Here is a 70000-nt window from a genome sequence, read left to right as displayed (position 1 = left end):
TTGATCCCATGCACTTTACCAGGAGTCAGCTCGGGGATGCCAAAGCCAGCTGGCAGGGAAGGCTGGGATTTGTAGTCTCCAAATTGGGAGGCTCAGAACTGAAGAAGCCTGGCTCAGCCGGTCCTTTGGATGCAGCCCTTCCCTCCTGCCCTCCGGCTTAGGTGCTTCCATCCTCTTGGCACCCCGAAGAACTGGGCCTGGCTAGTCTAGGGAAGAGAAGGACCAGGGGAGACAGGAGAGCATCTTCCAATATTTGAGGGGCTGCCACAGAGAGGAGGAAGGGGGTCGAGCTATTCTCCAAAGCACCCGAAGGCCAGACAAGGAAGAACGGATGGAAACTGAACAAGGAGAGCTTCAACCTGGAAATAAGGAGGAATTTCCTGACAGTGAGAACCATCAACCGATGGAACAGAAGTTGCCTTCAAAAGTTGTGTGGGGCTTCACCACTGGAGGTTTTTAAGAAGAGATTGGACAGTTCCTGAAATGGTATAGTGCTTGAGCAAGGGTTGGACTAGAAGATCTCCAAGGTCCCTTCTATTCTATTCCGTATTCTGTATTTATTCTGTATTCTGTATTCTTATTCATTCAATTCTAATTCTAATAATTCTAATTCTAATTCTATCCTATCCTATCCTATCCTACCCTATTATTCTATTCTATTCTATTCTATTCTATTCTATTCTATTCTATTCTATTCTATTCTATTCTATTCTATTCTATTCTATTTTATTTTATTTTATTTTATTTTATTGAATTTCTATACCGCCCTACTCCCGAAGGACTCAGGGCGGTGCACAGCCATGAAATAAAACACATAGATATACAAAATTTAAAATTGAATAAAATGAATTAAATAAATTCTGTTCTATTCCATTCCATTCTATTCCATTCCATTCTATTCCATTCCATATTTTCTATTCTATCCTATCCTATCCTACTCTACTCTATTCTCCTTCCTTCTTTCCTTATTCTATTCCGCTCCACTCCACTCCACTCCACTCTAATCCTATCCTATCCTATCCTATCCTATCCTATCCTATCCTATCCTCCTCCTCCTCCTCCTCCCCTCCCCCTCCTTCTCGTTCTTTTCCTTTCCTACTCTCTCCTTCTCCTTCTCCTCCTCCTTTCCTCTCCTCCTCCTCCTCCTCCTCCTCTTCTTTCATCTCCTCTTCCCCTCCTTCTCCTTCTTTTCCTCCTCTTTCTCCTCCTATCCTATCCTATCCTATCCTATCCTATCCTATCCTATCCTATCCTATCCTATCCTATCCTATCCTATCCTATCTTCCATTCCTATTCCTCTTCCTAGTCTTCCTCTTCCTCTTCTATTCTTTCGCTGGCAGAAGCCCCAAATCCAGGCCGTCCTCAGTTTACGACCACAATCGATTTTTTTTTTTTTGCTCTCCAGTTGCTAAGCGCAAAAACTCCCACGGCCGGACTGAAAGTTGCACCCCCCCCCACCCACCTCCACCGCCCAGGCGGTTCCCCACGCCGGATCTCTGGCCCAGGAAGCCCCCCACCCCATCCCCGCGAGCCTGATCCACCTGGGACCAAATCCCACCTTTACCTGCCGGCGTCTCCTCTCCACCCCTGGAAGCGCAGCAGCCCGTGCCCGGCTCAGTGCTGCCCGGCTGGGCACAGCCTCTCTCTCCCCTCCGTTGCCGAGCGGTTGGCAGGCCGAAGGCGGCGGGGAGGGCTCGCCAGCCTTAACCCCTCGCTCGCCGCCAGGTAGGCAGCCCGCCATCCGCACACCGCCCCCGCCTGGCAGGGAAGCCGCGCCCGGCGCCCGGCTGGCAAAGCAGGAGGACGGGCGCGGTCCCGGGACTCCCTTCTCCCAGGCCTTCCCTGGCGAAGAAGTCCGTGGAAGCGGGAGCCCCGGTGAGCCACGCGCGTCCCGCGTCTCGCAGGGGAGCATCCCGCTTCTTTTTTATAGGGAGAAGGCTCCGTGGAAGGGAAGGAACTGGGCCAGCTGTCGCTGTCCGGGTGCTGCTGGCCGGACCGGGGGTTTTCCGCGAATGTTTTTTCCCCCCCACCCACCCACTCGCGTTTTTTTTTTCCGCGTGGAAGCCACGATCTGCTCACCTGGCTTTGGCGAAGGAGGGGAATCCCGCTCGCTCGCCCACCGGCGGGGGTGAGAAACAGGCGAGCGCGGCCGGAGCCCACGCGCGATCGCGGCTTTTTATCGGGCTGGGCTTGGAAAGAGGCTGCGGGAGCCGGGGGTCGGCGGCGAACTCCGCGAACCGGAGTAACTCGGGCAACCGAACTGAGCCATTCAACCGGGGTGTGTGTGTGTGAAGGAGGGAGGGAGAAAGAGAGGGAGGGAGGAAGAGAGAAAGAGGAGAAAGAGAAAGGGAGAAAGAAGGGGAAAGAGAAAGAGGGAGGGAGAAAGAGAAAGGGAGGGAGGGAGAAAGAGAAAGAGAAAGGGAGGGAGAAAGAGGGAGAAAGAAAGGGAGGGAGGGAGAAAGAGAGAGAAAGAGAAAGGGAGGGAGAAAGAGGGAGAAAGAGAAAGGGAGGGAGGGAGAAAGAGAGAGAAAGAGAAAGGGAGAAAAAAGGAGAAAGAGAAAGAGGGAGGGAGAAAGAGAAAGGGAGGGAGAAAGAGGGAGAAAAAGGGAGGGAGAAAGAGAGAGAAAGAGAAAGGGAGGGAGGGAGAAAGAGAGAGAAAGAGAAAGGGAGAAAAAAGGAGAAAGAGAAAGAGGGAGGGAGAAAGAGAAAGGGAGGGAGAAAGAGGGAGAAAAAGGGAGGGAGAAAGAGAGAGAAAGAGAAAGGGAGGGAGGGAGAAAGAGAGAAAGAGAAAGGGAGAAAAAAGGAGAAAGAGAAAGAGGGAGGGAGAAAGAGAAAGGGAGGGAGGGAGAAAGAGAGAGAAAGAGAAAGGGAGAAAAAAGGAGAAAGAGAAAGAGGGAGGGAGAAAGAGAAAGGGAGGGAGGGAGAAAGAGGGAGAAAGAGAAAAGGAGGGAGAAAGGGAGAAAGAGAAAGGGAGGGAGAAAGAGAGAGAAAGAGAAAGGGAGGGAGAAAGAGGGAGAAAAAGGGAGGGAGAAAGAGGGAGAAAAAGGGAGGGAGAAAGATGGAGAAAGAGAAAGGGAGGGAGAAAGATAAAGGGAGGGAGGGTGAAAGAAGGAGAAAGAGAAAGAGGGAGGGAGAAAGAGAAAGGGAAGGAGAAAGAGGGAGAAAGAGAAAGGGAGGGAGAAAGAGGGAGAAAAAGGGAGGGAGAAAGAGGGAGAAAAAGGGAGGGAGAAAGAGGGAGAAAGAGAAAGGGAGGGAGAAAGATAAAGGGAGGGAGGGTGAAAGAAGGAGAAAGAGAAAGGGAGGGAGGGAGAAAGAGAGGAGACAGAGAGAGAGAGAGAGAAGAGAGAGAGCGAGAAAGAGAATGCAAAGACGAGAGAGAAAGAGAGAGAGCTTTCGAGCTCCAGGGCTTGGCTTAAGCTCAAACTCGGTCGACTGGTTTGTGCTTCAGGATGTCACGCAACCCCAGGCGGAAACTGACACATAATTGGGCGCCTGCAGCCGGTGCCACTTGCAAGCCAGTTGCTGGGGGGGGGGGGAAACCAGAGGGGTCCCCAGCCCTCCCCCCCGCTGCTCTCCCCACCCCCGCCCCCCAAGGAACTCCTCGGAGCAGATCCGGCCTCAGACGGTTACAAGAACCGAGGAGGAGAAGACAGATCAGTTCCGTCTGGGTGGGCTAGATGGCCACATGGGTTCCCTTCCCTGCCGTTTCATCGGAAGCCTCCATCACGTTGGGATGGCAACCTGGAGAAGGGCAGGCAACCCAAAAGAATAGGTCGCTCATCTGAATGTGGAAATACTCCAGGTCCCATCCTTCCGTGAGGTTGTGCTTCACACCCAGGGCAAAAAACATCAACACTTCCGGGTGTGACTTTCAACTCGTGCAGACTAATAATAATAATAATAATAATAATAATAATAATAATAATAATAATAATAATAATAATAATAATAATAATAATAATAATGCAAAATTGCACAAACTGATTACAAAGCTAGACACAACCGAGTTGCTAAATTAATCCACTGGTCATTATGTAAAAAAATACGACTTTCCTGTATCCAAAAAGTCATGGGGACATAAAATGGAAAAAAGTTATAGAAAATGAGAAGGTGAAGATTTTGTGGGACTTTTGAATACAGACGGATCGTCGCTTGGAACACAACACGCCAGATATCACAGTTGTCGAAAGCCGAAATGTACAATTTATTGACATCGCGGTACCAGGAGATGCCAGAGTCAAAGAAAAAGAACTGGGAAAAAAAATCACGAAATATCGCGACCTGGCCATCGAAACTACACGGCTACGGATGAAACATTTTATTTTTTATTTTTATTTTAATTTGATTTATATGCCGCCCTTCTCCGTAGACTCAGGGCGGCTTACAGTGCGTTAAGCAATAGCCTTCATACTTTTGTATATTTATACAAAGTCAGCTTATTGCCCCCACAAACTGGGTCCTCAATTTACCTACCTTTGAAAGGATGGAAGGCTGAGTCAACCTTGAGCCTGGTAAGATTCGAACCTGCAGAAATTGCAGGCAGCTGTGTTAATAACAGGGTGCATTAAACCACTGTACTACCAAGCCTCCTGTCACAGTGATACGCATTGTCATCAGGGCACTTGGTACCATGTCCAAGAATTTTATAAGATACATCAGCAAATTGCAGCTTCCTGCAATAACACCAGCGGAACTGCAAAAAACTGCGCTACTTGGAACATCGTACATCTTAAGAAGATACTTGGTTGATCCCTAGGATGCTGGCAGCAACCCGTATCAACCATTAGCACCAGTCAATGGTATTTTTGAATGTCAATTGACTGAGTTTCATGTTTACTCATTAAAAATGAAACTCAGTTGTTATTATTATTATTATTATTATTATTATTATTATTATTATTATTATTGCAGGAAGCTGCAATTTGCTGATGTACGTTATTAAAAAAAGACCATGTCCAAGAATTTTATAAGACACATCAGCAAATTGCAGCTTCCTGCAATAACACCAGCGGAACTGCAAAAAGCTGCGCTACTCGGAACATCGTACATCTTAAGAAGATACTTGGTTGATCCCTAGGACGCTGGCAGCAACCCGTATCAACCATTAGCACCAGTCAATGGCATTTGTGATGCATTTTTGAATGTCAATTGACTGAGTTTCATGTTTAATGAATAAAAGAGAATTATTATTATTATTATTAATCTTTTATTCATTAAACATGAAACTCAGTTGTTATTATTATTATTATTATTATTATTATTATTATTATTATTATTATTATTATTGCAGGAAGCTGCAATTTGTTGATGTACGTTATTAAAAAAAGACCATGTCCAAGAATTTTATAAGATACATCAGCAAATTGCAGCTTCCTGCAATAACACCAGCGGAACTACAAAAAACTGCGCTATTCGGAACATCGTACATCTTAAGAAGGTACTTAGTTGATCCCTAGGACTCTGGCAGCAACCCGTATCAACCATTAGCACCAGTTAATGGTATTTGTGATGCATTTTTGAATGTTCAGTTGACTGAGTTTCATGTTTAATGAATAAAGATAATAATAATAATAATAATAATAATAATAATAATAATAATAATAACAACAACAACAACATATGATATATCACATTATAAACATACACACTCATTCTGTATATACATATACATATTTATTTTTGTACATAAGTACATTTTATACATATACTGGTACACGTGCATATCATATATACACCTATGTGCACACATAATATATAGATAAACACTGATATATCACATGTTAGGTTCTTGGGAAGAACTCGATGCATAGGAAGGCCAACACCAACCAGCTAAAGAACTGATAGTTGTGACTCCACGTTGTTGTGTACAAGGAGTACATTTGATGAAGCATCCTAGAGATTAGGCAGCACTTCACCGAATTGCCTAAGCACTCACTTAAGCAGCTTGCTTAGCAACAGAAATCCTGTTTCCAATTGTGGTTATAAGTCGAGGACTACCTATACAGAAACGAGGGACTCTCCAACTTTGCATCTCAACAGCCCCCCCCCCTTCAAAGACGGCTTGTTTGCTTTTCCTGCACGCACAGATGTGATTCCCACAATTCCACAATCGTCCGATTCTTTGATTTCGTTTTCTTTCGTTTTCCGAAGCAAAGTGTTGGCCTCTTGTCAGCGTTGGCAAATCATGGGTGGAACGAACGAAGCCTCCTCTTTCCCCACTTTCTTCTCGGGGTGGATCCAGGGTTTACCCAACCTTCGTGGAAGCTCCCTGGGGTGCCCAGGCTGCCCCCCCAAATAACCACCATTCTCTGCCTGTAGCTTCCGGAGCCGGTTTTGCAAATGATGCTGCACACCTCCGTTGGCCGGGCGGCTCTGGCTGGTGCCCAGGGAGGAGGAGCAGAGAGTGCCCGATGGGTGGCATAATTGGCTCCATCCCTAGGGAAAAGGGGTGGGGGGCAGAGAAGGGTCAGCGTCAGAAGGCTTCCTCAGCAGGAAGCCGACCAAGATGGCAGCTGCAATGGTGCAGTCAAAGCCCATATACTACCTGAGCATTTGAGTTTGCTCAGCTCGTCGAATTATAGGACAGTTTCTCCTTTCTTCCCCCCAAAAAAGGAAAGCTAAAAAAACGAGGTCAAGGAGCATCCAGATGTTCGTCTGCAAAGCATCAGTCTAATCAGGTCTCCAGACCAATCCTTTGGGGCAGGAAGCTCCGGCGCACCACCAATTTGGCATTTTTCAATTGGGACTCAAAATTGGGAGAGCCAGTCTTAAATCCAACGTGGCCGATGGGCAGGTTGGCCACGGAAGGGTTGGTACCGATGGCCTTGGAGGTTCTTCTGACAACTGGAAATGGGTCTGTCCCAGGGGTGGGCTGCTGGGGGTTCTCAAGGGTTCGGGAGAACCTCTAGCTAAGATTCCGTGCAGTTCGGAGAACCCCCAAATCCCACTCCTTGCTGGCCCCGTCCACCCATCCCTCCCCTCCCAGGAGTCCCCACACAGCCCGTTTTGGATGCAGGTAAGTGAAGGGTGCATGCGGAGGCTCAGGGAGGGTGAAAAACGGCCCTACTGGAAGTTCGGGAAGGGTGCCTCCAGAGAGCCTCCGGAGCCTGGGGAGGCCGTTTTCGCCCTCCTGGAGGCTCGAGGAAAGCCTCCAGAGCCTAGGGAGGTCAAAAACGCCCTCCACTGTAGTGCAGGAGGCTGATTAGGCCACGCCCACCATGGCCACGCCCACCCAGCAACCGGGCAGAGAACCCCTTGCTAAAATTTTCGAAGCCCACTCCTGGCCTGTCCCATCCTTTGCCAACCATGCTGGCATTTGCAAGAGTAAACCATCTGGAGATTGGCAATACGGGAGACCTTGTAACCCCTCCCTCCCCACCTGGGGAACCTCTCCCCTTTTTACCGTAGGGAAAGGTCTTCCTTCTTCTGACCCAGGAGTTGCCAGATTCTTGCAGGAACTGCTGGATAAACATCTGGAAGGGAGACGCACAGTTGTGAACATTCCAAAGCGAGAAGCTTAACTAGAGTTGGAAAAACTCAGAAAACTTGTGAATAGGACATGAAAAAGCAACAGGGGCCTAAAGCCACGTGCAGAAGGCCGGTATTACGTCTAGAGATCTACTGCCTTCCTTCAATCCAAAATCGCATCGTTGCTGATCATGCAACAAGGAGGAGCCTGTTCCTAGTGCATGCATGCACAGAGCTGCCAGAAGGCAAGAGCAGTTAAAGCAAAAGGGACGACTTGGGAGTAAGGCCAGGAGATGATTGGCCCCTCCCATAAGGCTTAAAAGAGAAACAGAGGCACTTGGGCCTTTTGCAGGAAAGCAATGTTGCTAACTCTGTTTCCAGTCGGCATCTCTTGTTTGTTTCTGAACTTCATGGGGCTTTGCCAAGAAAGGCCTTTGGCAGGGTGTCAAAGAAGATAAAGGTTGGTGATTATCCTGAAGGACTTCTTCCGAAGGACTTGTTTTGCAACTAATTGGGAAGCCCACCGTAATATCTCACAAGGACTGGCACAAGAGAAATGAGAGAGGGGAAGGAGTAGAGAGAGAGGAAGGGAGAAGACAGGACAGGAGAGGGAGAGAGAGAGAAGAAAGGGAAAGGAGAGGAAGAAAAGGGAGGGGAAAGAGGAGTAGGAGAGAAGGTTAGAAGGGGGGAAGAAGAGAGGAGTGGGGGAAGGGAAGGGGAAGTAGGAAAGAGAAGGAGAGGAAGAACGAAGAAAGTAGGGGGAGATAGAGGAAGGAAGAGAAGGGGAGGAGAAGAAGAAAGGTTGTGGCAAAACAAAGAAGGGTAAATGGTAAAAGAGCAGCTCCGAATAAATAAAAATTAAAAATGAAAGTTAAAAGATAAGATGAATGAAAAATGGTGGATAGATGACTGTACATGTAAATATGTTTATGAGAAACAAAAATAAAAACTTTTTTTTCAAAAAAAAAAAAAGAAGAAGTTGGGGGCAACCAGTTTCACATTTTGTGGTTACCGGTTTGTCCTGCGCGCGCACACATGCACCCAACCTTCCATGCACGTGCTTTGCTCGCGCACGCATCTTCTGCGCATCCGCCCAGCCTCAAAACCGTGCCTAAATAGGACGGCATAGAGCCGGGGAGGGTGAGCAGAGCCACCCGCGATTTCTGCTACCGGTTCTCCCAAACCGATACGAACCGGCTGAATACCGCCTCTGGGGGCAGCTAAGTTCTGTCCTCTCTTGCGACACCCACCCCTCTGGCTCCGGATCCAGTCCCTCCTTCGGTTGGTTGATGGGTGCGTGATCTGCCTTCCCACAAGCCACCTTCTTCTGGGCTGCACGCAACTCGCCAACTCTCTCTTCTGGTGATGGGCCCAACCTGGCCTTGTCTCTCTCCTGTCCTCCCTTCAACCAGCTGCGCTGCAGGGTGAGGATGTCACTCATGTGTTCCTGCAGGGAAGAATAAAATTTGCAGGGACTCCTTTCCCTTTTTAAAAAAAACCTGTTTGGCTCCATTGTTCCAAAGGTATGTTTCCCCCCCCCCAAGAGGTAACTGGACTTTCTGGTTTTTCTTTGAAGACTTTTCGCTTCTCATCCGAGAAGCTTCTTCAGCTCTGACCGGATGGTGGGGAACGGAAGGATTTCTACTCCTTGCAGACAGAACTGGTCATTTGCATCCTTTTAGAGAGTCGTTGAGGCCACCAGTGGACTGCCGGTTTGAAAGAGGGGGTCAAAGAGGCCATCTATGCCGTCTCTCAACAGAGGGGGAGGGATACGACCTCATCTATCTCCAGTCTACAATACTGTCCTTTCAGTTCCAAGAAGGCTCCACACCCAATTTGCACCATTCAGGTGACCCTGAGGACACAGAGAAACCTACAAGTGGCCTCAAGGTCTCTCTAAAAAGGATGGGGATGTCTTATTATCAGGGGATGTCTTATTTTCAGGGAAACAGGGTATCCTCGCCACTAAAACCACCAATGCACCAAAGCGAGTCTCAAAAGCAAAGGTATCCCACAGCCCCCAACTACCTGGGCTTAAGGAGTGACTCACCTGGACCAGCTGCTCTTTCAGGGCTTCCAGAAAGGACCGGCTCTCCAGGTGAAGCTGCTCTTTCTGTTGCCTCAACTCCACCTCCTGAAGAACGGGGAAAGTCGAGGGATTACACAACTTGGGATAACTCTTGTTAAGTCGGGGATGAACAATAATCCGCTCAGAAGTAACTCTGCCACCTTTCATGGTTCTGTTCTGACCTAGGCTCCCTTAAAAAGCAAAAAGCAGAGTCTTGGTCCTGTTGTGACCGAGGCCCTCGTAGTGATTACCAAACACAATTCAGTCCTCAACAAACTTATGTTATTAAAACAGCTGAGAATGAATTCATTCTCAGCTTAGTCCAAAACAAAAGTCTTCATAACCAGTCCGTTGGCCTTATCACCAACCTTTGATGTCTTTGGCAACTGGCCAAAAGCTTTTCTTTGCAAAACCCCCACAAGGTTCAAGAAGCACTGGAATCAACGTTGCTTTTCTACAAAGATCCCAAGAGCCATTGCTGCTCTTTTAAGCCTTATGGGAGGGGCCAATCATCTCCTGGCCTTACTCCTGAGTTGTCCTTTTTGCTTCAGCTGCTCTTACTTTCTGGCAGTTCTTCGCATGCATGCACTAGGAACAGGCTCCTCCGACTCCTCTGCCTCTCTGCTGTCTGCCTCTGGAGGCTCCGGAGTCCGCGTATCGCTCCCAGATGGCCCTGGCCCTATCTCTGCCTCCGACATAGAGCCCTCGTCTGGGCCTTCCCCTGACTCCAGGACTGGCCCATGGTCCTCCCCAGCCTCCTCACTGTCCGACTCCACTGCCAGGTCCGCAGGCTGCTGGCGGACCACAACAGGTCCCAGCAAAACCCCATTTATTTACACGACTGAATTCCTTTCATTCACAGTCAGCAAGGCCTGTCCAAACAGTCTTTCAGAGGAATATTTATCAACACAGACCTTATCTCGCTTGGAAAGCTGCCAGGTAACTAGTTTCCAAATGCAGGGCAAGGCAAAACTTGGCACAGAGTCACGGACAGATCTTCCCACTCTTGATTCGACCGACTGAACAAATTGTTTCCTGCAAAAGCCCACTCCCAGTTTGCTCCTCTTTTGTTTCCTATGGGAGGGGCCAATCACCTCCAAGGTGTGGCATTACTCCTAAGTCAACCCTGCTTTCGGAGTTGTTCTTGTCTTCTGGCAGCTCTGCGCATGCGCACAGTGGGAACAGGCTCCAGCTGTTCCTCTGCCTCACTGCTAATTCCCTCTCTGCCTCCGACGCAGATCCCTCGTCCGAGCTTTCCCCAGCCCCCAGGACTGGCCCAAGTTCCTCCCCAACCTCCTCACTGTCCGACTCTGCTGGTCACCGGCAGGCCACAACAGGTTCACAGGGCCTGACAGACCCACTCACCTTCTCTCTCTGGATCTGGAAAATACGCTGCCTTTGCCTCTCAAGCTCGTGGTTGAGATCCTGGATGTAACTCTGAATTTCTTCCTTCATCTCTCGGAGGGCTTGGAGGGCGGCGCCGGAGGAGAGAGGAAGGGCACCCCTGGGAAACAAGCAAAAATTGCTTAAAATTCGCCTTTTTGCAATTATGACATTGTGACAGCATTTCGGGGTATCTACAGGCGATCCTTGACTTACAACGGTTCATTTGGTGACCGACACAAGTTACAGCGGCACTGAAAAAAGTGACTCACAATCACAACCTTTGCAGCAAGCCCACGATCGTGTGACGAAAATTCAGACACTTGGCCACTGACCCATACTTATGAAATGGCCAGGTGGCCAAATACCTTCACCAAGTTATACAACTGAGCAAAACTTTTAATTAGATATGTGGTTTTATTACCATCCTGTTGGGTTTCCCCTCGCCCCCTTTTTCCCATAACAAATTGTTCTGTTAAATTATCTCTTTTTTTAAAAACTGGATTCTTTTTTTATTGTAAAGGCTGGTCAAAGACCATAATAAAGAGATTTGATTTGATTTGAGGTACACATGACATCCTCCTGGCAGGTCATGGCCAGAAGGAGTGAAGAAGCGGCTAAAAATAGTTGGTAAATGAAAAGGGCAGCTTTACAAGTTCCCAGGAACCGTCTGGTGTCCCAACATGGGAGAAAACAGGGGTGAAACATTAGCAAGGAACAGAGAAAGAATCGCGCCTGATTAATTTCCCGTTCCTCATTAATATTTCACCCCTATTTTCTTATCAGAATTAAGAAGTCACTGAAACCAGATTTCAGGGTTTCCACCGATGCCTTGATTAAATTATAAGCCTTGAGCCAAGCTTCAAAAGAAATCCAGTTATTTATTAGGAGCTTCATGTCAGCATGGACCAAATGAAGCCAACTCTGACCCCCACTTAATTTACGTCCTGGCTCTGACTCTGTTTCCCCCCTGCCCCCAAGGTGTGTCATCAGTCACATTCTCCAACAAAGTAATTTCGCGGGTTGTAGAGATCACTCCCCTCCGGCCACTGTGGGTAACTGCGGAGATGACCTTGAAGAGAGGTGGCTGGAATGTGCTTTCGTTTTGACTGAACTGAGATTCCCTCGCTGCGGCTGCAAGGCTCGTTTTCCCATCCCCCTTGCCTATGGCAACTCGAGAGCAGGCCATTCTTAAAACACCCCAGAAAAAGAAAACTCCGCTATTCTACCTGCACAACAGGTGAGGCAGCAGGGTTTCCTTCTCAGGAAGGAGCTCCTTCAGCTGCTGACATGCTAAGGTGACCTGAGTGGCCCAAAAATGATCCATCCGGTCAGCCTGGGCCTGAGCTTCCCGTTCCCGTAGGGACATCCGGTTGCATTCCGCTTGTAGGTGTTCGCCTCCTTCTTCCATCTGTTGTAGCTTCGTTTTCATTTCTTCTCTTTCTTGCATCCTTTCCTGGGGGAAGAAGAAACATCCACCCACCCAAGAACCTGTTTCAGGAATCAGAGAAGCTCAGCAAACGGGTTTCTCACTGCTGCGACAGAGGCGACGCTGGGCGTCACCTTTAAAGCCCTCCCTGGCTTGGGATCGGGTTACCTGATTGGTTACCTTCACCTTGTCATTCAAACAGGAGGAAGAAGGTGGGTGTCAGTGTTCCAATAGAAAGCAGGACTCTGCTTGAGGCCGGTAGATTCCTCAAAAGAACACTTTATTACCTCATATCGGCACAACTGGTGAAAACCGACTCTGAAAGTTCCCGCCGTTTTCCCGCCGTTTTCCCGCCGTTTTCCCGCTGATTAAAAGTTCCCCCTTTCCCCAAGTCATCAGTCACATTGTCCAATAGAGGAGCTGGCTGGTTGCTTGGTTACTCCAACTCCTCTTCTCCCTGGCCACCTCTTGGAATGACCTTGGTTCCCACAGGATAACTTTTTTGTTTTGATTACAAATCCCCCCAGCTTATCTATTTCCCCCCCTCCCTGTCCCTTCTTCTTCCTTGTGGCAACTCTGTGTTAAGGGCCCTGGCAACTTGGCTTTACTGTTAGTTGATTAATTATCTCAGCTGCTGTACGTATGTATTTTCTGGATTTTTAAAATTGTTATCAATTGTTTTGTAGCTTTAGAACTTCTTCCTGTGGGTAGGTAGGTGGGTTGTTGTCTCACCTGCTCCAGCTCTTCTCGCAACCTCTGGAGAGCTTCGTCCTTTTCCTTCCGTAGCTCAACCTGGAGTTCTTCCAGGCTGGCTCGTTTCTCCTCTTCCAACAAATGGGTCTGGTTCTCCAAACCTTCGATCTTCTGAAACACAAAATGCCCCGATGGGCTTTTTTCACTCCTGCCTTGATATTCCTCTTTGGGTTGACTACCCCAAAGAGCCAAAGGGTTGGGGGAGCTGCCTGGTTCTCCACCAAATTCAGTCAACCGTGACTGTAGACCTCCTCACACCCACCCACCACTCGATGGTCCACATCAAGGACCATCAAGGAACCGGAACGACACCGTAAGCTGACCAGAGTAGTGTCTTCATTGTTGCTTGCCTATTTACAAGAATGTTCCCGGATACTAACTACACTCTCTTGGGAACAAACGGACAAAGGCTTCAAGGATCTTACGGAGGGTCTGGCCACTGTCTCTTCCTCCTCTGTAGGGATTCCAAGCTCTCCAGCCTCTTTACTCCACCCGCTACTCTAGTTGGAGATTCGACCACGAAGGTGGAAGAGTTAAGAAGGGCTACGACCCCAAATAAGTAACTCCAAACTCCCAGCACTCTTTTATGAATGGAGTTGTTCTCTTCCTGAGTGGCGTGACTCTCTTCTACCCAGGATGCAACATTGCAGGGCTAACCCTCCTGATCCAAAGATGGTTGGTACTTGATGCCACCCAGTGGTGGGATTCAACCGGTGTAACAACCGGTTGGCACCGCGCACGCGCAGTGCGTTTGAAAACAGCTCTAAAACTTACCTTCTACTGCAGCCCTGGTGAGTAAAACAGCTGAGGCACGGCAATCCGCTCTGCCATGCCTGTCAGCTGGGCTTCAAACAAAGGAAATATAGCTTGGTATAGTGCAGGGGCAGGCGGGCGGGCCCAGCTGATCGTCAGCTACCAATTTGCCCGAACTGGTCCGAACCGGCTGAATCCCACTCAGTGGTGAAATCCGGCCGAATCTATCTGGCTTATGCGAACTGGTAGTGGTGGCGGTGGGAGGCTCTGCCCACCTGCTGGGTCGTCATTACATCCCATTTTTGACCCTCTGTGCATGCGCAGAAGAGGCACACGCACTCATACTCCCGAACCGGGAGCGAAGGTAAGTGCATTTCACCGCTGATCCCACCCCTGATGCCACCCAACCTGGTGGCCTGGCTCAGCCCAGAGATGCTCACCTGACGGAGGTCAGCCGCTTCATTCCGCAAAGCACCGTTGAGTTTCCTTTCTTTCTCCAGGGCTCTCTGGAGATCCACCCGCCTCTTCCGGTCCTGTTCCCCCAGGACTTCCCGCTGCATCTGGAGGGCCGCCTGGGCGTTGGCTTCCCATTTTTTCTGCTCTTGGAGCAACGCATTCTGCACCTGAGATGGACACACAACGAATCAACAGCATGAGGTTGGGGCCCAGGATGGACTGAAGAGTTCTTCAGCCTTGGTGTCATTAAGATCGGTGGACTTCAACTCCCAGAATTCCCCAGCCAGCACAAAAAACATCAACACTTCCGGGTGTGACTGACAACTCGAGCAGAGGAATAATAATGATAATTGCATATTATATATCACATTATAAATACACACACACACACTCTATATACACATATACGTATTTATTTTAGTACATTGTACTATATATAGTAGTATAGGGTTTCCTGCTTGAGAAGAGGGTTGGACTAGAAGATCTCCAAGGTCCCTTCCCGCTCTATTCTGATTCAAAGACAGTGGACACCGGCAGAGACAGAGATTGAACTAAATCAACTCCAAGCTCCCTCTCACGCTACGATTCTGTGTAAGGTAAAGTTAAAGGTTTCCCTCGCACATCTGTGCTAGTCGTTCCCGACTCTAGGGGGCGGTGCTCATCTCCGTTTCAAAGCCGAAGAGCCAGCGCTGTCCGAAGACGTCTCCGTGGTCATGTGGCCGGCGTGACTCAACGCCGAAGGTGCACGGAACGCTGTTCCCTTCCCATCAAAGGTGGTCCCTATTTTTCTACTTGCATTTTTTTTTACCTGCTTTCGAACTGCTAGGTTGGCAGAAGCTGGGACAAGTCACGGGAACTCACCCCATTATGCGACACTCGGGACTCGAACCGCTGAACTGCCGGCCTTTCGATCGACAAGCTCAGCCTCTCAGCCACTGAGCCAACACGTCCCTCGCCCTCCACCGCTCGACCGTGCAACCAAGGTGTTAATGATTAGGAAGAAAGCAGGAAACACGGCCCGGGAGGCACCCAACCTACCATCTCCTGGGCTTCGACCTTCAGGGCCGCTGCCTGCTTCTGCATAGCTTCCATCTGCTGGATGGCTTCTGCCTCTCGCTCCTGGGATGGAAAGGAGAGAAAAAAGACATAATAATACTATCCTGGCTGGATTCATACAACACGCTCAACCCAGGTTAAGAAAACCTACTCGCTGCCTTCACCTAACGTGCTTCGCTGAACTGGTTCAGGTTGACACGTTAAGATGCTAAGAGAAGGGCTGGGCTCCCACAATACTGATCGTCCTCAATTTACAACAGTTCGTTTAGTCACCGTTCAAAGTTACGATGGAAGTGACTTTATGACCGTTCTTTTCACACTTAACAACCGTTGCAGCCCTCCCCTTGGTCACGTGATCAAAATCCAGACGCTCGGCCACGGACTCATATTTATGACGGTGGCAGCCTCCTGGGATCACGTGATCCCCTTTGACAACCTTCTAGGGGGAAAGCCAGATTCACTTAACAACCGTGTTACTAGTTGAACCACTGCAGGATTCGTTTTAACAACCGGGGCGAGGAAGGTTGTAAACCGGGGCGAGGAAGGTTGTAAAAAAATGGGGCAAAACTTTCTCAACAGCTGTCTCGCTTATCAACGGAAATGCTGGGTGCCATTGTGGTCGTAAGTCGAGGACTACCTGTGATTACCTTTAGGATCTTTTGTAGACCTTCAATTTCCTTCTGGAAGGTGACAGCTTGTTCCCGAAGAGCGCTGGCCTTGGCCACTTCTGAGCTCTCAGCACACTGAGAAAGAGAACGAGAAGCAATTAACGGATTAACAGAGTTGGAAGGGATCCTGTAGGTCATCTAGTCCAACCCCCACACCCAAGAGGAGACCCTACACCATTTCTGATAGATGGCCATCCAGTCTCTTCTTGAAAGCCTCCAGTGATGAAGCTCCCACAACTCTGAAGGAAACTTCTCTTCCATTGGTTAATTGTTCTCACTGTCAGATAATTCCTCCTTATTTCCAGGTTGAATCTCTCCTTGATCACTTTCCATCCATTATTCCTTCTCTGGCCTTCAGGTGCCTTGGAAAACAGGTTGACCCTCCTCCTCTCTGTGGCAGCCCCTCAAATATTGGAAGATGCTATCCTGTCTTCCCTGGTCCTTCTCTAGACCAGCCATGCCCAGTTCCTGCAACCGTTCTTCGTATGTTTTAGCCTCCAGTCCCCTCATCATCTTGGTTGCTCTTCTCTGCACTCTTTCTAGAGTCTCCACCTCTTTTTAATACGTAGTGTAGTGACCAACACTGGATGCAGGACTCTACGTGTAGCCTTAAGGTAAAGGTAAAGGTTCCCCTCGCACATATATGCTAGTCGTTCCTGACTCTAGGGGGCGGTGCTCATCTCCATTTCAAAGCCGAAGAGCCAGCGCTGTCCGAGGACGTCTCCGTGGTCATGTGGCCAGCATGACTCAACGCCAAAGGCGCACGGAACACTGTTCCCTTCCCACCAAAGGTGGTCCCTATTTTTCTACTTGCATTTTTTTTACATGCTTTCGAACTGCTAGGTTGGCAGAAGCTGGGACAAGTCACGGGAGCTCACCCCGTTACGCGGCGCCAGGGATTCGAACCGCTGAACTGCCGACCTTTCGATCGAGAAGCTCAGCATCTTAGCCACTGAGACACCGCATCCCCGTGTGGCCTTACTAAGGCTTTAATTAAAACAATGAAAACAGGCTCGGCCAATCTTTATGAAATAAGCCGCCAACCACTTCCCTGCTGTCTCTTGATGGCCGATCTCCTCTTGGCCTTCCATCCCTTTCCCAGCCTCTCCCACAATCTCTCACGTGATTCCCAGAGGATTCGAGACGCCACTCGGATTACCTCTTGTAAAGCTTGCTTCTCCTGCAGCGCCATCTCTTCTCTTAGTTTGCAGAGCCCTTTCTCCTTGCAAGAAGACAGTGGGGTGGGTGGGGGGGAGAGATATTACTTAACCCATTTGCAGCTGAACATAGAACATAGAATAGCGGAGTTCGAAGGGACCCCGGAGGTCTTGTAGTCCAACCCCAGCGCTTAAGAAAACCCAGCATTGCTAAGGAAGAATAAATATATATATATTGCCAAGAGAAGGATAAATCTTCTCCCCTTTTAAATGTAAATTTTAATTTGTTTTTAAATTATGGGGTATTTTAAATTCAGCCAAATTATTTAATTCGTTTTTAAATCTATTTTATATTTTTGTATTTATGCGTTTTATCTTGTGGCTGTTCACCGCCCCGAGTCCTTCGAGAGAAGGGCGGTATAGAAATTTAATAATTTAATTTAATTTAATTTAATTTAATTTAATTAATTTAATTTAATTTAATTTAATTTAATTTAATTTAATTTAATTTAATTTAATTTAATTTAATTTAATTATTTAATTTAATTTAATTTAATTTAATTATTTAATTTAATTTAATTTAATTTAATTTAATTTAATTTAATTTAATTATTTAATTTAATTTAATTTAATTAAATAAAATAAAATAAAAATATAAATAAAAATAAAAATAAATAAATAAATAAATAAATAAATAAATAAATAAATAAATAAATAAATAAATAAATAGAACCTTTTCCTGGAATGCCTCCTGTTGAAGCTGCTTCAGCTGTTGCTGGTTTTCCTCTTTCAGGCTCCTGACGATGCCATCCAGGGCTTCCTTTTCCGCTGCCAAGCCTGAGACGGTCTCGTGCATCCTGGCGATTTCCAGATCCTTTTTGGACAGCACAGCCTGCAAACAGTGGTTGGGATTCGAAGAATTTAACAACCGGTTCTCTGCCCTAATGACCGGCTGGGTAGGCATGGCTGGGTGATCATAAAATTGGGTGGGCGTGGCCAACTCAATGTCGCTCACATCGAGGAGCGCCTTGCCTTGCCCTCCTCACCATACCCGCCCTTGCCCCTCCTCTCCCAGCCACTCCTTTTCATGCCCAGCCGCTCGCCTCGCCGCCCAGCTGGATGAGCAGCCGGTTGGCAAGGCGAGGAGTGGCTGGGAGGAGAGGGGTGAGGCGGGGCCGGGCATGGCAAGACACGCTCCTTATTTCTAATTTTATTTATTTATTTATTTATTTATTTATTAATCAAACTTCTATACCGCCCTTCTCCTTTCGGACTCAGGGCGGTGAACAGCCAAAATAAAAACATTTATACATAACATTACAATTAAAAATAGATTTAAAATAATTACATAAAGTTGGCCCGTAATTTAAAAATCGTCAATATAAAATCCGTATTAAAATTTTAAAACCAGCTATAAAATCAAGACAGACCGGCGAACTGAAACAAGTAAGTTTTTAGGGCCCGACGAAAAGTCCGGAGGTCGGAGATCACTCGTATCTCTGGGGGTAGATTGTAGATTGTAAATTTTCATATTTATCCTCTAACCATAGATAAAACAACTCTCCTACTCCTTCGGGAGTAGGGCGGTATACAAATCAAATAAACTAAACTAAACTCATAGGCTATAATAGTCAGATTCTTCCTTTCCTTTAATTGCAAGCGTTAATCTATTCATTTCTGCACATTCTAATATTTTCTTAATCACATTTTCATCCTTAGGGATCTCTTCACTTTTCCAGTTTTGTGCGAATACCATTCTCGCTGCCATTATTGCATGAATAATCAAATATACATTGTCTTGACTATAAGTTTCTGTTAAAATTCCCAACAAGAATAATTCAGGTTTGAGATCAATATGTCGTTGTGTCATAGTCTCTCATTTCTCAAAAAGCAATCAATGTTCCCTCCCCGTGTCTGAAATTTATGTTTAGCATCTTGGATGGCTGTTGAGTTTCCAAGTTTCAACCAGACACGGTATTTGAACTACGAGCATCTCCAGTGGGGGGGTCTCCTTACCTCCTGAAACAGCTTGGTCTTCTCACTGGCCATTTCCTCCACGGAGGACAACCTGGCTCTAGAACTCTTCAGCTGGAGCTTCAGAGAAGACAGCTGGTCTTCTAAGCAGCTCACTTGGTCCCTCAGCTCTTCTCGCTCCCTGACCAGACGGGACACCTGATGTGGACAGAAAGATCTGGCGATAGGAAAGCTTGCAAAAAATCATTGGAAATGCTGAGCTTGGAGAGGAGAGAATGTCCGTTCTCCTCCCCAAGTGTTCTGACCTAGGCTTCCCCCAAACCACGAAGCAGACTCCTCGTCCCGACAAAAAAAAACCCCTTTTTATTAAGTGACGGTGAATTCTTCTCATTCACATCCAGCAAAGTCTTTCCAGGGAGAATTTACAGTCACAGACCTTATCTTGCTTGGAGAGCGGCCAGGCCGATATCTTCAAAACTTGGCAAGGAAGGAGTCATGAACCAATTAAGCGAACTAATTGTCTCCTGCAAACTCAACTCCCCTTTCGCTCCTCTTTTATTCCCTCTGGGAGGGGCCATTCATCGTCCACCTGTGGCCTTACTCCCGAGTCGACCCTTGTTCTTTAGCTGTTCCCTTCTCCTGGCAGCTCTGTGCATGCACACACTGGGAACAGGCTCCAGCTGTTCCTCTGCCTCACTGATGTCCGACCCCGAAGGTAGCTGATAACTGCCAGACGGCCCTGGCCCTCTCTCTGCCTCTGACGCAGAGCCCTCATCAGAGCCTTCCCCAGACTCCAGGACTGGCCCACGTTCCTCCCCAACCTCCTCACTGTCCGAATCTGTCCGAATCTGATGGGCCACAACACCAACCAACATTTTTGTTTACAGAAAAGTAGATGTCAAAATTGATCCTAAGTAAATCAAAACAGGGTGAACGACTGTGATTTGTTAGCTTCTGGCTTCAAGATATGGTGGGTTTTCCATCTCTGGGGGTTTCGTAAAACAGGACAGTCTCCTCTCCTGATTGATTTAATTGGCTTTCCAATTAAAACAATCCAGACTAGATTAACTCCTCTATTAAAGATAGCGGCCGGAGGAAGGGAAAACTGGCTGAAGGAAAGAGAGAAACTTTCCCCCCCTCCCCAGGTGTGCATCCTTCCTCACCTCCACCTGCAGGGCCCCATACTGCCTGCCCTGCCGCCTGAGGACGCTGAGCTCTTGCTCCAGTTCCGCGACTTCCTTCAGGCAGATCTCCCGCTTATATTCCAGCAGTACCAGATCAGCCCTGCAGCAGGAAAGAAGGACATAACAGAACAAGGGTTGGAAGGGACCTCGGAGGTCTTCTAGTCCAACCCCTGTTCAAGCAGGAGACTCTATATCATTTTGGACAAATCTGTTCTTAAAAGCCTTCAATGATGGAGCATTCACAACTTCTGGTGGCAAGGAGTTCCACTGGTTAATTGTTCTAACTCTCAGGAAATTTCTCCTTAGTTCTAAGTTGCTTCTCTCCTTGATTAGTTTCCACCCGTTGCTTCTTGTCCTGCCTTCAGGTGCTTTGGAGAATAGCTTGACTCCCTCTTCTTTGGGGCAGCCCCTGAGATACTGGAACACTGTTATCATATCTCTCTTAATCCTTCTTTTCACTAGACTAGCCATACCCAATTCCTGCAACGGTTCTTTGTATCTTTTAGCCTCCTTATAGCAATAGCACTTAGACTTATATACCGCTTCACAGTGCTTTACAGCTCTCACTAAGCAGTTTACAGGATCAGCTTGTTGCTAGGTCCTCATTTACTGACCTCGGAAGGATAGAAGGCTTCGGAAGTACGCCGTGTTTACTACCTTGTCGTTTTAGCCATGGACCTCAAATATCGGCCTCAGGGTTGCCCTCTTCATTTTCCATACTTGTAATAAGGACCGACTGATTGATACCTGGCCTTCTCCACTTGATCCTGATGTTCTTCCATTTGCAACTCCAGTTTCCTTGCCAGCTCCTGGCGCTCCTTCGGGGCTACCTGAAAATTTTCCAGCTCCAGAGCCACATGCTGGGAGGAGAAAGAAGAGGAGGAGGAGGAGTTGGAGTAGGTTTTTGGAGCAGCAGGAGGAGGAGGAAGAGGAGGAGGAGGAGGAGGAGAAGGAGGAGGAGGAGGAGAAGTGGGAGGAGGAGGAGGAGGAAGAAGAAGAAGGAAAAGGAGGAGGAGGAGGAGGAGGAGGAGGAGGAAGAGGAGGAGGAGGAGGAGAAGGAGGAAGAGGAGGAAGAAGAAGCAGGAGGAGGAAGAGGAGATGGAGAAGGAGGAGAAGGAAAAGGAGAAGGAGGAGAAGGAGAAGGAGAAGGAGAAGGAGGAGGAGGAAGAAGAAGCAGGAGGAGGAAGAGGAGAAGGAGATGGAGAAGGAGGAGAAGGAGAAGGAGGAGAAGGAGAAGGAGAAGGAGAAGGAGAAGGAGGAGAAGCAGGAGGAGGAGGGGGAAGAAGAAGGAGGAGAAGGAGAAGGAGAAGGAGAAGGAGAAGGAGAAGGAGAAGGAGAAGGAGAAGGAGAAGACAACCAGTTAGTTCCACATTGAGTCTACCTCTGGGATTCTCAAAATACTCCTTCCTCCCACTGCCAGGGTGTCCTGAGTAGACCTGGTTTAGCTTGTTGTTTCCTGCCGTGGCTTCCTTCCAGTTGGGAGCCCACCTCCTGAAGTTGCCAGAAGTCCTCCTGCTTTGGCTGATCAGCTGTGCAAACCCCTCTCCATCTGCATCGGAGACGCTGGAACCCGAGGACCTTAAAAAAAAAGCATCACACACTGGTACGGCATGATGACATTGTCTCGGTTAAGACAAACAAAGCTCTTCTCCAAAGCGCCTGAGGGCAGGACAAGAAGCAACGGATGGAAACTAATCGAGGAGAGAAGCAACTTAGAACTAAGGAGGAATCCAACTATGCCTGTTTTTTTGGGCCATTTTCAGGCCGTTTTCCAGAGCTCCAGCACCTACAAAGACCAGCTGGTGGTGCCATGGGCACACTGGAAACCAGAAAAGCAGTGGCGATGGTGCATGTGCCCACAGAGAGGGCTTTGCATGCCATCACGGGGTTAGTGGGGTCTCCAGGTCTTTCTCTTAGGCCTCAGCTGCTTCCATGGTCTCTGCTTTTCCCTTTGCCCAGGGACATTCACCTCCATGGATCCCTTGGTGGCAGCCGGGACTTCTTCTTCACATTGTGGCCATCAGCTGTCGGGGAAAAGAGACCTGATTTAATCCAGATTTCCAGAAAGAGAGAAACGTTCCCACCAGTTCCCAACCCAAGAACCGCCCTTGAGAAAAAGAATGGAGGGAAGACCCTCCAAAGCAGAGAGATAAATCCAAAATGATTTCAGAACACATCTTCTCCAGAAGCCAACACCCAGAGAAGCAGGGATTAACACCAGACAAACGATCAAGCAGAAAGCAATCCGAATCAATGAACTAGCAAGGAGAAAACCCACACCAACACAAGGAAGGCAAGCTACTGTATCTAAATAGAGGGCAAACCCCACATGGACTCACACTGATGATGCTACCTGGCTGGGTAATGAAACGTCTGTAAACAACCATTCAGAGAGCCCCAAGGAGTCCACTGTCCAACCCTCAGCTACAGAAATTATCTTCTATTCATATGATATCTTGACCAACTCACTTTCTCCCCTCTCTGGATCTTCACCATGGACTTCAGTGCTCAAAGCCACAGCCCAGGCCTCCCTGAGTCTTCTGGCCAACCCTGGAGTCTTCCGAGCTTCTCTTGGACCACAAATGATTCCAGGATCTGTTCCCAGTTCAGACGGAGACAGCCTCTCCTTTCCGCCAAGGAATTTGGCTTTTGGAGGATAGAGAGAGCGAAGCAGGAGGATCCCTTGATCTTCTCCATCGAGAGGTAGCAAGTGATTTCTGCAGCATCCTCCAAGGGGCTCTCCTCCACCTGGGTGGTCCGATGAGGTCTTCTCAGGGTGGCTGACCTCTGCTCTCCTCGGCGGGACTCTAATTTTTGACGTAGTTCTTCTGGTCCTTTGCCAGGACGGCAGAGCATCTCCAACGACCAACTGGTGCTTTGAGCTTCTAGTGATGTTCTGTCTCGGTTCAGAAGATCGCTCTAGTCCTTTTCCTCCTAATTCCAGGAACCTATTTTTCCTGGAGAGCTCCTCTTCTTCTCTTGAGCTCTGGAGCCTGGCGTGATGGTTCCTCTTCCACAGCTGGTCCCCCCTTCCTATATCGGTTCCAGTGGAGCTCTTGACAGACCTTTTTTCTCCTAGAGACGCGATGTTCTTGACTCCATGTTGACTAAGACTCTGGAGTGGACCTTCTCTGGAACGAGGAGACAATTCTAGGCTCCGTTTCTCCTTGGACGCTTCTGCTGGCACCTGCTTGCTTGCCGAGTCCAATCTGTGAGGATCCGAAGCAGGGTGGAGAGATCTGAAAGTTGGACCAGGAACAGCCATCTCGGACAAGACGGTGACACTGGATGTGGTTGGCCTCACATCTTTGGGACCTGACGTGAGACCAGAAGGTGCCTCATCCTCATCGGAGCTCAGCAGCAAATCCACCAGACCTTTATGGAACTCGGCGGCCAAGTCTTCGGTGCAAATGGACTCTGATCTGCTCGGGGCCTCCTTGGAGTCAGGGAGATGCAGAAGTCCATCTCCTCTGCAGTCCATCTCCCGAGAGGACACGCCTCTGTCCCCACCTGCGTTTGTCCTGCCTGGATCTGCAAGGAGAAGGAAGCAAATTGAGAAACCTCTGTCTGTTGTCAGAATTCATTCCCGTGAAATAAAAATAAATAAAAGAAATAAATAAAATTGCCCTTCAATTGCGGCTGGAGTATGGACCCAACTTCCTTCCTATCCCGGCCGATCTCCCCCCCCCCGCTCCTCCCCTTCCCCAGAACTGCACACAGGTATTAGCAGCGCACGTGCGAATGGATCCCGATTCCCTGAGCTGGGCAACTTTTTTTTTTTTTTTTAATTTGATTTATATGCTGCCCTTCTCCGGAGACTCAGGGCGGCTTACAGTGCGTTAAGCAATAGCCTTCATCCTTTTGTATATTTATACAAAGTCAGCTTATTGCCCCCACAAACTGGGTCCTCATTTCACCTACCTTAGAAAGGATGGAAGGCTGAGTCAACCTTGAGCCTGGTAAGATTCGAACCTGCAGAAATTGCAGGCAGCTGTGTTAATAACAGGGTGCATTAAACCACTGTACTACCAAGGCTCTTTTTTAAGATGGAAGGGACAGAAACGCAAGTGGGGAAATAACTTGCAACAAGTATTTCCAAGAAATGCCCAGCAAAGAATCGAGACGACTCACCTGCTTGCTTGCAAGACCCGCGCAGCGCATCGCTTTGCAAGGAAAAAAAACAAAAAAAAAAACTTCGTTAACAACCGTGGAACGTCCCGGACCGGGGTTGCCTAGCTACCTTGGAACGCGGAGCAGCTCCGGCCTTCCCATTGGCGGAGAGGCTCATCCGTTGCCTAGGAACGCCACACGGCGGACTCTTGGAAGAAGAACCGCGGGAAGCAACGTGGGACTGCTGGGGGGGGGAGTGGTCCTTGCAGCCCCCCACCCCCACCCCCCTCCCCAAGGCTGGACGCTCGAAGAAACACCCAGGAAAGTTGGAAGGATGAGAGAGCAAATATTCTCTTGGGGTATTCTTGAAGGAAGCAAAATCGTGGAGCGAGGAATTTTGCATTCAGCAAACAGGAATTCATTATCTATCTATCTATCTATCATCTATCTATCTATCTATCTATCATTTAGCTCTCTCTAGCTCTATCATTTATCATCTCTTTATTTCTATCTCTTCTTTATCTCTATCATTTATCATCTATCATTTGTCTCTATCTATCATCTTTATCATCTATTGTATATCTAGCTACAACTATCTATCATCATCTATCATGTCTCTTTACCTCTTTATCTCTATCATTTATCATTTATCATCTATCATCTGTATCTATCTATCTATCTATCTATCATCTTTATTATCTATTGTATATCTAGCTACAACTATCTATCATCATCTATCATGTCTCTTCACCTCTCTATCTCTCTCATTTATCATCTATCATCTGTCTCTATCTATCTATTAACTTTATTATCTATTGTATCTCTAGCTACATCTATCATCATCTATCATGTCTCTTTACCTCTTTATCTCTATCATTTATCATCTATCATCTGTATCTATCTATCTATCTATCTATCTATCTATCTATCTATCTATCTATCTATCTATCTATTATCTTTATTATCTATTGTATATCTAGCTACAACTATCTATCATCATCTATCATGTCTCTTCACCTCTCTATCTCTCTCATTTATCATCTATCATCTGTATCTATCTATCTATCTATCATCTTTATTATCTATTGTATATCTAGCTACATCTATCATCTTCTATCATCTGTCTCTTTACCTTTCTCTCTTTATCATTTATCATCTATCATCTCTTTATCTATCATTTATAATCTATCATCTGTCTCTTTATCATCTGTCTCTATCTATCATCTCTCTTTATCTCTATCATTTATTATCTATCATGTCTCTTTATCATCTTTCTCATCTATCCTGTCTCTCCATCCATCTTTCTCTCTTATCAATCATCTTTCTCTATTATCTATCCTATCATCTTTCTCTATCATGTCTTATCTATCTTATCTAATCTATCTATCTATCTATCTATCTATCTATCTATCTATCTATCTATCTATCTATCTTCTGTATCCATCCATCCATCCATCCTTTCGCTGTTAAAAAACAACTTTTTTATGGTTCTGCCTGAGCTGAGCCCATTGTTCTGCCCCGAAATCTTGAGTCTCATCTTCTGGAGTGTTGGCTATTATATAGGAGTTTGGGTGCATCTCTCAAATGTGTCCTTAAACCTGGTTTTTGTGTATTGTGTGAACCTGGAATGCTGATGGAGAATTGCAGGCCTTAAATTAGATTTTTTTCTTACCTTACAACACTCGAGACTGGATGAGCAAAATTTCACCCATGACATTCCAGTGTTAAAGAAGGGAGTGGTGGGTTCCCCCGGTTCGCACCAGTTCTATAAAACTGGTAGTAAAACTGGAGGGAGGCTCCATCCACTGACCCCGATGTCATAAAAATGCTTCTGCGCATGCGCAGAAGAGAGCGTGCACGCACGAGTGAAGCAAGTACGCGTGCGCGGCCCCGTTGCAAACTGGTAGTAAAGTTAAGTAGAACCCACCGCTGGTGCAGTGGCCTAGAGGTGGAGCTCTCACCTCACAATCAGGAGGCTGTGAGTTCGATCCTAGGTAGAGGCAGATATTTCTCTCTCTGGGCACAATGAGAATGTATCTGCCGAACAAAACTCAGTACTGGCGACAGGAAAGGCATCCGGCCATTCAAACACTCTGCTAGCTCCATTCAGTTGCCCAGATTCCACCCCGCAAGGGATGGATGATGATTCCAGTGTTAAAAGAAGCTAAGAAGTGAGCGAGTAATACCTATCATCCAATAGGGCATTAAAGCTATTTCTTGCGCCCTTTCTCACGTATCCCACTTCCACGGAAACAGGCCTTGAAAAAGACAAGACAAGCAAGAGAGCCCTGTATCTTTTATTGTTAACACAATTAAAGCTGAACCGAGAGAAAAGAGACAGGAAAACATTACATCAGCTCAAGATTTTTACAATATAAAATCAGGAAGGAAAAAAAAAATATGCTACAGTTTGTGGCTCCGATTTTTGGAAGATTTGTGGAGGGGATGCTGGAGATACACAGGTGAACCCGCGGAAGAGTAGATCCTTGCAACGTGGCTTGAATTGCTTCGAAAGTCCCATGCATGTCCCTGCTCCTGGACATTGTCTATTGAGAACCGTTGCAAAAAAATAAATAAAAAATAAAAATCCCTCACTGGACACAGAACAGACACCTGAAAACAACAACGACCCAATCCATGTTTCTGCAATGTGTGCTTTCCTATCCCATAATAACCTCTGGACAAATTGGTTAACCCCGTAGTTTCTCAACTTCGACAACTTTATGATTAGGGGGGGCCCTTCAACTCCCAGAATTCCCTAGCCAACGTCAGGCGCTGAAGTCCAAACGTCTTAAAAAGTTACCAAAGTTGAAAAAACATTACTGGGTTAAAAAAAAAAGGTTGAGTGTCATCGTTTTTGAGGAATACAGAATAAAAACTGAGAGACGAGCAGAACAACAGAGTTAACAGAACAGCAGAGTTGGAAAAGGGACCTTCGAGGTCTCGTAGTCCAACCCCCTGCTCAGGCAGGAGATCCTATAATATTAATCTGGACGAAAGGCTGTCCGATCTCTCCTTAAAAAAAAAAACAAACTCCAGTGATTTTAATTTATTTTGTTTGTAAATTTTCTAAACTGCCCTGAACTAAAAACTGTCCTTAGGCGGAATAACAGTTGGAAGGGACCTTTTTGCCATCACGTGCCAGGAGCGGGGAGAGCGCGGGAGGATCGCGCACGTGTGTTCCCATACCCACAATCCCAACCCGCACATGGGCTCGTGACGCCCCCCATGCTCCCCGCACTCCTGGCACGCGATGGCCCGGTAGGCCCGTTTTTCTCTCTCCCCAGGCTCCAGAGCCTTTCTAGGCGTCTGGGGAGGGCAAAAACAGCCTTCCCCACCACCCCGGAGGCCGGAAATGGCCTGTTTGCCAACTTCTGGTGGGACCGGAAGGCCCGAAAATCAGTTGGCCAGTGCATGCATGCAGGCCGGAGCTGAGCTCGCGTGCCCACCGATATGGCTACGCGTGCCACCTGTGGCACACGTGCCATAGGTTCGCCATCACAGCCTTAGACTATTCCAGAGTCTTTTTAAAAGGCTCCGGTGATGGAGCACCTACCACAAGTCTGCATTTTAAAACCAGGAAACATATCAGCTTTAACGAAACTAAAGAAATTATTTCTTCCCGAAATTAAAACCCTGCCTGAGACATTTGGCATGCCCAGCGTTCAAACGTATCAGGAAAATTCCTTTTGTGCCATCATTCTTCCTTTCCCCCCTTCCAGGAATTTATTTCCTTTCCTTCCTTTCCTCTTTTTTAAAGAGAAAAACTTCCCAGAACATCCTTGTCGACTCAAAGATAAATTTATGCAAACTTTTACAATAATCTTCTTTTGTTTTATCAGTGTTTGCTGTTGCAAGTGGAACTACTTGGTAAAGCCATCCAGACAACTTCCTTTCCCCAGATAATTCCTTCATTTCCACTCATGCATGCCAATGCACAAAAGATTTTCAAGCAAACCCTGGCTTGGAAAAACTCCAGTCCTCAGCTCCATAAAGGTCTTCGGGAATCTGACACCATCCTCAAGCTGATGTTTTCCAGATGTGTTGGCCTACGAGCTTCCGGTTAATCCCAGCTGGAGTTCCCGTTCAGGACGGGGAAACCCCCCGAGAAACTCAACACATTCGGAGAACACCAAGTCAGGGAGCTTAGAATTGAAATTTTCTCTACTACAGCATTTCTCAACAGGAGGCGTGGACTTCAACTCCCAGAATTCCCCAGTTTGGAATTCTGGGAGTTGAAGTCCATACACGAGAACGGTTGCTGTAGAAAATTTGGCCTACCAAATCTGTTCTGTCTTTTTGATTCCGGGTCAAACGAGACCCAACAAATCTATAATCGGTCACCCTTTGGCCATAATCCGTCATACATTTTTTGTGCGTGGATCCTGAATTCTGTAGGAGGCCGCACAGCTTGTACTTCCGATCCGGCTATTTAATTTTACTTAAAAAAAACCCAAACAAAAAGAGGGGACGGGGTGGGGTAGACGGAGGCCATTGTAGTACCCTGAAAGGATCGAAACGTGTCGAAACATATTTGTACTATAAAAAGATTCAGACGGACGGACTCCGTCTTCATTTCTCCGTTTCTTCTAGTTACACACCCATACAAATTTAAACAAAATAATTTTATATATATATATATATTTGTGTACATATATTATAGATATCATACATATAAATTAGAAACAAATAAATAAAGGTTAAAGGTACGCTGCCATCAGCGGCGAGAGGACGCCGATGTTCAGCCGCTATTGTTATTCCATATACAAGGGGTGTGTTTGTGTGTACAGGTCTACATTTGTATTGCTACCGGGTGTGTGAGCGTGTAATGGGTCTTCCGGGATAGGGAGGGGTGTGTGGGGACTCGGCCAGTGGATCCTGCCGTGCCTTTAGCACTCTGGAAGCCAGGTTTTTTTTAAGACCCCTTAAAAAAAACTCATTATTGCTTGTTTACTTCCCCCAGAAGATAAATGGACCAAGGGTGAAATTCAACCAGATTGGACGAACCGGTGGGGACGATTTGAATCAGTTCGCCAAACTGGTATAAATCACCCCTAGTTGGCCCTGTCCATGCCTGCGTGGTTGCCCGCTCAACGTTAAATGCTGCAGCAGAGAATCCGAACTTTTCTCCCTCCATTCACAGCGGAGCTGTCCCTTTTAAGGTAATTCGACCCCCAGGAGGGAGGGGGCTGCGGGGAGGACCATAAAGGGAGCAGCAGCTCCGCTGTGAACGGAGGGAGAAAAATTCGGATTCTCTCTGCCACAGCATTCACTATGAGCCCTTCTCGTGCTCATACAGATATTTTTTCCTACCTACCGGGTGCTGTGGGCGTGGCTTGGTGTGTGGGGTATCATGTGACTGAGTGGGCATGAGTGACATTGAGTTGGCCATGCCCACTAAGTCACAGGACCCCACCACCACCACCAAGCCACGCCCATGGAACCGGTAGGGGAAAAAAAATTAAATGTCACCACTGAAATGGACCACTTCTCAGAGAGCAGTGATGGGATGCCACTTTCAGTGGGGAGGGGTCTGTTTCTGCACTCGGGGGCCCTTTAGTTGCCTGTCCTGTTGGGCTCAAAGGGAGGGGGCTTCTCCAAGCACCAGATGTTTCAGGGAGCCCCTAAGCAGGCCGGACCTGGGGAAGGATCAACTGGGAACAACCGGGAAATAAGATCCCGTACAGCAGGAATCCACAACGTTAAGACGGGAAGACTTCAACTCCCAGAATTCCCTGGCTAGCCACGCTGAGGTTGAGAAACACTGGATTTGGTGCCAAGAATCCCAATGCAAGCAGCCAATGCCCCCCCAGATTAACTGGGGCTGCAGCCCCCAGAATCCCCCTGCCAGCAGGGATTCCGGCAAGACTTCTCCCCGGGGCCAACTCTGAGCAAGCAGAGGATGGAGCAAAAGTCTGCAGCGGAGAAAGACAAGAGGAAACGTATCTCAATTCATCCGGCTGCAAATGGGATGTTTGCTACGGGAGGTAGCTAGGCTGGTGACCCCAGGATGCCCTGAGCTGATCGGACCCAGGAGGGCATTTTGCTGGATCTTTTGCCCTTGCCAGTTTTCTCTTCTTCACCCGAGGAGGAAGATCTTAAAACGGCAAGAGGGTTCTTGGTGCGCGCGCACGAGAGAGTGCGTGCACCAATGTGCTTTCTACATACAGGGCGGCCGAGTTTGCAAAGGCAACTTATGCCCAAGGCCATCCCAGAGCTGGCTGGGCATTAACCCAGGCTTCAACTCTCCAGGGTGCCCGCTCGAAATCCAAATATTCCATGCGAATGATGGGACTTGGCCAGCGCACGTGTGCGCACCAATGTGCTTTCAAACAAACACGGCGTTTGCGCTTGCAAATTGCCCAGAGCTTCCCAAAGCTTGCTGGGGCATTAATCTCTAGGTGCCCGCTCTAAATCCAAATATTCCATGTAAGTGATGGGAACTTGGCTCCACCAGACAGGGCAAACCAACCAGCAGAGTTTTACAAAGTGCCGGAAAGGCGAAAACGGGCCCCCGATTCAACCGATTGGGGAATCCTACGCGATTGGATCCTCGCCTGCGCTCCCTGGGCTGAGATCTCTGAAGCAAATAAGAGGAAGAAGCCGCCGGAAGGAAGGCCTGAGGTTCTGCTGTGGCTGCCTTCCGTGTTTTCTCCAAATGTTGAAAAACGAGAGGGAAAAATAAAACCCTTTACAATCCTTCCTTGAAACACAGCCAGCCTGGGAACGTAAACAATATTTCTCCACCGTGGGTTTAATACGTCTCCTTCCAAGTCTGCAAAGGTAAGTAAAACAGTGAGAGAAAGGGGAATCCGCTGTGCCACGTGATTTAGATTAGCTAGAAAGCAGAAAATCCGACGATTCTAGCTAATATCAATCGCACGTCACAGCTGATCGTCGCCCAGCTGATCATCGGAAATACCGGTTTGCCCGAACCGGTAGCATTTATTTTTTTTACTACCGGTTTGCTTGAACCGGTCCAAACCGGTAGCATTTTACCCCTGATACATTTCCAGGGTGGTGGCTTCAAAGGAAGCTCAACTGTGGATAAAGCCAGGGTTTGAATCCCTCCCTACCTGGAGAAGGACAGACTTCAGAAGGGATAAGCTGTTTCCAAAGACCCAGAGAAATACAACTGGTTCCCTCCCCTCCCCACCCCCCCGGCCTCCGGCATTTCATCGCCCCCAGAGAATTTTGAGGGTCCCTCCCCCCCCCAAGACGGTATATGGAGCTGCCTGCAATTTGGGGGAGGATGGGGATTATCTGCAGGTTGAAAGTAGGGTTAATTCCCATGTGGAAATGAGAAATCAGAGGGGAGGGGGGGAGAGAAATAAGTCCTGAAACGCTCACCGTTTCCGATACAAGAGGCGCATCTTTGGAACTTAGCGAAACCGAGGCCTCAAAAGAGAAGTTGGCTGGCCACCCCAGAGACAGCATTTATTTTTTTTAATTTTTTTTTAAAGGAGAAAAAAACAACCCTGGCTAACGAGAAAAAAAAACCCTCAATCCTAATTGGTAAGCTTAAAAAAGTCACTTAAAAAAATCATACGCCATTTTATTAGTGCATAAAAATAGCTTTTTTCTTTCTTTCTTTTTTTTTTTTTGGAATCCCTGTTTGGTTTTGCCTCGTCTTACTCTCTCTCTCTTTTTTTTTGTTTTTGTTTGTGTTTTTCTTTGCTTTTGTGTGTTTGTTTTTTTCAATTCGGGATTTATTTGAATCTCTGCGCGATTCTCCGACAGGCGGCTGGGGAGGGGGACGCAGGGGGGGGAGTTACCCCAAGGGGCGCTCCGTCCCGCGGCTGACTGCGGAGGCTTCGCCCGGCACCCAACGAGCCCCGCTCAGAAGATGCTGGGACACTGGCTCCAGTCCTGCTTCTCCTTGCTCTCCCAGTAGCCGCCCTTGTACACGCACATCAGCTCCCCCGTCACCGGGTCGATCTTCCTCTCAAACCACAGCGGGATATAGCCTCTGTAGTCCTTGCCTGCAAAGGAAGCAGGGGGGCACAGCCCCACAGGTTTCGGTCAAGGGTGCACTTCAAAAATTCTAGCAAGGCGTGGCCTAGTCAGCCTCCTGCACAAAGGCCCTCTCCGGGCTCCGGAGCCTTTCTTTGAGCCTCCGGGAGGGCCAAAATGGCCTCTACAGGCTCCGGAGGCTGAAAATGGGCCCGTTTTCGGCCTTCCTGAACTTCCGGTAGGCCTGTTTTTCACCCTCCCCGAGCCTCTGTGTGTGCCCTGCACTTAACTGCATCCAAAACGGGCCGCGTGGGGACTCTTGGGAGGGGAGGGGTGGGCGGGGCCAGCCAGGAGTGGGATTTGGAGGTTTTCCGAACTGCACAGAATCTTAGAATTTTACCCGAACCCCCAGCAGACATGCACCCACACGTGTGCGCGCTGCTCGCACAGAACCGTCTCCTCTCCCACCAGCCCGCAGAGCCCAAAAGCTTGAGGAACGCGGCTCTGTTTTTCAATATGATGCCACAACAGTCGTAAAGGGTGAAAAACGGTCCTAACTAAGCCACATTTCTCAGTGCCGTTGCAACTTTGAACAGTCACTGAATGGACTGTGGTTAAGTCGAGGACTACCTGGGTAAAGCGATACCCTGAGCCTGCAACCCCCTCCTCCCCAGCCTCGTATTCCCTCGTGCGAAGACATTCCCCCTGTAGATTTTGGAATTCAACTCCCATCTGCCCCAGCCAGCGTGGCTCTAACGAGGGACGGATGGGATATGTCGTCCGCAAACATCCCAGGGGTGCCTCCTTGTCAACCTGCTGATCTCAAGGGCGGCTTTCCGGTACCTTCTGCCAGCGCTCCAGCTGCTTCGACTTCCCGGTGCCGGCGTACGGCCCGTTGCTTTTCTTCCAGCCGCTGTTTCTCCATGTTGGCTTCGTCCCATTTGCCGTTCTCCATTAGCCTCTGGTCGGGCCTCAGGCGGCTGTCCGTGGGAGCGACACCGTCTTCCGGCTCGTTGAGGGTCAGCGCCAGTTTGGAGAAGAAGTACATGTTTTCGGCGTTCTCTCTGGAGAAGGAAGAGCCAGGAGAGGCCTTAGCGAGAGGGGTGGGTGGCACCAGCAGGCGCTCCCCTGCGTCGCGGTTTAAGCGGCGGATGAAAAAGCCCCTTTGGGACATCTTAACAATCCGAGCCTTTTCTGTAGCCCCACAAAGCCCGACCGACCCCACAACTGGTCAACCCTTAAGCCCCAAGCTTGTTGGGAGACTCACGGGAGGGGGTATTTCTTCCACAGGACCTTGGGGGACAAGGTCTGGTAGACCGTTTTCGGAAGCTTGCCTTCCGAAATGGAGTTTCCCTGGCTGGCTTCTATGATCTTGGAACACTCCATCTTCTCGTCCCACGTGCCGGACATGACGTATCGCTCGTTGCCATCGGCGTCCATCACCACTCCCGTCACCTGGGAAAGAAGACCAGAAAAAGGAGGATTTGTGGGGGGGGCCTGTCAGAGTGCGGAGGGAATGGGGATTTTGCAGTATCCTTCCCCTGGAGTGGGGTGGGAATGGGGATTTTGCAGTATCCTTCCCCTGGAGTGCGGAGGGAATGGGGGATTTTGCAGTATCCTTCCCCTGGAGTGGGGAGGGAATGGGGATTTTGCAGTATCCTTCCCCTGGAGTGGGGTGGGAATGGGGATTTTGCAATATCCTTCCCCTGGAGTGGGGAGGGAATGGGGATTTTGCAATATCCTTCCCCTGGAGTGCGGAGGGAATGGAGATTTTATAGTATTCTTCCCACCAAGTCACACCCACCAAGCCACGCCCAAAGAACCAGTAGTAAAAAAATTTTGGATTTCACCACTGGGCTTCGCTTGTTTGCACAGCCTGGTTTCTGACATGCCATGGGCCAGTGCCAGTCCATGGACCAGGAATTGGTGACCCCTGGCTTAACTGACCCATAGAAAGGCCAATCCAAGAGAAAAGTTAGAAGGCGTTTCGTTCTAGGTGCATTTTCAAGCAAATTTGACTTTGTGCATCCGAAGGTTACCTTCCGGGGAATGTCTCTGGAGAAGTAACTGTAGGGGGTGAATTTCAGCTGGCATTTGTCTTTTGATTTGTGGTTGAGGATTTCTATGTCACCGGACTGGACAAAAAAAAAAGAGAAAAAAAAAAGAAGAGAGAGAATTTGCTCAAAGGGTTAATTATCCATATTGACAGAAAACAGAATCAAGAATCAAGAAAAACGGTTTTCTTTCTTTCTTTCTTTCTTTCTTTTTCTTTCTTTCTTTTTTTTTTTAATTCAAATTATTTTTTTTAAAAAAAGATTAAAATACAACACAACACGAGAGGAGTTGTGTGTAGAGTGTGCAGAGATAAGTAAATTAACACATGAGATAAATGATGATGAAAATTCAGACTATGATACTGTGTGGGGAAGATGGTACGAATGGATAAATGATAGAATCAAAGAAGGAGAAAAAGGTGTAGAAATCAATCAGAATTAAGGAAGGAGTAAAAGGTACAGAAATTAATTAGAAATTAATTAGAAATGTATAGTATAAATGACACCAGATATTTTTTCATGTATATATGTATAAACACTGCGAATCCGATGTCAAACAGAATTGTTATTATATTTTATTTGTGTAAAAAAAAAACCCAATAAAGTGTAAACAAAAAAAAAAAAAATACAACACAACACGATCTGGAACGAGCTCCCCCCGGAGATACGGAGGATCCCGGATCTTCGCACCTTCCGTCGCGCGCTTAAAACGTTTTTATTTCATCAAGCTGGCCTGGCCTAAATCTTCTCCTCTTTTAAATTTAAATTTTAAACATAAATTTTAATCAGTTTAATTATGGGGTATTTTAAAATTCAGCCTAAATTATCTAATTCGTTTTAATTTATTTTAAATTTTGTATTTCTGTGTTTTATCTTCTGGCTGTTCACCGCCCTGAGTCCTTCGGGAGAAGGGCGGTATAGAAATTTAATAAAATAAATAAATAAATAAATAAACACTCCCAAAAATTTTAAAAAAGCAAATGAACCCACATTTGTGTCTCTTTATTCGGCGAGTGATTGGAGCAACCCTGCAGGATGTGGCCCATCAGAAGTGGGTTTCACTTATTTTTACCACTGGTTCACCGCGCGGGTGCTCGCTTCACGCGCCGTCCGCACATGCGCCGGGCCTTTCACGCACGCGGCCCGGCCTCGAAAACGTCCTTAAATAGAACGGTACAGAGCCTGGGGTAGTGCGATACGGTAGGGCCGACTGCGCGAAGCCCTACCCACCCGCGCGGACGTCATGACGTCCCATTTTTGCGAAGATTTTCAGCCTCTGCCCATGCGCAGAAGGCTTTGTGTATGTGTGGATGACGGCGTGCGCGGGCAAAGCAAGTGCACATTTGCGAACCGGTAGGGAAGATAAGTGAATTTCACCCCTGGCCGCTACAGATTTGCCCGAACCGGTCTAACCCAGCTGAATACCACCAATGTGGCTCATCCTCCTTACCTGGTCAATCCAGAGTTTCCCCACAATAATATTGTGAACCGTGGACGTGACTTTTTGCCAGATGTAGTGATTGCCGCTGGAGTGGAATTCGAGATGGATGGTGCCTGCACGGAAAGGGGAGAAAAATTTTAACTTTACGGTTAAAATATAAATTTTTATACAGAGAGAAAGGAGTTATCTCTGGTAAATCTTAACGGACTTTTGCGGATTCGGATTGCACGATGAGCCTTCATGATTAGCTAACGGATAAAAGATGTGATATGGGCTGAAGCATTTTTATTTTTTTCTGTTTTTCTTAGTTTTTTTTATCAGTGTGAAAACCGATCGTAAGTCCATTTTTTCAGGAGACCGTTTACTCACCCGGTCATCATCTTCTTTTAACGACCCCATAATCCCTTGCGGGGTGGAGTCTTGGGCAACTGAATGGAGCTGAGTGTTTACTGGCCGGATGCCTTTCTTGTCGCCAGTACGGAGTTTTGTTCAGCAGAGATATTCTCAATTGTGCCCAGAGAGAGAGAAATATTTGCCTCTACCTAGGATTGAACTCACAGCCTCCTGATTGTGAGGCGAGAGCGCTGCCTCTAGGCCATCACCGCACCACTCCGTTTACTCACCCAGTGGCATGATGGAAAGGTATTTGCCACGGAACTTGCTGGCAATGGTGATCTCCTGCCACAGCGTCCAGCCTCGCCGGGAGTAGACGTGATGAGCAGCTGCTGGGGGGTGATGGCTCACCTGGAGGAGAAGGAACACACCTTGACGGCATCCGCTACCTAAAACTGCAGGTTTTTCTTGAAGCAAGATTCTCGAAGTTCTCTTTAGCAAGATTTATTGAGATGACTGGGAGGGGAAGATTAACAAGAATCCCAGTACAGGTAGTCCTCGGTTTACGACTCTAATGGAGCCCCAAATTTCTGTTGTTAAATGAGAGAAGGTCGCAAAAGGGGATCAAATGGGGGTGAACATACCCCTATTCCTCCTGCTATTTTCTCCAAAAAAATAACCCTGTGAGGTAGTTTGGGCCAAAGTCACTCAGCTGGCTTTCATGCCTAAGGCGGGACTAGAACTCACCATCTCCTGGTGATTGGCCTAAAGTCACCCAGCTGTCTTTCATGCCTAAGGCGGGACTAGAACTCACCGTCTCCTGGTGATTGGCCCAAAGTCACCCAGTTAACTTTCATGCCTAAGGCGGGACTAGAACTCACCGTCTCCTGGTGATTGGCCCAAAGTCACCCAGTTAGCTTTCATGGCTTAGGCAAGACTAGAACTCACCGTCTCCTGGTGATTGGCCCTAAGTCACCCAGTTAACTTTCATGCCTAAGGCGGGAATAGAACTCACCGTCTCCTGGTGATTGGCCCAAACTCACCCAAGTATTTTTTCATGCCTCGGGTGGGACTAGAACTCACTGTCTCCTGGGGATTGGCCTAAAAATGACCTAGCCTCTGCCTCCCCTTCCCCACCTTTTCCGTTTCATGCGGACTCCCTCTTCCTCCCCTTCTCTCCTCCAGAGAGCTGCTCTACCATGCTGGTGGATTTAGCATCCTTGGATTAACCCCCTTTCCCGCCTCCCCAGCATCTTCTGGGGGGGGGGGGCGCGAACAGATGGGTGCCGAAGAATGCAAGAGTCCACTCCACCTGAGCCAAGGAGCCTGAACCTCAAACCCTACACACCTGGCCTTCTTTCCCCCACCCCCACCCCCACGCCGGTCCTTGGCCTCACCTGCTCGCAGAGCGAGCGGAAGCCGAGCTCTTCCAGGCGGTCCAGTTCGAAGGTCTCGCCCAGGAGTGGGTTGAAGGGCTTGGCGGTCCGTTGGACTGTGGTCGAGTAGGAAGACACCGAAAAGGCGGCCACGAAGCACATCTGCTCGATGGCGTTCTCGCACTTGACCGCTCTGTCCAGCAACTCGTGGTACTCCATGTCCTCCGTCAGCCTCTGCAGCATCGAGAGGGGTTCGTTGAAATTGATCTGCAGGGAAGAGGGGAGCAGGAAAGGAGGGTTAGAGGGGGGGGTTGGTCCAGCCCTGGGGAGGAAGAGCGGGGGGCTTCACAGGCCCTTCTTCCCCCCACCCCACCCCACAACACACACACCCTCCCAGTTCCTATTCCACAATGACACTTGGGAGCACCGAGAGGAATCCCAATGCCCAGAGTGGCCATTGCTTTTATCCTGCACCAGGCCACGCCTGCACCATTGGTGGCGCAGTGGTCAGAGTGCAGTACTGCAGGCGGCTTCTGCTGCCTGCCGGCTGCCTGCAATTTTGCAGTTCGATTCTCACCAGGCTCAAGGTTGACTCAGCCTTCCATCCTTCCAAAGTGAGTAAAATGAGGACCCAGATGGTTGGGGGCAATGTGCTGACTTTGTAAACCGCTTAGAGAGGGCTGTAAAGCCACTGTGAAGCGGTATATAAGTCTAAGCGCTATTGCTGTTGCTATCCGAGCTCCCCCATCTGATGGTTGCCCAGTCCTTCCTTATGTGGAAGCAGCAGAGGAGAGCCCTCTACCTCTGGGAGTGGGGTGGGCGTCTCCCCTTCAAATGGCTGATACAGGTAGCCCTCGGCTTACGACAGTCTCACTTAGTGACTTCACTTCGCTTTACAACGGCACTGGAAAAAACGTGGACTCAGGACCGTTTTCCACCCTTGGGAAAGTTGCAGCACCACGTGATATGGAATGGAATGGAATGGAATGGAATGGAATGGAATGGAGTGGAGTGGAGTGGAGTGGAGTGGAGTGGAGTGGAGTGGAGTGGAGTAGAGTAGAGTAGAGTAGAGTAGAATAGAATAGAATAGAATAGAATAGAATAGAATAGAATAGAATTCAGAATGGAATGGAATGGAATAGAATAGAATAGAATAGAATAGAATAGAATAGAATAGAATAGAATAGAATAGAATAGAATAGAATAGAATAGAATAGAATAGAATAGAATAGAATATGGAATGGAATGGAATGGAATGGAATAGAATAGAATAGAATTCAGAATGGAATGGAATGGAATGGAATGGAATGGAATGGAATAGAATAGAATAGAATAGAATAGAATAGAATAGAATAGAATAGAATAGAATAGAATAGAATAGAATAGAATAGAATAGAATAGAATAACAGAGTTGGAAGGGACCTTAGAGGTCTTCTAGTCCACCCCCCTGCTTTGGCAGAAAAACCCTACACCACTTCAGACAAATGGTTATCCAACCTCTTCTTCAAAACTTCCAGTGTTGGAGCATTCACAACTTCTGGAGGCAAGGAGTTCCACTGGTTAATTGTTCTCACTGTCAGGAAATTTCTCCTTAGTTCTAAGTTGCTTCTCTCCTTGAATAGTTTCCACCCATTGCTTCTTGTCCTGCCTTCTGGTGCTTTGGAGAATAGCTTGATTGCCTCTTCTTTGGGGCAGCCCCTGAGATATTGGAAGACTGCTGTCATGTCTCCCCTAGTCCTTCTCTTCATCAAACTAGACATCCCCAATTCCAGCAACCGTTCCTTATAAATTTTAGCTTCCAGTCCCTCAATCCTCTTCGTTGCTCTTCGCTGCACTCTTTCTAAGATTCGGAAGTTTGACAACTGACTAGCATTTACAACCGTTGCAATATCCCGGGGGTGTGTGTGTGAGGAGGAGGTGTCAAGTGATCCCCTTTTGCGACCCTTCTGACGAGCCAAGTCAAGATGGGGGTGGGTGGGGGCGAAAGCCAGATTCACTTAACAACCGTCGTGGCTCATTGAACAATGGCAGTGACCCGTTTAACAAATGCGCCAAGGAAGGTCGTAAAATCGGAGGAGACTCGCTTAACCCATTTCTCATCAATTTTGTGGGCTTGCTTTGTTGTCGTACGTGGAGCGCTGCCCCATTCTGCACAGGATCAAAGAGCCACAGGCGGCGGATGAAAAAAACGAGCCACTGGTCACAGCTGGATTATTCTGACCCGCAAGGTCATCGAGAGACAGAGGAAGCGCAAGCTCTGGAAATAAATACACTTACACAAAAGGGACGTGCTCGTGTGTGTGCCGACTGCTGACGTTTTGTCGTCTGCACAAAAAGTCCCCGGCGCAGCAGAAAGATTTAATGTCCCGTCAAAGGGCTATTACAGTTTCCAATACTTCCCAGCGTGGCTCCCTTAATCGGGAGGCTTCCACGAGCGTTAACGTTGGCAGATTTAAAACGTTTTGCTTTGGCAGCTGCCCTGCTGATGTTTTTTTACTGGGCTGCCAAGCAGCGATATTGGATAGGGGGGATTATTTATGGAACGCAATATCGAAACGCTTGGGAAAAAAAAACCAACAACTCTGTACGAGTCCTTTTTTTAGAGAGTCGTTTTGCTGGGGAATTGAAGGGAAACGACTTTTCGTTCTTTTGAAAGGGAAGTGCCTGCGTTTCTGTTACGCAATTGGTGAGTTTCACCCATCCTAAACCTCATTGAAGGGACGTGGTGGCTCAGCGGCTAAGACGCTGAGCTTGTCGATCGAAAGGTCGGCAGTTCCGCGGTTCGAATCCCTGGTGCCACGTAATGGGGTGAGCTCCCGTTCCTTGTCCCAGCTTCTGCCAACCTAGCCGTTCGAAAGCCCGTAAAAAAAATGCAAGTAGAAAAATAGGGACCACCTTTGGTGGGAAGGTAACTGCGTTCCGTGCGCCTTTGGCGTTGAGTCCTGCCGGCCACATGACCACAGAGACGTCTTCGGACAGCGCTGGCTCTTCGGCGTTGGAACGGTGATGAGCACCGCCCCCTAGAGTCGGGAACGACTAGCACATATGTGCGAGGGGACCTTTTACCTTTAAACCTCATTGAAAGGGAAAATCGAAAGTAATTTTGCAATTTCGTTCCATCCTCCTTGAAATCAAACCTGACTTTTGAGGCGTCCGTGAAATTCTCTTAGGAACGGTACAGATGTTGTCTCTGCCTTCTTTCCAACTATTCCACCCACCCACCCCCAAACTATTGTTTGAAGGCGGTGCTGACATTTCTGGGCCAAGCTGTTTTTTGTGAAAGCTCCTCCTCCCCTCCTTGTTCCAGCTAGTCTCCAACCTTCAACCGTTATGCTGGCTGAGGAATTCTGGGAATTGAAGTCCGCAACTTTTCAGACTTGTGGACCTCAACTCCCAGAATTCCTCATCCAGTATAGATTGTTGAAGGCAAGCTGGAACGAGGAGGAGACGGGAAGCTCTCACGAAACAGCTTGGCCCAGAAATGTCGGCCTTCAAACGAGCATCCAAGCTTCTGAACACGCGACCTTCGAAGGCAAAATCAGAACCTCTTTAAAATTTCTGGGCATTGAAGTCTTAAAACTGAAGTCTTAAAGCAGGATCGGTGACCCCTGCTTTAACTCGACGAATCTCTCACGAACCCTCAATTTCTACTTCTTTTGGCCTGTTGCCCTTTGGCTCAACGGCTGAGTGGGCTTTGCTCCACCCGTGTTCAGGGTGGGATTCAACCGGTTCGGACCGGTTCAAAGCTAAATCATGCGGCACAGCTGATTCCTCACCCTCGCTGTTCTACTTACCTTTCCAAGCCTCCTTTTGGCGTGTACTCTGCATGTGTGCTCAGCATGCATTTGATGCGTGCATGCGCGGCTAGCGAACCAGTAGCAAACTGGTTCAGATTTCACCACTGCTTCTCAGCCGATTCTGCCGCGCCTCAGCTGTGTTACTCCCCAGCAGTAACGCGGAAGGTACGTTTTCGTAACACTGGGCATGTGCACGCAGCGTGCGATCACCGAACCGGTTGTTAAACCATCAGGATCCCACCACTTCCCGTGTTGCCTCTCTTGTACATTCACCACCTCACCAGGGCTGGGCTTCAAGTGGAGACCGGCCAGATGTGTTGTGGCCCGTATGCAGCCTGTGCAGCTAGTAGCTGATTCCAACAGCGAAGAGACTGGTGTGGTGCTGTGCCAGCAGCCTGTGCAGCTGGCACTCGAGTCAGACAGTGAGGAGGCTGGAGAAGATGTGGTGCCAGAGACGGAGATTCAGCCAGGGCCTTCAGAACCTCCAGAAGCTCCCTTAAGTGAAGAGGACGAAGAGGAGGAGCCCCTTCTCAATGCACAGGCGTGCAGAGCTGCTAAAAGGCAGGAGTGGCTCCTCAGGAGGAGGTCTCCTCAAGAGTAAGGCTTGGGGCTAATTGGCCACTCCCTTAGCCTATTTAAGGAGGAACGCCGACTGAAGCAATTTGCAGGGAACAACTTCGTTCACATACCTTCGTGTCTTGTCTTGCTTATCTTATCAGCTTCCTGCAAATTGCTTCTGGGCATACTGCCAACCATAGTAAGCTTTCAGTTATTATTCTTTGAATTCTTGGCGGCTGTTAATGCAATTAATTAACAGCCGTTGTTGTAAAAGACTGGTTTATTTAGTAAACTAAGGTTTGAACGGACTTTGTGCGTGCTGCATTCTTTGGGGTCCGTAGCTGGGGCAGAACAAAATGCTGAAGCTTAAAGCCCACAGAAGAAGCTCCCCACATACACGAAAGCGGGTGGAAGGAAGCACTTACCGGCATGGGGATCTTGGAGAGTTCTTTACCGATGCAATTTTTCATGATGCTCCAGAGATTAAGGCTGTAGTTGGGCTTGTCTGGGATCTGAGTACGCCTCTCCTTGTGGGTGACCCCATACTTGCTTGAAGAACCAAGGCCAGAGTGAGTGGAGGCCTCGAACGCCTGAAAGGGATTGAACCCAAGGTCACGGACAATTCAGAGTGGGATTTCCAACTCTCCCCACCCACCCTCGCCTGCTTGTAAGCATAGCCCTGGCACAGGCTCATCAGAACAGAGGAAGTGTAGGGATTCGAACCGTTGAACTGCCGACCTTTCGATCGACAAGCTCAGTGTCTTGGCCCCTGAGCCAGCCAAGCCCAAATCCTGCAGCCGTTCTTCGTATGTTTTAATCTCCAGGCCTTGGGTCCTCTTAGTTGCTCTTCTCTGAACTTTTTCCAAAGTCTTAACCTCTTTTTTTGTAGTACGGTGACCAAACTAAAATCGATTGCGGGTATTCCGGTCTTACTAGGGTTTTATAAAGCGACACGAATACGTCACATAGATCTTGATTCCAAGCCTCTGTTTATAACAACCCGGGATTGTGTTAGCTATTTTGGCTGCCGGTCGGTGATACTCACGCTATCGCCCAAGTTCCAATCCTCCGAACAGCCCTCGTTGGCCACGCTAATTTTGCTGCTGGTGTGCCTGTGGGGAACGCAAAAATGACAGTGGCAATGCCAAAAGCTATGGGGCATGGTCTCCTAATGCGCTGGCCACCATGGCCAGGCTGCCCCAGCAGGGCCCGTCAAAGCGGGGGCCCACTGAGAAGATCACAAACAGAGGTGGGATTCCGATATGCAAATGTGCCACCTGACATTCTGACCCGGTCAGTTTCTCCAAGTTCTGGATCTAGGCAACCAAAGGGCACGTGGGCAACTTTCCCTGCAGTGCAGGAGGATTGAGAACCAGGTGGGATCGGGGAAAGGGGGAGGACCAGAGGGCTGTAAGAAGGAAGAGTTAGAAAGAATAGGACTTTGGAAGAATCAGGGGTTCCGGAAGTGGGTAGTGATTCCTTTTTTTAAAAAAAAATGCTGGCTGGGGAATTCTGGGAGTTGAAGTCCTCCCATCTCAAAGCTGCCAAGAGTAAGAAACCTTGGGTCAGGCCATAGACTAGGGGTATCAAACTCAAGCCCCATGGACCGCATCCAGCCCAGGGGTGAAATTCAGCAGGTTCTGACAGGTTCTGTAGAACCGGTAGCAGAAATTTTGATTAGTTCGGAGAACCGGTAAATACCATCTCTGGCTGGCCCCAGAGTGGGGAGGGAATGGGGATTTTACAGTATCCTTCCCCCAGGAGTGGGGAGGGAATGGGGATTTTGCAGTATCTTTCCCCCCAGGAGTGGGGAAGGAATGGGGATTTTGCAGTATCTTTCCCCCCAGGAGTGAGGAGGGAAGGACTCAGGGCGGTGTACAGCCTGATTAAAAGCGCAAAGACAAACAAAATTTAAAAATAATTAAAAATTATTAAATAATTGGCTCAATTATAAACCCCCCAAATTTAAAATTCCATATTTAAAACCAATTAAAATCTTTACATTGATAGCCCGGCCTGGCGGAACAACAAGGTTTTGAGGGCACAGCGAAATACACGGAGATCTGAAATGGGGGTTTTGCAGTATCTTTTGCAGTATCGGGAATGGGGATTTTGCAATATCTTTCCCCCAGGAGTGGGGAGGGAATGGGGATTTTACAGTATCCTTCCCCTGCCACGCCCACCAAGCCACACCCACGGAACCGGTAGTAAAAAAAAATGGATTTCACCACTGATCCAACTCACAGGGTGGTTAGATCTGCCCTGCAGGGCTGGCAAGGAAACAGCAAAGGGCCAGCCTGCAGTGCCTCTGCCAGTGAAAATGAAGCTCGCAGGGAGGGGGGAGGACGAATGTGTGTGCCCCCTCCCCGAGCTCTGTTTCGCTGGCTAGCAAAACAAACAAAAAACAAAACAAAAGGAGAAATGTTTCCCTTTTTGCATTTGAACATGCAAGAAAGGACAGGAAAGGAGAAAGAGGAAGAGGAAAGGCAAAAGAAAAAGAAGGGAAGGTGGGAAAGATGGGAAGGAAGGAAGGGATTTACAATATCAGCATCTTGCCCCCAACAATCCGGGTCCTCATTTTTATCAACCTCAGAAGGATGGAAGTCAACCTTGACCTGGTTAGGATTGAACTCCTGACAGTGGGCAGAGTCAGCCTGCAGTACTGCATTCTAACCATTGGGCCACCATGACAGGAAGGAAGAGAAGGGAAGGGAAGGAAGAAAGGGATTATGATGACAGTGAGCGAGGGTCTCAGGGAAGTTGTGTGGTAGCACTTGGTCACCATAGGTGCCCCCAACACGAGTGATGTCAAGCTGGCCGCGCCCACCATGGCCACGCCCACCCCCGGCCCTCCGAGGTCAAACACAACCCGGATGCGGCCCTCAATGAAATCGAGTTTGACACCCCTGCCCTAGACAATGGCTCCAACCTACCGGAGATGTTTTGAAGGCTCTGCAGCTACTGTGATGACAGCGTGAGCGTCTTCCATAGCATCAAAGTATTCCGTCTCCTCATCTTCATCACTCGGTTCTCCTTTTCCACTCTGCACGCTTCCTCCTGCATGAGACGGATAACCCGGATCAGATCTTGGCGCATTTGTGCGCTCGAGACACCCGACAGAAGGAGGGAGGAAGGTTGGGTGGCTGTCCATGGGGAAGTCAATTTCACTGAACGACCCTGTGACTACCTTAACAACGGCCGGGATCCACTTAACAACTGTGGCAAGAGAGGTTGTAAAACGGGGCAAAACTCCCTTAACAAATGTCTCACTTAGCAACCAAAATTTTGGGCTCAATTGTGGTCGTAAGGCGAGGACTGCCGGGTTTTTTGTCAAAAATACCCCATGGCGAAAAATGGGTTTGCTTGATCGCGCACAGCCAGATCGTCAAATCGTGTCGGTGACATGATCGAAAACTTCACAGCTTATGACCGTAACGTTCAAGGCTCTGTTATGGACATAAGTCGAGGATTACCTATTATTGGGACATCACGAGACATTGAAGCGGTCTGGGGGCTTCCTTCACCTCTCGTCCCACGGCTTTGTTGCAGGGTCTCTTTTTTCCTGCTCCAGAAGGTCCCTTCTTGCCCAGGTCAAGATGGAAAGGCGACTCACCTTGGGATGCGTGAGCAGCGGGGTTCACAGAGAGGCTGGGCGCCCCCCGACAAGCCCGTTCTAAGTTGTTGTGCTGCTTGGCCAGCTGTTCGATGGTCTCCTCCAGGCGGATGCGTTGCTCACATTCATGCTGGAGGGCCCGTTGCCATTTTCTGCTGTGGGCCTCTGCAAGATCCAGAAAATCCCGGCAGGCCTGAGGGAGGAAGGGAGGAAAAGGGATCAGATAATGGCGGAGATCTCCCTGTTGTGAGAGCTTCATCACTTGAGGCTTTCAAGAAGAGACTGGACTGCCATCTGTCAGAAATGGTGTAGGGTCTCCTGCTTGGGCAGGGGGTTGGACTAGATGACCTACAAGGTCCCTTCCGGCTCTATTCTGATTGATTGATTCAACCTGGAAATAAGGAGGAATTTTCTGAGAGCAAGCAACCCATGGAACAAAAGTTGCCTTCGGAAGTTGTGAGATCTTCATCACTTGAGACTTTCAATAATAATAATAATAATAATAATAATAATAATAATAATAATAATAATAATAATAATAATAATAATAATAATAATAATAAAGAGTTTGGACTGTCATTTGTCAGAAATGGTGTAGGGAAGGGATGACTAACCTTTTTGCTGTCGCGTGCCAAAAGCGGGGGTTGCGTGGGGAGGGGGGGGGTCGCGCGCATGCATGCATGCCCACACTCATAATTCAATGCTCCACCCCCATCGCGACCCCCCCCCCACACTCCCTCCACTTTTGGCACATGATGGCACAGTGGGCCCGGTAGGCCTGTTTTTTGCTCTCCCCAGGCTCCAGAGACTTTCTTGGAGCTTGGGGAGGGCAAAAACAGCCTCCCCCCACCCCCGGGGCTCTCTGGAGGCCAGAAACAGCCTTCTTCCCGACTTCCGGTGGGCCCGGAAGGCCCGAAAATCAGGTGGCTGGTGCGCACATGTGTGCTGGAGCTGAACTAGGGCAATGTTCGTGCGCCATAGGTTCGCCATCAGGGTTGTTGGGTCTCCTGCTGAGCGGGGGGGTTGGACTAGATGACCTACAAGGTCCCTTCCAACTCTGTTAATCTGTTAAAATGAAGGTTTCTATGGAACAAACAGCCTCAGAACACGGATGACTTGGTTTCTTTGCAAGTCGACCCTGCCTGTGGCAACTCGGGGAAACGTCGGGGTGTTACGTGCATGTGTCAATTCCAGCCAAAAAAAAAAAAGGAGATTATCGAAGGAATTATGGAAAATCCTCCTACGCGAGTTATCAATTAACAGACTTTTTAATCTTCTTGTCATTCAAGAGTTAACGCAGACTGCAAGGAAGGAAAAGGGGGGGGAAAAAACCCACATAGCAATCATCCAGCTATAGCGGAATGTGATTAAAATAAAAGGAAAGACACTAATTAGCAAGCTGCAAATTAAGCTGCCAAAGAGAGAGAGTCCCTTGCAAGCCTACAAGCGGAGAACAGAAACAGCAGTGTGTTTGGTGACGGGAGCTGCCCCCACCGAGAGGGAAGCAACTGCGTTGGTGCGGCCCAGCAATCTGATTTATTTAGGAAACAAATCCACCATGCAGTCCATTTCTGGTACAATAGCAGTAGCATTTAGACTTATATACCGCTCCACAATGCTTTATAACTCTCTCTCAGCAGTTTACACATGTTGGCACCTTGCCCCCAGCAATCCGGGTCCTCATTTTACCGACCTTGGAAGGACAGAAGGTTGAGTCAACCTAGAGCTAGTCGAGATCGAACTGCTGGCAGTTGGCAGAATTAGCCTGCCTTACTGCATGGCAGGGAAGGGAAGGAAAGGAAAGAAGGGGAGGGGAGGAGAGGAGAGGAGAGGAGAAAAGGAGAGGAGAGGAGAGGAGAAGAGAGGGGAGGAAAGAGAAGAGAAGGGAAGGGAAGGAAAGGGAGAGAAAAGGGAGAGAGAGAGAGAAAGAAGGGAGGGAGGGAAGCAAGCAAGCAAGCAATAACACTTAGACTTATATACTGCCTGGCCATGTCATAAATCGCATTCTCCAATTAACCACTTTAGCTGGCTGTGAAACCCAACACTCTCCTACTGATTGCGGTAAGAAAGCATCTGTGGAATGTAGCTTCAGTTAGGGAAATCAATCAGCTCCATCAGTTCTTCCCTCCCTCCTGCTCATGGCAACTTGAAAGCTTTGCAAGGTGACATTAACAACTGCGGTGATTTGCTTATCAAAGTTCGTAAAACGGGGCAAAGCTCAATCCACAAATGTCTCACTTGGCAACAGAAATTTTGGGCTCAGTTACAGCCGTAAGTCGAGGACTATCTGTGAAAACAATAAAGGATGCCGCACATCAAGGCAGAGGGAGCCCCATTCATTTTTACACACAGAGAGACAAATTCAGCACACACCAGCCACGGTGGCTGAAATCAACGGCATAATTTCCTGCTATTTTGAGTCCCCTCCCTCTTCCCCCCGAGTCCTATTAAACCATAAAACCGATCGTAGCTTTCGGAGGTCTCTGGGGCAATACCCCAGGCCTCTGGGAGCAAAAGCAATCTCACGTTGCACACATTGACGTTGGGTCAGATGGTTGCGGAGTTGCTTGGAGACATTTCCTGACCTTCACTTTCCATAATTCTTTTTTTTTTTTTAGCATTAGGGATTCTAGAAATACCATGTTTTCCCCCAAAATAAGACCGGGTCTTTTATTAATTTTTGCTCCAAAAGACGCATTATGGCTTATTTTCCAGTTAGGTCTTATATTTGAGGGGAAATACAATACTAAACGCCTCCGTCTGGTGGACGATCTTAACTGGGGCTTATTTTTGGCGGTAGGGCTTATATGACGAGAAAATTGTGAAATCCTGAAAAATCATGCTAGGGCTTATTTTCGGGGAAACAGGGTAACAGAATAACAGAATTGGAAGGCACTTTGAAGGTCTTCTATTCCAACCCCCTAGAGCAGTGATGGCTAACCTTTTTGCTATTGCATGCCAAAAGCGTGGGGAGGGGGGGCGGTCGCACACACGCCCACATCCGTAATTATATGCACCCCGCCCACCGTGCATGTGACCCGCCCCGTGCTCATCCCGCTTTTGGTCCAGTGGGCCCGGTAGGCCCGTTTTTTGCTCTCCCCAGGCTCCAGAGCCTCTCTAGGAGCCTGGGGAGGGCGAAAATAGCCTTCCCCATCTCCCTGGAGGCCCTCCGGATGCCGGAAACTGCCCGTTTGCCAATTTCCGGTCCCACGCGTGCCATAGGTTCACCATCATGGCCCTAGACCATTCCAGATCAATGGCTGTCCAATCTCTTCTTAAAAACTTCCAATGTTGGAGCATCCACAACTTCTGGTGGCAAGTCGTTCCACTGGTTAATTGTTCTCACTGTCAGGAAATGTCTCCTTTAGTTCTAAGTTGCTTCTCTCCTTGATTAGCTTCCATCCGTTGCTTCTTCTTCTGCCTTCAGCTACTGGGGGGTGGGTAACTTTGGGCCAACCCAAAATGAACCACTGAATTCTAGTCCTGCCTTAGGCATGAAGGATGATTGGATGACTTTGGACCAATCACTCTCTCTCTCTCTCTCTCTCAGCCCAGCCTACCTCACAAGATTGTTGTTGGGAAAATAGGAGGAGGAAGGAGTATTAAGTATGTCCACCCTCTTGAGTTATTTATACAGGTGGGATATAAAAATGTAAATAAGTAAGTAAGTTCCAGAAATAATACACCTTCTCCACCCTGGACATTCTCTTTAATGGGTGAATTTCAACTTCCCAGAATTCCCCAGCCTGCTGAAGATTTGGGGAAGGGCATCCCGACTGGGGAACCCCCTGGGAAGAGGTGAGTAACAAGATGGGGAAGCCATGGAGAGATATCGAACAGCTTCATATAGGACCGTGTTGCCCCGATTCGAAAGAAGCCAGACGGGGACGCAAAATCAGAATACAACTGAGACAACATATTAGCAAAATATTATGAATAAAAAAAAAATGGGCTTTGGGCGTTTCCAAGTCATCGCGCTATCCATTAAATTACATTTCACGTCAAGATTTGCACAGCTCCAAGTTAACAAGGAAAGAGCTGAGGTTTTAACGTTCCGCCGGGCAGGATTTCACAATTTTAGGATCTATTAGTTCTCATTCTTTCTAAAGCATGACATACAATACAGCCTTCAGTTCATTCAACCTCTGAGGCTGTGTTTGTTAACCTGGGCAAGTTTTAAGATGGGTGGACCCCCCTCCCCTCAATCCAGGAGAAGAGGGAGGGGGTCACCAAACAGGGCACCCTAGCCATGCCTCCCCCCCTCCACATACTGGAACTCCTTTCTGTATACAGGTAGTCTGACACACCAGGGAATGGAAGCCAAGACAAGCCAAGGACAATAAAAGAAAAACGGGAAAGAGAACGCACCTGCCCTGTCTGGCTGCTCAGACAGGTGAGCTTTCCCGATACCTGTCCTGTCTGCCGTGCTCTGGTTCCAGCCCCTCCCTGCCTTAGACCTGCAATGGGGAGGGAACGCTTCCCGTGGCACAAAGACACACACGCACATATACACACATCCCTCCCTGCAGTCGCGGGGATTCGCTCACATTTATCATAGCATTGGAGGTGATCCTGAAGAGGGTGGCTCGTTCGTTGACTGCTTTGATCTTTTCCCCGCTCTCGGCCGGCAACTTGAGGTTCTCCAGCTCACTCAGGGATCTCTGGAGAGCCGCCCCGTGCTTGGAGATCAAGTCGTTGAAAGCGCTGAGGTCATCCAGTTTCCCAGAGAGGTATTTCAAGGTGCCGTGCACTTCGCTCTTGTCGGACTGCGAGGCGGATTCCTCGTCGTCGCCCGAGTCATCTGTGAAAAGGGAAGGAGCGGTAGAGTGAAAGGAGGAGAAAGAGAAGAGGGAGGAGGAGAAAGACCATCGTTTCCATGGTTACAGGCCGGACAGCACTAAAAAAAACCCACCGTGTAATGCAAAGTCAAACAACACCTTGAATTGCACCTGAATTCTCCAACTTGGGGCCCTCTGGAGACACTGGATAACCACTCCCCATGGAGCTGACCCTCGGAACACAACTCTGTCCCAACTGACTGCGATGGGACTGACAATCCCAGTTCAACACAAACCATTTTCAACAGCGGAAGCGGAGAACGGGGGGTGGGGTGGGGGGGAGTTTATTTATTTATTATTTATTTATTTTGTCGCATTTCTATGCCGCCCAACTCCCAAGGGACTCTTCTGAGTTCCTTCGCAAGGCAAAGCTTTCCAACGTCCTTGGCTAAGAAGCCGCAATGGATTGTGTTGCCTCACTTTGTCGCATCCACACAACCTTTTCCTAACCCGGGTACCCTCAGACAGGCGGACTTCCAATCCCAGCACCCTCAGCCACGCAGGAGGAGGGAATTCTGGGAGCTGAAGTCCTCCCAACCCAGAGCTGGGCGGTTTGGAAAAAAGTTGTCCTTTATAGGCTTCATAACTGGCTGATATATATACTATCTATCTATTTATCTATCTATCTATCTACACACACACACACACACACACGTGTGTGTGTGTGTGTGTACATCGTGTTTCCCCGAAAATAAGACCCTGTCTTATATTTTTTTGAACCCTGAAATAAGTGCTTGGCCTTATTGCCATGCGCTCAAAAGCCCGATTGGGCTTATTATCAGGGGATGTCTTATTTTGGGGGAAACAGGGTATCTATCTATCTATCTCCATCATTTATATTTATTTATTTATATCTATTTGTCGCTGTCTCTTATCTGTCTCTGGTTATCTATCTATCTATCTATCTATCTATCTATCTATCTATCTATCTATCTTCTCTCCCTCTAATCCTTCTGTCTGTCTGTCTGCCTGTCTGTCTATCTACCGTGTTTCCCCGAAAATAAGACCCTGTCTTATATTTTTTTGAACCCTGAATTAAGCGCTTGGTCTTATTGCCATGCGCTCAAAAGCCTGATTGGGCTTATTATCAGGGAATGTCTTATTTTGGGGAAACAGGGTATATGTATGTACGTGTGTGTGTATGTATGTATATATATGTGTGTGTGTGTGTGTGTGTGTGTGTATGTGTGTATGTATGTATGTGTATGTATATACACATGTGTATGTATATATATAGTTCGCTGATAAAGAAATAAAGGGAGACTAGTATAGATCTATTTCAAGCTATTTAGCTCTCATCAGCTAGCCATACTCTTACTTGGGTTCGAACTTGGGCTGCCTGCATATTAGGCAGTTGTATTAACCTCTGAGCCAAGAGAGAATTGTGTAGATCTATTTCAAGCTATTTAGCTCTCATCAGCTAGCCATACCCTTACTCGGATTCCAACTTGGGCTGCCTGCATATTAGGCAGTTGTATTAACCTCTGAGCCACAAGTTCTCCTCCCTTTATCAACTTGAGCCAGGGGACAGATTAAGTGGTTTTCTAGCGAGGCACCTGGTCTACCCCAGCATATGGGAGGGAGCATACTGCATCCCTTTCGCCTTTCAGCTCCAATCCAGGAGCCCTCAGAAAGGCGAAAGGGATGCAGTATGCTCCCTCCCACATGCTGGGGTAGACCAGGTGTCTCGATAGAAAAACATTTTATATATATATATATATATCTTAAGTGTTTTTCTATCGAGACACCTGGTCTACCCCAGGTGTATGTATATACCCCATATATATATATACATATGTATGTATATTTATCAGCCAGTTATGAAGCTTATAAAGGAAAATATATATATTTTCAGTTGCTCTATTGAACCGGGCTATTGATTCTGCCTTCTCAAGGGTAGAAGAAAGATGCTAAAATTGAACATGCTTCTGGATTTACGAGCTAAGTCCTGCTGATACCCAAGATAAGGATAAGTGGACAGGATAAAAAAACAACAACAACCAACAACCTTCTTAAATATTAATAGAAGCTCAAGTACCAGCACAAAAGGCTGGAGGCTGATGGAACTTTAACCTTCATTAACGCAGGCAGGTTGGGAAAGGGAGTTTATTCACGCAGGACCCATAAAAAACAGATTTTATGATCTTTTTTTAAAAAAAACAACAACTGTGAAGCACACAGAATCTACTAAATGGAGGGAGGGATGTTGTAACAGCATGGTCTGCTTGTAAAAACAAAGAAGAAGAAGGAGGAGGAGGAGGAGGAGGAGGAGGAGGAGGAGGAGGAAGAGGAGGGGGAGGAGGAGGAGGAAAGAAAGAAGGAAAGAAAGAAAAATATCCGTGCAATATACCCACAACAGCAGCTCAAAATATGTCTTTTTCCCTCCCCACCTGCAAGTTTTTGATTTTATATTATTTATACATATCAATGCGTGAATAGTGTGATACCTGGGTATTGTACATTTTAATACAAATAGACATAATATTATTACTCATGGTTATTACATAACTTTGTTGCTTGTATCCTTACGATTTGTATTGATTGTTTCCTAGTATGATTTGATTGCTTATTTGTACCCTATGACTATCATTAAGTGTTGTACCTGATGATTCTTGACGAATGTATCTTGTCTTTTTATATACACTGAGAGCGTATGCACCAAAGACAAATTCCTGGTGTGTCCAATCACACTTGGCCAATAAAGAAGTCAAGTCAAGTCAAGTCAAGTCAAGTCAAGTCAAGTCAAGTCAAGTCAAGTCTATTCTATTCTATTCTATTCTATTCTATTCTATTCTATTCTATTCTATTCTATTCTACTCTATTCTACTCTATTCTATTCTATTCTGCATTTCATTTTCATTGTTTCATATTGTTTAAAGATACCTACCATAATACTACCTACCGTCCTTCAATTTCTAAACCTCCCTCTTATTATTACATATTATATTAATATATATATACTATAATTCCCCACTTATTTCTATCTCTATTTCATGCCACCGTAATATTCAAAGACATTTCTCTTCTATCTTCCATCTATCACATTTGTCCTTCATCACATTTCCCTTATTTAGCTCTTCACGTCTATTTATATTAAAGTTTCACCCTTCATTCTTTCATGGTTCAGGGTTACAATGTACACTTCCAGTACCAATCGCAATCATTTAAACATAGAGAATAAATCTATTCAAAATATGTCTTTTTAAGCCGTAGGGAAAGGACGTACAGCAGGATATGTTGACGAAGGAAGGAAGGCTCCGACAATGTAATAAATAACCTGACAGCAAATCAAAGGAAATCCAGAATATCAAACACTCGCCCACACTGGCTATTTCAGAGCTTTTTGGCACTTTAATGCTGCATCTGTCAACCCAAACAGTAGCTTGGCAACTCCATGTTCTGCTCCCACCTCCGCCAAAGAAGAGATAGGGCAAGGGTCAGCAACCTGCGGCCCCAGAGCCAGATGTGGCTCTTTGGGCCCTCTGGTATGGCTCGCTATTAGGTGGTCCCACCACTGGCTATCCTGTATACTGGAAGATGCTATCCTGTCTCCTTCTCTTCACTAGATTAGACATACCCAGTTCCTGCCAATGTTCATCCTGTGTTTTAGTCTCCAGGCCTTTGATCACCTTAGATAGATTCAGATTAACAGAGCTGGAAGGGACCTTGTAGGTCATCTAGTCCAACCCCCTGCCCAAGCAGGAGACCCCACACCATTTCTGACAGATGGCAGTCCAGACTCTTCTTGAAAGCTTCCAAGGATGAAGCTCCCACAACTTCCGAAGGCAACTTCTGTTCCACCGGTTGATTGTTCTCAATGTCAGAAAATTCCTCCTTATTTCTAGGTTGAATCTCTCCTTGTTCAGTTTCCATCCATTATTCCTTCTCTGGCCTTCAGGTGCTCTGGAAAATAGCTTGACCCCCTTCCTCTGCTCTGTTGCAGCCCCTCAAACACTGGAAGACTGCTATACATATCTCCCCTGGTCCTTCTCTTCACTAGACTAGCCATGCCCAGTTTCTGCAACCGTTCTTCCTATGTTTTAGCCTCCAGTCCCCTCATCATCTTGGTTTCTCCTCTCTGCACTCTTTCTAGAGTCTCCACCTCTTTTTTTATATTGTGGCGATTGGTTTAAATGCGTTTGGAGGATAAATCATGCCTTTCAGCCAGACCCCATACGCGGTTTAATCCGTGCAACCGACAACATACTTTCCTGCTCTTCTTGTGCTATTATAGAATCTTTCCAAGTTTATATTATAGAACTGTGATGATGAATCTATGGAGCCATATTGGTGGGCACGCGAGTTGCCCTATCTCAGTACCGGCCAACTGATTTTCAGGCCTTCCGGGCCCATCGGAAGTCGGGAAACAGGCTACTTCCGGCCTCCAGAGGGCTTCCAGGGGGGTGGGGAAGGCCGTTTTCGCCCTCCCCAGGCTCCCAGAAAGGCTCTGGAGCCTGGAGAAGGCGAAAAACGGGCCTTCCAGTTCCACTGGAAGTCGGCAAATGGGCCGTTTCCAGCCTCCAGGGGGATGGGGAAGGGTGTTTTTGCCCTCCCCAGGCTCCAAGGAAGCGTCTGGAGCCTGGGGAGGGCAAAAAAACGGTCCGACTGGGCCCAATGTGCTATCGCGTGCCAAAAGCGGGGGGAGCGCAGGGATGTTGCGTGCACATACGTGGGGGGGGGCGGGGCGCACTGAATTATGCATGAGGGCCCGCGTGGGCGCGACCCCCCGCTTTTGGCACACGACGGCAAAAAGGTTAGCCGTCACTGTTATAGAACGTCTCCACTGCGTAAACAATCTTGGTGAGTTTTTTTTTTTTTTTTTACTTTTGATTTATTGCACACCGCAAACCGACATTGCTGCTGTCTTCGGATGTCTGTTAAGCAGCTATTTTTAGCCCCTTGCTGTTATTTATGATCTCGCATAGAAAAGATCAGAATCCACCAGCCATATGTTCCTCTAAGTCATGTACCTTCAGCTGGTTGGCTTAGGAGACCGGCCAGGGTCACGACACGAGCTGCTGAGGACATCTATGTATGCCGTTACCTTCCTTACTGAATGCAAATTCATGCAGCAGCCCAGAGGTTTTTCTTTTCCAGCTCATTTCCAAACGAGACCAGCTCTGAATTTTGAAGGATAAACGATACATCTCGCGCCTTTCGGCATAAAAAACGATGGAGCGGATTTTTAAACCCATTGCTGTTTGTTTTCTGGTGGGGTGGGTAGGGGTTTGGGGGAAACAACTCCCTACTCTTTTGTAAAATAACCCTGTTAAATCTTGTCCTGTCCTGTCGTATCCTATCCTATCTTATTCTCCTGGGGGGGGGATGTGTTGGTGTATTGGTGGGGGAATGGGGTTAAACAGACAAAAGGAAAGAAAACAATGGGGATTCGGCCCCTCTATTAAGCTGCAGAAGAGTCACAATGTGCCGAGAGAAAGGCCGAAGAAACCGGCTGAGCTGCAGAAAAAAAAAGACAGCCCAAGCCCATTGTTAGAGAAACAAAGCAAGTCAGCCGTTGCTCCCTTTCCTTCATGGCCACACAGAGGTATTTATATCTCTCAATGAAAGAAGATTTGCAATCGGTCTCCTTGGGCTCAGTCCAAACCAGCTCAGCTGCGGTTGCTGGGAGTCTCCGGAACGGCAGAGAAACCAGCAGAAAATCAGATTTTACGAAGAGAGAGTCTCCCGGGGGAACGTAAAGATGGGGGTGCAAAGGAGGAGGAGGAGATTCTGCTGGCCTAGCCCGGTTTGACAATGGTTTGCAAAGCTAAGCTTGGCTTGTCCTGGGATGCAAGTTAGAAAGGTCATGCCAAGGTCTTGCATTACTCTCTTGGGCTATCGATAGTCCAGATTTACAAGTTTTGAGCCCCCCAATTTAATGCATTTTGAATTAAATTAAACCTTGCCTGCAGAAATGGGGGGGAGGGGCGCTCTATCACTGGATGTTTTTAAAGAAGAGTCTAGAGACAGTCACTGATCTATAAGGGTATAGGTTCTCCTGCATGAGAAGGGGGCTGGACTAGAAGACCTCCAAGGTCCCTTCCAACTCATTCTACAGCATTTCCCACAAAATAAGACCAGGTCTTATATTAATTTTTGTTCAAAAAGACGCATTATGGCTTATTTTCCAGTTAGGTCTTATTTTGGGGGGAAATACAGTACTAAACGCCTCCGTCTGGTTGACGATCTTAACTAGGGCTTATTTTTGGGGTCAGGGCTTATATTACGAGCATCCTGAAAAATCATGCTAGGGCTTATTTTCTGGTTGGGTCTTATTTTCAGGGAAACAGGGTATTCTAACCCAAATACAGTATTTCTTGTTTTAAATACAGAGATTTTGCAAGAGGAGAGATACTGTAAGAGGGGATCTATGTTTAAGGTGAAAATAATAATAATAATAATAATAATAATAATAATAATAATAATAATAATAATAATAATAATAATAATAATAATTTTATTTCTATACCGCCCTTCTCCCGAAGGACTCAGGGCGGTGTACAGCCTGTTTAAAAACACAAACAAAACAACAATATAAAATTTAAAATAATTAAATAAAGTGGCTCAGATTTAAAACCCCAATAAATTTAAATATCCCAATTTAAAAGCTATTGTGTTGTTAGTCCGGCCTGGTGGAATAATAGGGTCTTCATAATCATCATCATCTAGAATTTATTAACTTCCAGTTTCTAGTTTGGTGTCTTAATCACTAGATCAAACTGGACAGAAAAATAAAATTTTAAAAAGTGTAATAAAAATAAAATAATCTCCCTCTTTCCCCCATCTGACCTCAGCAACAGGACAACAGTGCTGAAACGGATGGAGGTGCCTTGGCTTAAGAAACCAGAGCCCTTATTCATACATTATAGAAATTGTTTCATTGTGTTTTACTGAAAAACATGTCAATAGTTGGCTTCTCACAACCTGCTATGGACACCCAACATCATCAAAAAAACACAACAAAGAATGTTCTTTCTGCGCCAACTCAGAAAGCTCAAACTGCCCAAGGAGCTGCTGATCCAATTCTACAGAGGAATGATGGAGTCTGTCATCTGCACCTCCATAACTGTCTGGTTTGGCTCGGCAACCCAACAAGACAGACGTGGACTTCAGAGGATCATTAGAACGGCAGAAAAAACCATGGCTACCAACCTGCCTTCCATGGAGGACCTGTCTACTGCACGAGTCAAAAAGAGGGCTGGGAAAATATTTACAGACCCCTCTGTAAGAGAGAGAGAGAGGGAGAGAAGCTTGGAGCGACCTTCCCAAAAATACCCATTTCTCCTCCACAAAACAACTCAAAGGCAGCGGAAGCTCGGAGCAATCACTCATCGCATCGGAGGAGGAAGCGATGAGGAACAATGAAGAAATTCAAGTCCGCAAGTGGACTGTTAGTTACTTCCTCTAGCCCGGGATGACTCTGGCCTGCTTGCCCTTCCTCGGCGGATCGGATTCCCAAGCGGGAGGACACGCGTGTCTCTTGTTCCCTCTTTGCTTTTCTAAGTATGTCACTAAAGATAAATTTTTAATCATGATTTAAATGCATTTTCCGTTCTTGGATCTTTGCAAGATAACACCGTACCGCAGGAAGGGCAGGGAACAAAGCCAGGTTATACCCTTCTTCCTGGGGGCCCCCATAAAAGGTAGTTTTAATATTAATAAGACTCAACTCCCAACCAATTTCTTTTGCTGCCCGAGGACTTTATGCCGGAAGCTTCGATAACTACCCCAGTTCATGCCTGGGATGGGAGTGGATGAGCGGGAGGCGAGAAAAGCTCTCTTAAATGACGCCAGGAAGATGCTACCATGTTTCCCCGAAAATAAGACCTCCCTGGATAATAAGCCCAATCAGGATTTTGAGCACATGCGCTAAAATGAGCCTTGGTAGTACAGTGGTCTAAAGCACCCTGTTATTAAGACCAGCTGACTGCAATTACTGCAGGTTCGAATCTCGCCAGGCTCAAGGTTGACTCAGCCTTCCATCCTTTCTAAGGTAGGTAAATTGAGGACCCAGTTTGTGGGGGCAATAAGCTGACTTTGTATAAATATACAAAAGGATGAAGGCTATTGCTTAGCGCATTGTAAGCCGCCCTGAGTCTCCGGAGAAGGGCGGCATATAAATCAAATTTTAAAAAAAAATAACTCCCCAAAATAAGCCCTCTCCGAAAATATTTAAACGTGTGTGCAGCCGGTCCCCACTATTTCCTCCTAGTTAGAGAGACAGAGCTGGAAATCAGGTAACATGTCAAAAGGAGCCCCGTCTTGCTCCACATGCCCCCCCAAAAATAAGACCTCCCTGAAAATAAGGCCATGCACTTATTTCGGGGTTCAAAAAAATATAACAGGGTCTTATTTTCGGGGAAACGTGGTATAGAAAGAGAAGAGCCCAGATGTCTTAAAAGTGCTTTTTCAAGAGGCCACTGGACTTTCTGGTTTTTCTTTGAAGACGTTTCGCTTCTCAACCGAGAAGCTTCTTCGGCTCTGACGGGATGGTGAGGAATGGAAGGATTTATTCTCCTTGCAGACAGCTGGTCATTTGCATCCTTTTAGAGAGTCGTTGAGGCCACCAGAGGATGGCTGGTTTGAAAGAGGGGTCAAAAGAGGCCATCTATTCTATGCCCTCTCTCAACCGAGGGGGAGGGATATGGCATCATCTATCTCCAGTCTCCTGGGGAGGAAAGCCATGGCAAATCTAAAGAGTATACTAAAAAGCAGAGACATCACCCTGCCAACAAAAGTGCATACAGTCAATGCCATGGTGTTCCCAGTTGCAATGGATGGCTGTGAAAGTTGGACCATAAGGAAGGCTGAGCACCAAAGAATGGAGGCCTTTGAACTCTGGTGCTGGAGAAGACTCCTGCGAGTCCCTTGGACTGCAAGGCCATCCAACCGGTCGGTCCTAGAGGAGATCAACCCTGACTGCTCTTTAGAAGGCCAGATCCCGAAGAGGAAACTCAAATCCTTTGGCCACCTAATTTTTTATTTATTAATTAATTTATATGCCGCCCTTCTCCGGAGACTCAGGGCGGCTTACAGTGGGTTAAGCAATAATGATGAGAAGGAAGGACTCCCTGGAGAAGAGCCTAATGCTGGGAACGACTGAGGGCAAAAGAAGAAGAGGACGGCAGAGAAGGAGGTGACTGGATGGAGTCACTGAAGCAGTAACTGTGAGATGGATCTTGGAGTCCTAGTGGACAACCATGTAAATAGGAGCCAGCCGTGTGCAGCAGCTGCCAAAAAAGCCAACACAGTTCTAGGCTGCATCAACAGAGAGATAGAATCAAGATCACGTGAAGTGTTAATACCACTTTATAGGGCCTCCGGTAACATTGTACTGTAAACTAGGGCATACAAAACTTTTGCCGGACCAATTCTCGAATACAGCTCGTCTGCCTGGAATCCACACGGTATATCGGACATTAACACGATTGAGCAAGTCCAGAGGTACTTCACGAGAAGGGTCCTCCACTCCTCTGCTCACAACGGAATACCTTATGCCACCAGGCTCGAAATTTTGGGATTGGAAAACCTAGAACTACGCCGCCTACGGTCTGACCTAAATGTTGTACACAAAATTATCTGCTACAATGTCCTACTTATCAGTAACTACTTCAGCTTCAACCACAATAATACACGGGGCAAACAATCGATACAAACTCAAGGTAAACCGTTCCAAACTCGTTTGCAGAAAATATGACTTCAGCAACAGAGTGGTCAACGCCTGGAATGCACTACCTGACTCCGTTGTCACTTCCTCAAACCCCCACCCCTTCAACCTCAAACTGTCTACCGTGGACCTCACCCCATTCCTGAGGTCCGTAAAGGGGGCGCGCATAAGCGCACCAGCGTGCCTTCCGTCCCTGTCCTACTCTCCCCATTTATTGGTACTCATTTCCTTCGTTCATGTCCATGTTCATATTTATACCTCTTATCTAGTACATGTCCGACAAATAAAATAAAATAAATAAATAAAATATTAACGGAACTAAACAAGCGTCAACTCAAAGAATTAAGTGGTTTTGTCCCTTGCATGCTTCACTGGGGAAGGAAGACTCAGGAGGATCGGGGGGGGAAGCAAGTGTTAACTGGGCCAAACATGTAACACAACAGGACCAGGGTTTAACAGCCTGATTTTTTTTTTTAACACATTACAGTGTTGGTAAACATGATTGTGAGTCATTCCTTCCATTAACCTCTTGAATCACAGTAACATGCCTAATGTATTGACCGAAGTACAAGATTGCATTGTGATTCTAGAATACAAGTAACACACAATATATAACAAAAGGACTAAAAACAGCAATTGGGCTCAAACTGCCCAAGGAGCTGCTGATCCAGTTCTACAGAGGAATGATGGAGTCTGTCATCTGCACCTCCATAACTGTCTGGTTTGGCTCTGCAACCCAACAAGATAGACACCGACTTCAGAGGATCATTAGAACGGCAGAAAAAACCATGGCTACCAACCTGCCTTCCATGGAGGACCTGTCTACTGCACGAGTCAAAAAGAGGGCTGGGAAAATATCTACAGACCCCTCACATCCTGGACATCAACTCTTTCAACTCCTACCCTCAAAACGAGGCTATAGAGCACTGCACACCAGAACAACTAGACACAAGCCAACTCTCCACAGCCAACTCACCATGGCCAACTTGCCTTGGGACAAACTCGCTGCAGGACAATTTAACCATTCTATTTAATTGTTTAAAATCAATCAAAAAACTTGCCTTAATGTTTCGCCATTCACATTTTATCCTGTCCCTCCTGTTGCGTCCTTTCCTTAATGATCCTATTCCACTATTTCTTCGTAACTCTTGTCCCGCAGAGAGTTGGCCACGGCACGCTGGCCACGGCCATGGAGAATTGTCACGGACCCAAATACCGATGGGCCCTGGGGGGAAGAGTGGAGGAGAGCGCGAAGCATGGATTAGAGTCCCAATTGGCTATTTATGAGGGTCTGGCTTTTGACTGGAACTGTTCTTTTAGTTTGACTTTCTCCGGTTTGTTACAAAACGCCCCACGTCACGACGTTCAAGTTATATAAATTAATAAAATAAAAATACGCATGTGCCTTTGGTTTTTAACCTATTAAAAAAAGCACGATCCACACCTTCCAAAGCGAGGTATCCACATTTTGGATGACAAAATCCATACTGCCCCCCCTTGCACATCTGGGACCAGCGAAGGCAGCCTCAAAACACTTCGCCGTCAAGAATTCATAAGATCTCTGTCAGTAGGCAAAGTAGGATGTTCTGTCCATCCTAAAGGGAAAGCGGGAAATATTCCGAGAGCCACTTTTCGTCACGATCCAGAAAACACTTTCTGAAGTTTTAAGGATTTACATTCACTTTGTGACTCGACCTACTTAAGAGTCTCTTCCGCTTTTCAAAAATTCAGGCGGATGCTGAATTTTCACAAGAGGCCATAAATATTTACGACCTGTGATTGTGAGCCTTTTGAAGTCTACCAAACGGGGACGGCACAATGCAGATTGTTGGTGAAGGGGGCTTGCGATCTTTGCATATCACAAAACCCGCATCCTTGTGTTAAAGGAAGGAATGATGGGACCCCTTGTTTCTTCCCCTCCCTTAAAAAAAAAAATTAGAACCACGTACTTCCGGGTTTTTTGTTTTTCTTTTAAACGTACACTCATTTTGTCAAATGCACACTCAACTCCCCCTGGGAGTCACTTCAGCACCAGAGTTAACTCTTGATGCCCCCCCCCCGAGATGCGCCCCCCCCCCCCGAATTATAAAGGATGAAACCACCTTCCTGCTGTCAACGTTTGGCTTTGATTGTTAGTCCAACTTTTACTGCTCTTCTCACCTTAAGAACAAACACTTAATTCCAGCAGGAATGCCCCCAGTGTTTCCCAACCAGGAATAACTCCTCCAGTGGGGGGGGGGAAGAGAGAGAGAGAGAGAGAGAGAGAGAGACAGAGACAGAGACAGAGACAGAGAGAGAGAAGAGAGACAGAGAGAGTATGTGTGTGTGAGAGAGAAAGGGGAGAGAGAGACAGAGAGAGACAGAGACAGAGAGTATGTGTGTGTGAGAGAGAAAGAAGCAGAGACAGAGAGAGTGTGTGTGTGTCTATGAGAGAGAGAAAGAGAGAGAGAGAGAGAGAAAGAGTATTGGTGTGAGAGAGAGACAGAAAGAGAGAGACAGAGAGTGTGTGTGAGAGACAGAAAGAGAGAGAGAGAGTGAGAGAGAGACAGAGAGTATGTGTGTGAGAGAGAGAGAAAGAGAGACAGACAGAGTATGTGTGTGTATGTGAGAAAGAGAGACAGAGACAGAGAGTATGTGTGTGTGAGAGAAAGAGAGACAGAGAGAGAATGTGTGTGAGAGAAAGAGAGAGACAGAGAGACACAGAGAGAGTATGTGTTTGAGAGAGAAAGAGAGAGAGAGTGTGTGAGAGAGAGACAGAGAGTATGTGTGTTTGTGAGAGAGAAAGAGAGACAGAGAGACAGAGTATGTGTGTGAGAGAAAGAGAGAGAGACAGAGAGAGTGTGTGAGAGAGAGACAGAAAGACAGAGACAGAGAGTATGTGTGTGTGTGTTTGTGAGAGAGAAAGAGACAGAGAGAGACAGAGAGAGTATGTGTGTGAGAGAGAAAGAGAGACAGAGACAGAGAGTATGTGTGCGTGAGAGAGAAAGAAGCAGAGACAGAGAGAGTGTGTGTGTTCTATGAGAGAGAGAAAGAGACAGAGAGAGAGAGAAAGAGTATTGGTGTGAGAGAGAGACAGAAAGAGAGAGACAGAGAGTGTGTGTGAGAAGACAGAAAGAGAGAGAGAGAGAAAGAGAGTCAGACAGAGTATGTGTGTGTATGTGAGAAAGAGAGTCAGAGACAGAGAGTATGTGTTTGTGAGAAAGAGAGAGAGACAGAGAGAGACAGAGAGTATGTGTGTGTGAGAGAAAGAGAGACAGAGAGAGAATGTGGTGTGAGAGAAAGAGAGAGACAGAGAGACACAGAGAGAGTATGTGTTTGAGAGAGAAAGAGAGAGAGAGTGTGTGAGAGAGAGAGAGTATGTGTGTTTGTGAGAGAGAAAGAGAGACAGAGAGACAGAGTATGTGTGTGAGAGAAAGAGAGAGAGACAGAGAGAGTGTGTGAGAGACAGAAAGACAGAAACAGAGAGTATGTGTGTGTGTGTTTGTGAGAGAGAAAGAGACAGAGAGAGACAGAGAGAGTATGTGTGTGAGAGAGAAAGAGACAGAGAGAGAGAATGTGTGTGAGAGAAAGAGAGACACAGAGAATGTGTGTGAGAGAAAGAGAGACAAAGACAGAGTATGTGTGTGTGTGTGAGAGAGAGAAAGAGAGACAGAGTGTGTGAGAGAGACAGAGAGTATGTGGTGTGAGAGAAAGAAAGAGAGAGAGAGACAGAGTATGTGTGTGTGTGAGAGAGAGAAAGAGAGAGAGAGAGATACAGAGAGAGTGTGTGTGTGTATGTATGTGTGTGTGTGTGTGAGAGAGAGAGAAAGAGAGAGAAAGAGACAGAGAGAGACAGAGAGAGTATGTGTGTGTGAGAGAAAGAGAGACAGAGAGAGAGAGACAGTGTGTGTGTGTGTGTGTGTGTGAGAAGAGAGAGAGAGAGAGAGAGAGTGTATTTAAACCAAACCAAACCCTGGCCCTTTCCAACATCACCTCCGTTGGACCGAACGGGATCATTGCGGCAAGGACCGAGCCCCAGCCAGAAAGGGGAAGGGTGGGACCCCAATAAACGGAAGGCTGTCTTGAGGGGGTCGGCGGGGGGGGGGGGAGAGAGAAGGACCCACCAAGGCCCGACTAACCCTTCTTCATTTTATTCAGGCAGCCGGAGTTGCAGAAGGAGCTGACGGATCCCGTCTCCCAACAGCTCCGGCTCTTCATGCCCGCTGCCGGATGGCTCTGGCGGAAGCTACAATCCTGGGCATGCCTTTCAGAAAATCAGACCAAGGCAAATACCAGGATTTACCAGGATTCCTTGGATAAGGAAGCATCCTTGTTTAGAAGCACAGAAGCCCATTACAGATTCTGCCCATATGCTGAGCCGCTCTCCAAAAGGCTGAGCCCCATGGATCTCCCGGCAACCCCTACTTCGGTAGAACAAGATGCCATGCTTAACTCCCTCCGCGCTGGCCCGAGGACTGGCGGTCTCTCCCCCTCCCCTCCCCCAGAAAACCCAGCAGGGAAACCGTCTACCACCGTGCGCCGCTCCTTCGGGGAAAGAAAGCCGGCGGGGAGCAAAGGAAGGATGACAGCTCTACCTGGAAAGGTGATGTGAAAAGGCCCCTGTCTCTTTAAAATCCTTCTGGAGGTTGTTTGCAGGACTTCTTGCCTAGGACAGTGCATCAAAAGGTTTAAACCCTTCCCTTGCCGGTATCCTGCAACAGTATTTTGACACACAGCTTTTCGAGGACTTGAAAAGAACAGGCAAGGAAGGATGGACGGCAAAAGTGAACAAGGAGAGAGATTCAACCTGGAAATAAAGGAGGAATTTCCTGACACGGAGAACAATCAACCGATGGGATGGAATGGAATGGAATGGAATGGAATGGAATGGAATGGAATGGAATAGAATAGAATAGAATAGAATAGAATAGAATAGAATAGAATAGAATAGAATAGAATAGAATAGAATAGAATAATTGAATCAAATTGAATCAGAGAAGAAAAGAGAAGGAGGAGAAGGAGAAGAGAGTAGAATGGAATGGAACGGAAGAGAAGGAGAAGAGAAGAGAAGAGAAGAGAAGAGAATAAGAGAAGAGAAGAGAAGGAGAAGAGAAGAGAAGAGAAGAGAAGAGAAGAGGAAGAGAAGAGAGTAGAAGGAAGGGAGGGAAGGGAAGGAGAAGGGAAGGGAAGAGGAGAGGAGAGGAGAGGAGAGGAGAGGAGAGGAGAGGAGAGGAGGAGAGGAGAGGAGGAGAGGAGAGGAGAGGAGAAGAGAAGAGAAGAGAGAAGAGAAGAAGAGAAGGAGAAGAGAAGAGAAGAGAAGAGAAGAGAAGAGAAGAGAAGAGAGTAGAATGGAAGGGAAGGAAGGGAAGGAAGAAGGGAAGGAAAGGGAAGGGAAGGGAAGGCGAAGGGAAGGGAAGGAAGGGAAGGAGAAGGGAACGAGAGACGCTAAGAGAGCAGGCGACAGCGTTGGCAGGACCTGAGCTCTACAGCCCCTCTAGACCCCACCCACTTCAGACAAGGTCTATCCAAAACTTCTTTACAACTTCCAGTGTTGGAGCATTTACAACTTCTGGAGGCAAGGAGTTCCACTGATTCATTGTTCTCACTGTCAGGAAATTCCTCCTTAGTTCTAAGTTGCTTCCCTCCTTGATGAATTTCCACCTGTTGCTTCTTGTCCTAACCTCAAGAGGCAGGGGCACAACTCTGCAAACGTCAGCTTCCCAAACCTCTCTCTAACCGAAAGGTTTGTCTTCTCAGCCTGTCTGCAGAGAGGAGCAAAGCCAACAGAAGGAAAACCTAATTAAAGAAGAGATAGCATTCCTCCTCCCCGTGCAGTCATCTGGGGCTCATTCAGGCACTAATTATAAAATCAATCAATATGCATGTTCGTTCTGAATAAATACTAATAAAAGCCCAGGCCTACGGAGCTGAGGATAACCTTGCAGCTTTGTTTAAATATTAACCGAAATGGGATATCTGTGGCAACCCCCTTGTTCTGTCACAGCAAGCGGATATAAATGAAATCACCGCCCAATATTATGTTCAATTATTGCCTTTTTATTGCTTACTTACACTCATTAGGCCTTATCTCCCATTTCCCGTTTCGCGCAGCCATTAGAACTTAGAAGAGAATAGAAAGCTGAAGGGACCTTGGAGGTCTTCTAGTCCAGCCCTACACCAGTGATGGCTAACCTTTTTGCCATCGTGTGCCAAAAGCGAGGGGAACGCAGTGGGGTCACACGTACGCGTGCCCACATCCATAATTCTATGCGCCCCGCACCCCCCATGCTTCCCCCACTTTTGGCACGCAATGGCACAGTGGGCCCGTTAGGCCCGTTTTTTTTCGCTTTGCCGAGGCTCCAGAGCCTTTCTAGGAGCCTGGGGAGGGCAAAAACGGCCTTCTCCACCTCCCCAGAGGCCCTACGGAGGCCGGAAACAGTGTGTTTCCTGACTTCTGGTGGGCCCAGAAGGCCTGAAAATCAGCTGGCCGGGGCACCCATTGTGCCCACCGATATGGCTCCACGTGCCATCTGTGCCACCCGTGGCATAGGTTCGGCATCACGGCCCTATACTATTTCAGACAAGTGGCTGTCCAGTCTCTTCTTAATAAATAAATTTATATAGTATTGTAGGAAGTTAGCACCCACCCCTTTCTGGAAGAACGAAATATTTTAGGAAATATTAAAAAGGCAGAATATTGTATTTCCCTGGATGAGAAATGGAGAAACATGTTTTAAAGACAAAGCAGCTCCCACCTTCCTGCCTCCCCCCCCCACTTTGTTAATGGGCCAGAGGCAGAAACTCAATCTTTGTCAATGGACCTTCATCTGCAAACACAACGGGACCCATCTAGGACAGAAACTCACCACATGGCACCTGAGAAGATGACATCAGCCAGCAAGGCTAGCTAAGACCCCCACCCCCTGGGACTCTGACAACCAATCAGGATACTCTTTCGGGGCCCCAGGAAATTCAAAGCCAGAGAGAGCATAAAACTCGGGGACTCCCTGCATCTCACCCCTTTTCTGTTCAGGCACTCAAACCATGTGATCCTGTCCACCATTAAACCATCTTTCCAAGCAGTCTCCATGTTTCCAGTGTCTTTTTCCCCACTTGGAGCAGAACCCAGAAGGATATTTCTTCCAACCGTATTAAATTCAGTATATACTGAGATACGGATTGAAAATATTTTTCTGCCTGTATTCCTGCATATATGTGCCTTCTTTTCCCACATTTTCTCATATGTTTATCTTCCTAATTAAAAACAATACAATGAACTTCAGCCAAAAATAGAAAGGCAATAAGTATTTGAGCGATCTTGAAATAAAGTGAATTGAAAAAACTGATTTCTGGAATAACATGTTTCCTTGAAAATAAGACCCTGTCTTATATATTTTTTTGAACCCTGAAATAAGCGCTCGGCCTTATTGCCATGCACTCAAAAGCCCAATTGGGCTTATTATCAGGGGGAGGTCTTATTTTGGGGAAAACAAGGTATATTTCAGGATTTGTAAATATCCAAGCGTGGAAGATACGATACATGCATTGCAAGGCTCCTCTCCATAAGATGAAATTTTAATTTAATTTAATTCCAATTTATATACCGCCCTTCTCCCTGAGGACTCAGGGCGGTGTACAGCCAAGATAAAAAACATAGAATACAAATATTAAAACATTTAAAAATATATATAAATTTGGCCCGAAGTTAAGAATCACAAACTAATTAAAAGAATTTAAAAATTTGTTCTAAGCCAACCCGGCTTGCTGAAAAAGATAGGTTTTCAGGGAACGACGGAACGAAATTAAAAAAATAATTAATGCACATCATCCAGATAAATTTTAACACTCTTAAATATATGACAGACACTTCCAAAGCCATCGATATTTCATAGTGAAATAAACTGGGCGGAAAAAAAACTTTTTAAAACTATGGAAGATATTGATAACTACTTCAAATCCCCAAAACAGTGTTTCAAATCACCTCACTGTAGTTTTAAAAAAAAGAAAAGAAAAGAAAAGAAATTTAGAAGATGACAACGGTGTCTTCAGTTTTTGTAAATAATATCAAGTTACATTTGTATTTACGGGTACGTGCAATCAATTTGCTAGATTTCCGTATCCATTCATCTCTTGAAAACAACAGCCGAAGAGAATCAAAACCCTTCCCTTGATATTTCTCAAGGGGGAAATCAGCAAATGGCCTCCAATATGCCAGCAAATTACATTTACATTTACAGAAAGTGGTATCATTTATTTCCCAAGCCCGGTTTATTTAACTTTTAGAAGCCGCTGGAGTTAATACTGGTTCAGGGGGAAAAAAAAAAACCCCATCGCTCCCTAATAAGAGCAAGAATCCCATCATTTGGGAAAGGCCGACTACCATAAAATCTACACCAGCTCTCCAAATACCCAACTCCCAACTCCAATCGCAAATCTTTCAAGAGTTCTAAAATATGAACATCCCGAAATAAATTCAAAATAGGGTCAGCGCCTTTCTTTGCACCTACCTTAACATAACAAGCCGAGCTGGCCTAATTCTTTTTAAGGGTTTTTAATTGTTTTGTTTTGGTCATCGTTTTAATTAATGGGGCCAAATCTATCTATCTATATATATTTTAACTGTATTTTAATATTGTATTTTGATGTTTTTATTTGGCTGTTCACCGCCCTGAGTCCTCAGGGAGAAGGGCGGTATACAAATTCAAAATAAAATAAAAAATAAACGTAGCATTTCTCCCCTTTTTTGGGGCAAAAGGAGAGTTTGCATCTCTTGTTTTTTACAATCCTGCCCATCGCCATCAGTCCTACTTGTTGGAGCTTCCCAAAGGCACCGCTTTGGAACAAGCGTACAAGGGATGCACATACCGATACCTTCCACAGCGGTCCAGCAAAGCAAAAAGCCGCCCGGGTGACAATTGGCTCCTTTCCTTTTCACGAGGTCCAGAAACAGTTCGACAATTAGAGCCGGAGAGAGACCACCTATCCTCTCCAGCTCTTAAAAAAAGAGAATTTTTCCCCTCCTTCCTTCCTTCCTTCCTTCCTTCCTTCTCCAGGAAAAGCTAACCTCTGGGCTAAATTGATCCCGAGCTCGGGGATTTGAAAGCAAATCTCCTTTTTAAAGGGAAGGACATTCAGGGACAATGAGCGACGGGCAAATCCTCGTGAAGGATTGCTTCCCTACAGCCCTGGGTGGGGTCTTCTCCTTCCCTCCCCCTCCCCACCTGCTTCGTAGCCACCGTTCCTTTCGGGGGAAAGCCGTCCGCTGAGCCCCCAGCCCCAGCCCCAGCCCAGCCCGTCAGCCCACCTTCTGAGCTGAGAAGTCCTCCTGACCTTGCCAGGTGATGGAGACCTCGCTGTGATGGGGCCGTAAGCAGAGGTGGCCCATGAGGTTAAGGCACATCTCCCCCATGGAGAGCTGGCAGGACAGGGGTGGCAGAAGGGGGAGGGGGAGGGAGGGAAGGAGGGAGGGGGTTGGGCTGTCCAGTCCAGCTTCCCTGATTGGCGGGGAGTAAATGCTTACTCAGAGGCGCAAGTCCAGGCTGAGCAGGGAGGCAGCAGAGGAGAAGGGTGGATTATCCCTTTGGTGGGAAGGGGGGAGAGAGAGAGAGAGAGAGAGAGAGAGAGAGAGAGAGAGAGACAGAGAAAGAGACAGAGAGACAGAGAGAGAGACAGAGAGACAGAGAAAGAGAGAGAGAGAGAGACAGAGAGAGAGAGAGAGAGAGAGAGAGAGAGGTGAGGGTCTATGCAGAATAGTGCAACTTAAACGCCCCCCCCCCCGCCCCAGGAAAGCCAAACTTTGCACAGCCCCACCCTGGTCCGAGAGATCGGGAGCTGCTTCTGTTTTTATTTTATTTTTTAAAAGGGAAGCCTTTACATGGAAAAGCATCTCAAAGCAGCTAGGAGTCGTAAAAATCATTAAGCCTCCTCTCCATT

At 47.3% G+C, this 70000-nt stretch overlaps 1 protein-coding gene across 1 annotated transcript; it reads right to left on the bottom strand.

Annotated features, from left to right (window-relative positions):
* Window positions 1–31937: 31937 nt before the first annotated feature.
* Window positions 31938–64375, bottom strand: OSBP2 (oxysterol binding protein 2). The gene is made up of 13 exons (XM_070950397.1): window positions 64207–64375; window positions 50131–50384; window positions 45584–45776; window positions 44904–45027; window positions 43016–43082; window positions 42396–42560; window positions 37637–37882; window positions 36530–36650; window positions 35916–36019; window positions 34451–34546; window positions 33679–33866; window positions 33255–33475; window positions 31938–32440 (listed from the first exon to the last, which is right to left on the bottom strand). The coding sequence occupies exons 1-13, from the start codon at window positions 64283–64285 to the stop codon at window positions 32298–32300; spliced, it is 2001 nt and encodes a 666-aa protein (XP_070806498.1). The 5' UTR covers window positions 64286–64375; the 3' UTR covers window positions 31938–32297.
* Between the last annotated feature and the right edge of the window lie 5625 nt (window positions 64376–70000).

This window comes from Pituophis catenifer, unplaced genomic scaffold (assembly GCF_029215685.1).
Source record: "Pituophis catenifer annectens isolate HBS135680 unplaced genomic scaffold, rPitCat1.0.hap2 SCAF_10, whole genome shotgun sequence".
In the NCBI taxonomy this organism is placed as follows: domain Eukaryota; kingdom Metazoa; phylum Chordata; class Lepidosauria; order Squamata; family Colubridae; genus Pituophis; species Pituophis catenifer.
Note: the sequence above shows the minus strand (reverse complement) of the source record. Positions and strands in the feature narration are given on the sequence as shown.

What these genes read in the sequence shown, in the direction of transcription:
- OSBP2 (XM_070950397.1), bottom strand. Translation starts at nt 64,285, where the DNA reads ATGAAGAGCCGGAGCTGTTGGGAGACGGGATCCGTCAGCTCCTTCTGC. An exon ending in TCTCCAAGATCCCCATGCCG is followed by an intron (nt 37,883 to 42,395) that starts GTAAGTGCTTCC and finishes TCTTCCCTGCAG; the next exon opens with ATCAATTTCAACGAACCCCT. An exon ending in TGGAAGAAATACCCCCTCCC is followed by an intron (nt 33,476 to 33,678) that starts GTGAGTCTCCCA and finishes TTCCTTCTCCAG; the next exon opens with AGAGAACGCCGAAAACATGT.